Genomic DNA, 60,948 nt, shown 5'->3' on the forward strand with positions numbered 1-60,948 from the left:
GCAATTTGAGTAGATATTTCGAATAATTCCAATATACAGCCAAGATTTCACTGCTGTGTCTGCAACGAAATAGTGACGTGGTTTGCATCACTGTCCTATTTAACGCAGAACGTCTGTGTAGAGCCTTTATCGAAACGATACTCCGTGGCATTTTCTGGACGAACTGTGTACATTGTGTATAACTTTAAAGCAGTTATCTACCAACGTCTTATGCTGCAACAGAGTTCTGTGTAGTAAATACGCTCATACTTGTCACATGCCATAAAAACGCTATACCGTTCAGAATCTATGATGCTTTCTCTGTATCAACTGTAGTGTTAACTCATTGACTTCTGTAATGGGGATCTAATAATAACATATCTTATTGTTCCACTAGGTGATAATTTATCAGTAGAAATGACATTTTTATATACGCTAACAATTACATACCTACAATTTCGAATTCGACTGTGTTTGTGTTATTCTCTCTTTCACGGTATATTATGCACCACTATTGATATGTGCTCCATATTTTGTGGTTATGTGTTTTGCGCTCAATTTTGATTACCGCCGCTCTATGACAGTCTTACAATGCACACTGCACTCCTGACATTCTTCACGTTCTGTACTGTGGAATCCCTGAATTCGTGTATCACATACTCTTCTCCAGAAAGTAACGACTGTGATGTTGGGCTCTCCAAAAGTGCGGTTTCAACTGAAAGTTTCCTTCCTCGGAAACAAAGTTTCCTACAAGTACCAAACATGATGAAAGAGATAAACCTAATCAGTATGAGACACCTGCTTTTTTCCAAGAGAAAGACAAGAATGAAAACGTGTTGAAACATAAAAAGGCTTACTTATGTGTCGTAAGCTCAGCACGCATCACGCACCACAGGCGTCGATAGGTCGACAACCTATTCCAGAGAAGGCAGATAGCCCTGTGATTGCAGCACCAAGAACTCACAGGAGTGGGGCAGCAAGAGAAGTGATTTGCCCCGGCGCCACAGCAGAGCGGGAAAGTTCCAAGTCAGTTCGATTGTTGAGAAGACTGCCCTTCACCTGTGTAATTGCGCTCCGTCGTCTGCTTCCACAGAGTCCGCACTATCTCGTCTTCAGCGAACAAGAACTGTATACTGCCCAGCCTTAGTTCCTGGATTAGTAGTTGAGCTTCAGGATTTGCTGCCTGAGCCGGTAAAGTTGAGTACTCGTCAATAAATGTGTGTGTTCTTGTCACAAACCATTATCGGAATTTCAGAGCTCTCCTCTCATAAAGAGGAGTAAAATTTCCTTCTGCGGTTATATCAAAGGTACGATACAAAACGTATCCCACTCAGTTTCTTATTCTCCCTACTGTAAGGATCTGGAGAGACGAACTGCATTAAAAAATAACAGTCATGCAAACCTCATCAGTAATTGAAGATAAATTCTTCTCGGGTTGACAGCCGAGTCAATGCGTTGTTCTCCAGCAACGTTTCAGCAAGTTTCTTACTTGCCATCTTCAGGCGAAGTGTTGGGTTCACGTCTCGTCCGGGTCTTTATAGCTGCTGGACCACGAGCATCTCTGCATCCTTGGCGCGGGCCGGGCCAATCAGGCGCGAGCGGAATCGGCGAGGCGGCGCGTGATTGGGGGGGGGGGGGGGGGGGGGGGGGCGAGCCGCGGGCGCCGGGTCCTGGCGTCTCGTCTCGGTGCGGCCTGTCTATTCCATATGCCGCCACCGACCTACCTCCATCGGAGCGCTCTCGTCTCATTCTTGATAATGTTGTATTCCACGCGCTGCTGAGTTGGAAGCCACTGTCCCGATTGACCAGATTGTCACTAACCCGTATCTCCACTGCCTCTTTAATAACTGAGTCCCAGAAACCTTTCGCTCTACACAGTCTCTTGGTTTCTTCAAACTGAAATGTGTGTTCTTCACTGAGGCTGTGCTCCGCTACCGCGGATTTTTCTTTTTGTCCGAGGCGGACGCTTCTCACATGTTCAGAGATGCGTTGCGTTATGCAACGCTGCGTCTGCCCAGTATATTGTTTCCCACATTCACAGGAAATACTGTAGACACCCGGAGTTCTTAGACCCAAGTTATCCTTCATTGAGCCCAGCATATTTCTGATTTTTGTTGGAGGATGGAAGATGGTTTTTATCTTGTTTTTCTCCAGTATCCTGGCAATCTTGGCCGTGGGTGGGAGGAGCGCCAGACTTTTGTTGTTCTCATCTTCCTGAAGGTTCTTCACCTTCTTCTTCTTGCTCATTTGGAGAGCGCGTCTAATCTGTGTGTCGGAGTATCCATTCATCTGGAAGGTTTTCTTCAGGTGCTGAATCTGAGCAGATAAACTGTCCTTGTCGCATATGTCATGATCTCTGCGGACCAGGGTAGTGAGCACGGATTTCCGTTGTGCTGGGTGATGGCAGCTGTTGGCGTTGAGGTACAGGTCTGTGTGCGTTTTCTTTCGGTAGACCGAGTGTCCCAGTGTGCCGTCCGTTTTCTTCTTTATAAGGATATCGAGGAAGGGTAGGCACCCATTTTCTTCCACTTCCATCGTGAACCTGATGTTCTCGTGTATGCTGTTCAGATGGTTCAGAAATTCCGTTAGAGTGTCTTAGCCGTGCGGCCAGACCGCGAAGGTATCGTCCACGTACCGATAAAGGGCCTTGGCGTGCTGTTTCCAAGGCGATATCCTCGAAGTATTCCATGTACAGATTAGAGATACATGGTGCCAGTGGGGATCCCATATCGACTCCATCCACCTGTTGGTAAAACCTGCCGCCACACTGGAAATATGTGGTCGTGAGTGCACCAAACCAAGAGACTGTGTAGAGCGAAAGGTTTCTGGGACTCAGTTATTAAAGAGGCAGTGGAGATACGGGTTAGTGACAACCTGGTCAATCGGGACAGTGGCTTCCAACTCAGCAGCGCGTGGAATACAACATTATCAAGAATGTGACGAGAGCGCTCCGATGGAGGTAGATCGGTGGCGGCATATGGAATAGACAGGCCGCACCGAGACGAGACCCAGGACCTGGCGCCAGCGGCTCCCCTCCCCCCCCCCCCCCCCCCCCACCACGCGCCGCCGCGCCGATTCCGCCCGCGCCTGATTGGCCCGACCCGCGCCAAGGATGCAGAGATGCCCGTGGTCCAGCGGCTATAAAGACCCGGACGAGACGTGAACCCAACACTTCGCCTGAAGATGGCAAGTAAGAAACTTGCTGAAACGTTGCTGGAGAACAACGCATTGACTCGGGTGTCAACCCGAGAAGAATTTATCTTCAAGATTCGCCGAGAAAGCCTGCATTCTCATATCATCAGTAATCATTTATATTGTCGAGAAATACTTCTTCAGTTCATAATGATTCAACACGTTTCCTATTGTCTCAACAGTGACAGTAGACATGGCAGCGCCCTAGTAAGTCATAAGATAATGCGTTTCTGTTATCTTCCAGAAGGTCAACTAAAACACGTTTGTTTCTTTTCGTGGCGCCATACACTCCGTAATATTTACTTTAATATTTCTTTAAATTCTGCCTTTCTTTAAGTTCTGCCATGTAATTCTATAACCCAGTGTACACTCTTCCTATCAAAAAACTAGTAAGTACCAGCACTGTTTCGTAATCTAGTGTTCGCGTCAGGCATCGTAAACGCTTTTGGCAGTATTCAATGCTTCGTGAAGCTCTTCTTCGACATACATCATTTCATTATCGTATGAATTATTGCCCGCTGCTTTCGAAGCCAACAAGGAAATTAATAACTTAGGATTATCCCAGTGAACCATATCGATATGTGCTGGTGATGCGGTGGAGATTGTCTTCCAGTGTCTAACTTGAAGTGCATTTAAACAGCATATCGTCTTCTTATACAACTGATCCACCAGTTTTGTTTATTGGACGCTTAACGACTTGAGTGTAGTTATAATTCCGGTTTGAATTTAATGATTTAAGAAAGGTGGCGTCGCCTACGGGCATTCCAAGCCTTGTGAATGTTGCCACACTACTGAAGATCTTAGCTACTTTTAGGAGATATAATTTCAAACAATATTTTACATAATCCTCTCATTTTCGGGCACATTGCAGTGGAATTTAGAAATCGTCATCTTCAGCACCTGTTGGTGTATCACCAATCATCGATACACTTGCTATTCGTTAAACTCTAATGCCATATACTGTAACACACTTTCTGTCTAATGACTTACTAAAAGATGATGTTGCCAGTGTAACCTCTGTTTTCGGCATTACTTTTCTCCTGGATCTACTTCATCACCATGTTTCAGGTCGTATTCATCATCTTCTTCTGATTTTATAAATTCTTTAAACCCATTTTCTTTGTCGAGGTATGTGGTATTTTTCTGTGAGCACAACTCTCCCAACCTCTCTAACGGTTGAGAAATATGTTTAAATGCTCTTTCCAATATCGAGTCAACTTCAGCTTGTCCGTTTTGCATCATGGCCAATTTCCTACGAATATTTCATCTAGACTTCATCGTCTGACTTTTAAGACTCACCCTTCGTTCAGTCGAATTAAAAGACATGTTCACAACGTCATATCTCAATTACAACTGAAACAATTACAAATAAAAGTCTCAATGTACACCACTGCTCATATGTAACACGCTGTCTCAGATAAAAATATATTTATCGAAATTAATAGTGTATCATCCATTATTTAAATCATCATCTTTGCTTATAACCAAAAACTTATATGCATTCTTACTTCACGCTAGTTTACATATTTCGAGGAATTGATCAAAAGTAATATCTGGGCTAAGATTAGAGCTGAAGACATGCTTCAAATTACGTTCGTCTTGCTTGAAGAGAATAGTTAGATTAGCATTGGTTCTAAGTAACTACTTCGGAATTTTCAATACGTTTGGCAAGTATAAAATCTCTGTCTTTCTTCAGACATCCCACAGAGAAGTATGTTGTCACATGAGCATGCTTATAACAAGAAATATCATTGAAAATAAAAATCGAAAGCGCAAGCTCTTCGTCAGGCGATACGACAAACTCATTGCTTGATAATGTGAGCAGCTAATATCATTCAAGCTTTGAAACACTTGTGCTATAAATTTATATTTACACTGCAGAGGCTATTTGGAGTACGCGTACACATTCTCAAATTTGATCCCATTTCCATGAGGTAGAAGATTATTAATCACATTCGTTTTTCCAAGGTTGGAAGGACCAGATATGATGCCACTAATTGTATCTGGAAACAGTTCGCAATATTTGTGATCCTGTGGTTGCAATGGACCCTTGTCAAAATAATACACTGTGGTTTCTTCTGCCATGCTGAAACCATATATACTTCGCAATCCACAAAGTTTCCTCCTTGACCTGTAATTGACATACTCATCTCTGAAACGTACCTTACCGTGACTGGGAAGTAAATGAGCGTATATAGTAATTCCACCATCTCCTGTCCAGTCAGTAATGCATGCCAGAACTAATGTAAAAGATGTGCAGGATTAACATTGCCAACTGAACCCCTAGAAATACATTACAAGCAGTGTTAGGATATTAACATTCTGAATATTTACTGTATTTTCTACTTCCTTTAAGGTTTATTGATATTAACATTCTGAATATTTACTGAATTTTCTACTTCCTTTAAAGTTTATTTCTCAATTAAATTTCACTCAAAACCTGAGCCTATATTATTATGAACTCTAAAAGCAACACATAAATTACTCCACATCGTTCGAGAGTGTTTTGTTTTTGAAACTATTTTACGAGAGGCTGTAATGCCATTACTGCCTGGAGTCAGACACTTCACACTATTCCGGAATGTTTTAATTATGCTTTTCATTGTATTTTATTCTTAATCTTCTTATTCGCCATCTTCTCTTACCTTTTCTCATACTCAAACACACTTTTACTTCAGCTTTCATCGAACCAGTCTGTGCTAAACCAGCTAGTATCTCACAGAGCCTAGCATCTTTTGCTTTCTCTCTACAACAAGCTTTTTCTGCCAGAATGCGGTCTATATCACGTCTATCTGACAAACTATTTGGCTGCATTGCATTAGCGGTGTCATGTACCATGCACGCCGCACCTAATGGGTTCATACTAACATCATCTCTGTTTAACCATTCCACCAGCTCTGTTATCGGCCTACAGTATCAGTATCCAGCAGTATGAAGTGCCTTGGTCAAATTATTAATGACACGACTCCGAAGTGAACCATCTTGATTCTTCTTCCTCTTCTGATTACGCTTACGAAAACCCAATGGGTATCGTATTCAGACAACGTGTTGTGTCCGACTTGATAAAAATGGATGTAAAGAAGTGGAAAAGTCTTACAATCGACAGATACTGTCCACATTATGATACACAGTGCTGCAAGCACGGCCACCATTCTCTGCGAACTCTCATCTGACATTATGCTGGGCGAGGGAGAGGACAAAGAAGAAGATGATGACGATGAGTTACCTACTGAATGTGAGAGAAAGAACTGTCGTTAACGATGGCATTACTCTATCCGAGTATCATAAGAACAAGTCGTCTGGTCAACAAGTTTTCGCTAACAACGATTCCATATCGATTGAACTACAAAATGAAAATACTTAGCTGCTACCATGCGAAAGTCGTCTGTGTATTAAAGGAAGACTTGTGAACGAGTCAGGACTGCAGAAAACTAGTGATATCGACTTAAGTACACATTGCACACTTCACTTATTTTAGGAAATACAGTATCGTCTGAATAACCAAATTATTGATCATGTGCTCAATCCGGGAACTGCAACGCTAAAGAAGGGATAAGCATCTTTTAGCCACATAACGCAATCCCATTGCAGATTACTGGTTGCGAACGACAAATTACCTATTGGAATTTATGGATTTCCAGGAAACTAAAGGAATTTGCTGCTGATAGTGTTCATTTTGGTTTCCGTACCCAACTCAATATGATACTTGGGTTCACAGAGGATTACAGGAAGATAATTTTGAACGCTCGCTATGAACATGTACTGAGTCACATCAGAGATAGCACTAAATGTTTTATCTCAAAAAATGCTGACACCAACTCGAAAATCGTGAACGAACAAATTTAGTGGGGAATGCCAGAAACATGAGTTGAAACTTCTTTGTGTTTGTCCACTAAAATAACTGAGTAGCTGAAACTTCATAGCCTTTACTTCTTTTTATCATTTCAACACCGACCTACGGAATTTTCCCTGTCGAAAACAACTCACATTTTACCTAGTCATTTATGACCGACAATATACTAGCGCAACGCAATTTTACTTCTATCCAGTAGCAACATGACTTCAAACATAATTAACACAAAAAGAATGGCCCTGAATTGTAAGAAATCCTAACAATAATCCATACTTTTTTGTAAGTCACTTACCTCACAGAAAACTTCATAACACGAGCTACAGCAAGCAGCAACTACAGCGAGCTAAATAAAAAGATTCTTGCTACTGTAGGCTCTAACTACTAGGAGGCTTATGGTTAGCAAAAGAAAGATTTTATTGAAGAGAAAACAATGTATTTAGAAGATTTTACCTGCTTCATGTGACATTCAGTTCCAAAAATTATATAGTTGTCAATAATTCCACGTGTTCAACCACAGAATCTCTTGCCGTGGGTGCAGAGCGCTATCAGTAACATTAATATAGTCTATAGCGCTGCCAGCATACAAGCAGACTACTTACATAGCCCCCTGAGCCCCTCAAAAAATTTTACAAAGTATTTTGTGCAGTGGCCAAGACTAAGTTGTTAAACTTTTTTGTATTAACAACATCGAACAGATCATATGCACACAAAGGTTAATTAATTTGTTTTGGTCAAGAAAGTAATTATTCTCCCGCAGGTTCGAATCCTGCCTCGGGCGTGGATGTGTGTGATGTCCTTAGATTAGTTACGTTTAAGTAGTTCTAAGTTCTAGGGGACCAATGACCACAGATGTTAAGTCCCATAGTGCTAAGAGCCTTTTTAACCATTTTTTGAATTATTCTCCCCACAGTGCCTTAAGACATTTCTAATAATTTAACGGAAGAGAAGTCTACGCCAGTTTTATGCACAAAGGCTGAGCAGTATATGAAAATGCACAAATAAATAGTGCGCAACCATGCAGTCTTCAAGAAGTAGTGTTGACCTTCCCATGGAAAGACAGTGCTACTCTTGATGTGAAGATTTCAGTTGATGTTGTAAGACTGGTAACTAGCCACAACAGAGCAGACCCACAGCAGTAGCAAAGTCTTGAAGAGTTTTGATAGAATTAATGGATCACCACAGAGCAGACCCAAAGTAGTCCTTGTAGAGATTATGATACGAGTGATCCACCAAAGATACAGACCCACTGCAGTCCTTGTAGAGATGGCCATCATCCATCTGTTGGGACTGTGTGGGTGCAAAATCACAACTGAAGACTCTTGAGAATAATATAGCAAATCCATGAGCCACTACCATGTAGTCAGTATTGGTGCAAATAAACCACCACTTATGCACTCACTAATTTTTTTGGAATATCCTTACAACCAGCAATGCTGTTAACCAGTCCCTAGCTGAATTATCAACACATGGGCAAGCACTAACACAGTCATACAATCTCTAAGATTTGATAGATATAGTATGACCAACAGACAAATGTGTGCAGTAAAATGAATCCCTACTATTTACCTAACTTGAACAATTGGTGTCTACACAATTACAACTTAACAACATATGAGTACAAGTACAAATGTAAAGAAAACATCATCATAGTAAATAACATGATAATACAAACAACAATTGTAGTAATACAGGCTTTACAAAAAGAACAAAAATAAGCATATGCACGAGTATTACAGGAATTGTGACGTAAGTAAATGAATGAAAAACGAGAAACCAGTAGAAGCTAACAGAACATCTTCCGAACATGGTAGAAAAACAGAGATTAGATCTGAGGATAGTAGTATTCCTCGTCATAGTGAATGAAGCCTAGTATTAGAAGAAAAAAATTCTACCAAATTAATCTTAGCAGGTAAACACAGAGGGATATGAAGAACACAGAGACACAAGGGTTCACATAAACATAGCTGAATAACACAAAAGGAAAGGACAGATCATGTTTCAAAGTGTAAGTGTGTCAAAGTGTGAGTGTAACATTTGGTATGGCAGTACTTGTGATCAGACGGGTTACAATGTGGAGAGTACAATGAAATAAAAACACCGAAGTTTTTAACAAAGGCGTTAGATACAGGACGTCTGTGGCTTTGCATACTGTGCGAAAGCAACAAATTTTGAAGCAAGTTCAACAGCGATGAGAACGTACGAATATCCATTCAGTGTTTTAACAAAGGGTCTCAGAAGATCAACAGGAGCTAGTTTTGTTAATCTAATAGGAATAATAAGAAGCAATGGAGCATGATGTGAGATGACAGACGGTTTAGGTTTTCGACAAAGTACACAAATGGACAAGACTCTCCTAATTCTCCTTCCCACGTTGTTAAAATAACAAGCCTTCCGAAAAATATGATAACATTTTCGTGGACCAAAATGTGCGTAGCTGAAATTAATGTATCAGATGAGCTTATTAACAAAGTCGTCAGAAATACAAAGTACCCATAGATTGTTACAAATTATCTATGGCGACAGGAATGATTATTTTAAATGTAATACAACTGCAGCTCTATTGTTCGGATGAACCCCTGAAGATATTACCTAAACAAAACCTTACCTTCTTGAACGATATATGGGAACCAAGTCTAGTACATGCACTGAGTCGTATGATAGCTGAACACGTGGCTCAGCTAATGCAGAACTTTGAGCAGTTTTGGGATGGCAGGCAACAGGTAACCATGCGCCTCAGTGACGCAGTTCCTTGTGGAATAGTGACTCTGATTCTGTTGTCGATGAGAAGACAATATGTTCAGAAACCCAATCAGTCAGTAATGTGGCTCCAGTGGAATTGATCCCCAACACGAGACATGGAGAATGAATTGCTGTGGCTTGAGGAGGATTAGAAGTATGGATGATAACACGTAGGAACAAGGATGTGCCCGGCATGCAGATAGGGCAGATGATAAATGTGCTGAAGGAATTTTAAAGGAGCAGCCATCAAATTTAATGTAGGAATGTACAGTTTGTCACTTACGTTCTAAATCGACACTGGATGCATGGGGGCGGGGAGGTCCTGAGCAAGACCCGAAGCACTTGGTCTTCCCAACGGATGGAAACAATGTAGTGTCACGAGCTAGTTCTAAGTGAAACTTACGGGAATTTGTAAGAAAGCACCCAGGGAGCGTAGGTTTAGCTACCGCTGGACAGTAAGACCGGTGTGGTGACATACAGCCCATACCAAATTTTCGTAAAAGTATTGATAGACGATCTAGCCATTTCTGGTGAAATCTGCATAACACAGCACTAATAGACAAAATGGGCAGGATGGTGTCGCCAAACCAGGCCAAGAACCATGTTCCACGTGATTGAGGACCGGGTAATACTGTTACAAATGCTCCCCAGGGCCTTATAAAGAACAATGAAATTTGAGACAGATACATTAAGAGTCCAGCAGCATCACCATGATGCCAGAACTATGTCGAAGACAAGACAGCTAGGTGCCACCAGCTGCAGCCATCCATTCGAGACGACATTAGGCCAGTTGCCTCCTGCACTGAGTGCACACTGTGGTACTTTGTTCCACAGCATGCCAGCCTGCAATCAGTGCCTGCCGCCGACAGACTCCCGTCAAGGGGACGGAATCTGGGCATGAGCAGCCTAAGCGCAGGCGTTCTATAGTGAACGCAGTTGCAACCCAAGGGGCGTGCCCCTGAGGCTTTGGGCTACCGACATCTACATCTACGTCTAGATCTACATCCATACTCTAAATGATCCTGCAACGAAGCGCGATGCTCTCCGTTGGATCTTCTCTATCTCTTCAATCATCCCTACCTGATACCCATCCCACTGGTGAGCAGTATTCAAGCAGTGGGCGAACAAGTGTACTGTAACCTACTTCCTTTGTTTTCGGATTCCATTTCCTTAGGATTCTTCCAATGAATCTCAATCTGGCATCTGCTTTACCGACGATCAACTTTATATGATCATTCCATTTTAAATCACTCCCAATGCCTACTCCCAGATAATGGGATTAACTGCTTCCATTGTAGCTAAATGATGAAGGATCCTTCTTTCTATGTATTCGCATCACATTACACTTGTCTACACTGAGATTCAATTGTCAATCCCTGCACCAAGCGTCAATTCGTTGCAGATCCTCCTGCATTTCAGTACAATTTTCCGTTGTTACAACCTCTCGATATACTGCAGCATCATCCGCAAAAAGCCTCAGTGAACTTCATATGATATCCACAAGGTCATTTATGTATTTTTTGAATAGCAACGGCCCTACGACACTCTCCTGCGGCACACCTGAAATCACTCGTACTTTGGAAGGCTTCTCTCTATTGAGAATGACATGCTGCGTTCTGTTATCTAGAAACTCTTCAATCTAGTCACACAATTGGTCTGATATTCCATATACTCTTACTTTGTTCATTAAACAACTGTGAGGAACTGAATCGAACGCCTTGCAGAAGTCAACAAACACGGCATCTACGTGGGAACCCGTGCCTATGGCCCTCTGAGTCTCGTGGACGAATAGCGCGAGCTGGGTTTTACACGATCGTCTTTTTAGAAACCCATGCTGACTGCAACAGAGTACATTTCTAGTCTCCAGAAAAGTCATTATACTCTATTGACGCCCGCCTTACGTCCGCATTATAGGACACTGTCACTTTTATCTCTTTGCTAGGGTGGATACAAGCCGCCTACTGGTCATCACGTGCCTGCCACACCAGAGTGGGGCGTGTCTGCTTCGCACTGTCAGTGATGAAATGTATAACCTAAGTGAAATGAGAAGTTTCTCTCCGCCACCAGGCTGTCACTGGGCCCCACCGACGTCACTCCCCTTCTAACCCTGGATTGGCTCCTTAAATCGTTCTCACCCGCACATAGTGCTGTCAGGGCACAACAAAGTGGTGTCAATGGTCGGCACCCTCAGCAATAGAATTTTATTGATTTGCACTATTGTTCCAAAAATTATGTAATTACTGTATCTGTAATTGGGAATTAGCATTTAACGAAGGAATGAGTCACTTGTTTACTTGTAATTGTTGACTATTACCTTTTCTTCAGGACTAGCGTTTCCAAACATCAGACTGACGCTACACTCGAGTAATTCTTGAGAACATTTCTCGTGGAGAAAATCAGTAGTCTAGCTAAATTAAAAAATGGATTGATAACAGTATTGATTACAATGAAACATTTATTAGCAATGGTAACTGGTTTCTGTCAGAATGTGACCATTTTCAGACTGTTTATACCGGATGGTAGGTGGTGGCGGTGAACGGAGTAGATGTCGTGGTTCCACGAATATCAACTGCAGTTCGTGCAACGACACCTGCTCCATTCACCACCACCCCTACCATCACGGTTTCAATGGTCTCATGATGGTCATTGTCTGACCGAAACCGGTTACCATCAAAAGTGAATATCTGATTGTGGCCGCGCAGGAATATCCGAGTTGTATGGGCGCTGCAGTCATGGAGTGTGCAGCTGTCCCGATGGAGGTTCGAGTCCTCCCTCGGGCATGGCTGTGTGTGTGTTTATCCTTAGGATAGTTTTGGTTAAGTAGTGTGTAAGCTTAGGGACTGATGACCTTAGCAGTTACCTTCCATAAGATTTGACACACATCTGAACATTTGATTGTGGTCAGGTCTGTATTAATCCATTTTTGAAATACACCAGATAATCCAAACGAAGTTGATAAGAAAGCTTCTAACGATATCATTGCGTCACACGCTACTTCTTAATATCCCCCCCCCAACCCCCTCACACACACACACACACACACACACACACACACACACACGCGCGCGCGCGCGCACACACACACACACACACACACACACACACACATATCTGTGATACTCTCAGCGAGAAGCACTTGTATTTCACAACAGCGCAATGGAAATTTTCTGATTAACTGATGATAACAGAAAAAGTTTGATTTAGTTATTGCTGATTACGAAAACATCTCACGAAACTACAAGGCAACTACATTATATGTACGTAGTCCTTGCAGCTGCTCACACGAAGTCACTGAACAACGACAACGATGAAGTTCCTGATTGCCTTTACAGCTGTTTTCATCGGTATTTCTGCACAGAATGCCACTAACCGATTCCCAGATAACTTCATGTTTGGAGCTGGGACAGCCGCATATCAGATCGAAGGAGCTTGGAATGAAGATGGTGAGTTTAGAAGCATTATTGTCATTCCGCAGCAAAGTAACAAAGAATAAAAAAGTCGTGTATTAGAAGACGTTGCATTACGTTTAGTGGTTACTCTTACAGTAATATATTTCGATGATCTTAATTGAGAGTCGGTCTTCACCTGTAATGATTTAGTTTAGTAAGCAATAGTCGGTTCTGCTTTATTGGTTGTACGATTGTACAATTACGGCATTAGTCCATTATCAACTAATTTCCAAAAATTTCATGGATGTGACGTTATGCAATACAAATCACTCCACCTGTGTATATTTAAGAGCGTCCATTGTTATGGTGTCTATGAGAGCAGGTGTTGTAATTGTAATAAAACAGAAAACGTTTAAATGTACATAAATTTTAATTCCCATCCCACTCAACATACAAGTTAAGACCACATGTTTACGGAATAATTGTTGCGAAGATCCTGTGCTGAAGTATACTCAGAAATACTCAATGCACACAGGGCTATTCATCCTTCATGTGGACTTGAAAGTGGTAGTGAAGATTTACCTAAAATAAATTCCAGGGATAATTTTATTATACTATTATTTAAAATAATATAAACTGTGATGTCGAACAAATTGATATAAATCACTTGTTAATGGACTAAGAGCGAAACTCTACGATCGAACAACCATTAAAGAATAATGGCAACTGCAGAAGGTACTAAATTATCTGTGTAATGTGTGCTTTCATTAAGTTTCATGTCGTTGATAGTGTTACACAAAGCCAATAATAAACTTGGATGACACATTATATACTGTAATGTTCTTGCATATTTGTACAGGCAAAGGAGAGAGCATTCAGGACTACTTCTTCCACAACTATCCACAATAAACCACAGGAGACACCGGCGACGTCGCTTGCGATTCTTACCACAGGTACCAGGAGGACGTGCAGATGCTGAAGGCGCTCAACGTAAGTATACTTTCCAAAGTGAAGAAGACTAACGTCTGCTCATGTAGATCGCAGCACGACGTATGTCTTCATTGTCTCCTCAGCTCTTTTGATATACCAAAACTCTGGTGATTTACCTACCCAAATCGCTTGCCGTAAAAAGTCTTCTATTAATTCAGAGTCAGTGCTTTTTTTTTCAAAATCGGTACGTCAGTTCATTTTCAGAAACAATATGCTTTGGTTAAATGTCCGATATCGAAATAAATGGTGAAACTTGATCACGCTGAAATTCCTTAACCTAGGAAAGTCAAATACCTGGTAGACTAAAGCTTTCATTTGATATAGCCCTATACATGAAAGACTATGCCCGTTTTAGTCAGTAATTATAATGATTGCAGGGATCATTTTGGCAGTAATTTCCACTTCTACACTGTAATATATAGTGAATAACGAAGCACGAGGGGCGTTCAGTAACTGATGCAATACATTTTTTCCTAAGCCGATTTCAATAGAAAATATACTGAATTTATTTTCGCACTTCGTGGAACATTCCAGCTTCAGCCTTTACAGGTTTTTGAAGTAGCTGTAGGTGGCGCCTGACATGGAGGCGCGTTTCAAGCAGCGAGAAGTACCTGAGTTCCTTCGGCGAAAACCAGAGCATCTCAGATATTCACAGACCCGTGCACAATGTCTGATGAGACTCGGCAGGGAATAAACGAATGGTGAGTAGCTGCGCGAGGCATCTGTCATTACTACAAGAAGGTCGCGCAAGCCTTCCTGATCTCCCGCATGCCAGCCGGCCGCACACAGCTGTGACTCCTGCAATGTTGGAACGTGCGGACACTCTCATTCGAGGTGATTGAAACAAACTTCTCCCTCTTCTTCACATCACCAGGCCTCACACTAGTCTACACACCCGAGAGGAGCTCACAAAACGTCACTGTTCTTCCGTATCCAACCTACAGTCCAAATCACGCAACTTCAGAATTTCAGCTGTTTAGTCCAATGTAGGAGGCACTCTGCGGGAAGCAATAAGTGGATCGTGGGAAAATTATTGAAGCAGCAGGACGTTGACTCCAACGTCGACCAGTAGAGTGGTACCATGTGGGCATAAATAACCTTCCAGTAGGTTGGCGTAAGATCCACGCATTGAAATTATTTTGAGAAGTAGTCTTTTGTAGGTAGAAGAGTGGAGAATAACACGATGTATAGGAATCCTGAATGAAACCAAGTGTTGCATTTCTTATTGAACACCCCGCGTAAATGAATCTTGGTTGTAGGCCTACAGAAACGAAAGTAAGGATGATTATGGAACAATGTTCCGTCAACGACGAGGTTATTATACATAGAGCTAAGTCACGAAAGGGATAAGCATGGAGACATCATTCTAGAATTAATCGATTTAAGAAATGTGTGGAAAACGTAATTGCGATCAGAATGGTATCTGAACCGCACTCCCCGAATACGCGAGTCAGTGCTCCAACCAGTGTGCCAGATTCCCTTTCTTCCGAATCTTTTGCTAGGTGTTCGTTTAATGTCCATAAAAATGAAAGTACACTGTTTCTCCATTCCTCAGTGGTTTACGTGTGTCTTTGCGCCGTGAGAGTGATCCATGCGGGTTCATCATCTTGGTGTCATAGCGTTACTACGGACCATTACGGAAGCAGAGAACAAATAAAGCCCGTGTTGCGGCATAATCAACTCTTACTCCATTCCAGAGAGCCTATAAGTTCTAACGTGTGCTTGCGAAGATCTTGGGGCACAAGTATTCTACAAGCAGAAAAAAAGAAACGGATTCCAGTTAGCTTTTTGTATTAGAAGGATAACACAGAATCTAGGGACTGGGACTGGGGTGGGGGGTGTTGGTTAAGGGATGGTCGGGGGAGAGGGGGGGGGGGTGACGGACAGAGACGCAAATAAAATTTACAGCAAAAACGTAGCTTTAACGAAGAGATAAATGACTAAAGTCAGTGATACATGAGAAGCAATTATCTCATATACGACCAATTTTAACGATGTTTCTTATGCGGATCGAGAAACAGGATTGTAGATTATCAGGAATAAAGTAAGACTTCAAGTTGCGAATCTTGGAGTGACATCAGCGAAAACTGGAATTTCATAGATGATTTTCCGTGATTCTCTTGGTTTTGACATCAACTAATCAAATATAATCTGTTATCACAATTTTTGTATTGATGAGTACATTACCAGATGAAAAAGTACAAAGAAATTACAATTACTATTGCACACAGGACCGACTCCCGGGATTTTGCCACCCTGTGCGAAAATTTCGCGTAATGCCTCCTCCCTCAGCCCCCTCCTTGCGTTCCCAGACATAGTCAACATTTCTGACAATGGCATTGGTCCATGACGTTTTATTTTCACATATCGCTCTGACTCGCATGTCTTTCTGATTTGAAGACCAGAGGCAGATACGGGGCACCAGCGAGAGAAACAAAAATGAAACTTTTACACTGTAATACATTTTGAATGATAACTTCAAAATTACGAGGTTTAAATTATACCATCTTAGATTTTTCTTCTCTGGACTGCAGACAGAAAAAAATATACAATTTGTTTTAAAATACCCGTGCACCAATTGTGAATGTGTGACACAGATGGCAGCACAATACGGCACACACAACTCTAGCGCCAGCGGCGGCAATGAGCACTGTTCTTCACACTTAAAATGGCATAATACACTGATGAGCCAGAACATTATGATCACCGCTTACCGCGACATTGTATGTCCTTTGGTGGCGTTGCGGACAACTGAGGCGGTAACAAAAGTGTGTAAGCGGTGCAGACACTAATGGAGGATTCACCCTAGAGAAAATACCAGCTGCAAATGAGGAAATCCATTGAAGTAACGCGATTATTATAACGCAGAGTTTGTGAACGATTATCTCGAAAACTGTGAAGCTGTTCGAATGTTCATTTGCAACTATCGTGCGCATCAGATAGAAGAATAATGAAACTACCTCTGGCGCTAAATGGTTCGAAAATCCACAAATATTCACAGAAGCCGGCCGGTGTGGTCGAGCGGTTCTAGGGGCTACAGTCTGGAACCGCGTGTCCGCTACGGTCGCAGGTTCGAATCCTGCCTCGGGCATGGATGTGTGTGATGTCGTTAGGTTGGTTAGGTTTAAGTAGTTCTAACTTCTAGGGACTGATGACCTTAGAAGTTAAGTCCCATAGTGTTCAGAGCCATATTTTTCTTCACAGAACACGAGGTTAGGAGGCTTATCTGCTCTGCAAATTAGGATGGATGGTGATCCGTGGCATCTCTGCCGAAAGAGCACGTGTGTTTCGGATCACACTGTTCATCGTACATTGTTGGATACGGAACTCCGCAGCACACCACCCCTTCGTGTTCACATGTCGACCCGAATGAACTTGTCAATTATGAATGCAGTGGGCATGGGATCATCGAAATTCGACCGTAGATCAATCGAAACGCCTCGGATCTTCACGGGTGAATCACGTTTTTGCTACACTAGGTCGATGGTCGTCTCCTTAAACGCTGTCACTGACGTGAACGGAGACTAGAAAACGAGCAGCACACCACGGACGAAGGCTGCTATGGAAGATATTCTCCTGCGCTTGCATGGGATCTGTGTAAGTAATCGAAGACACCTACGGACCACATGTATCCCTACATGCTTGAAGTTTATCCCGACGACGACGTAATCTTCAGCAGTATAATTGTCTGTGTCTCTGAGCCAAAACCGTGCTACGGTTGTCTGAGGAGATGATAGTACGATCATGCTGATGTCTTGGCCACCAAATTCGGCCTACGTAAATCCTATGGAACACATATAGGCGCCATCACGGAGTACACAAATCACATGCCAGTTACTCACGCGAATTACATGACCTGTGCGCACACATTTAATGCCACATACCGCAACAAATTTACCAACGAACTACCGGATCCCTGATACACTGACCGAGTGATGTATTTCATTCCAAAGAGTGACAAACAATTTGTTAAGAAAATGCTCATAATGTTTTGCTCATGAGTGTACACATTCCAGGTGGGTGCCACAAATGCCGAGCACATTGCATGTTGCCAGGCAAAGCTGACGCATGATGACAGCATGAATGGGTCTTTCTTCTCAGTGACTGTAACAATGGATGTAACGTGGATGGGATACTCCGATGGTCAAACCAGACTCCTAAGGAAGCGTCGATGTTGTGTGCTGCAGGGAGATTACGTCGAGAGGTGACACATGTTTCACGGTTTCCAAGCGATCAATTTGTGAAAAAGGAAAATAGTGGGAAGTGTTATAAGTTGTATGCACCTCGTAATTATGTCAACCAAAATTAATTTTTATCACTCACGGGCTTATAAATGAAATATGTTCACTTTTTGTGGTTCCCTGGACACAAGTGAGCGCGTGGTGCGCATCCCGTAGCACGCAGCCCAACTGAGTACTGCATTGTCGGCCCCATCATCGTGACTTCTGCTGTTTTGTCATAGGTGAACAAGTGACTTACAATTAAACGATTTAAATCTTGAGAAAAAATATGTAAATCACCATTGACACTTTAGTGTGTCCGTAGTACATTAAGGAAAACACCTCCGGTAAGTTACCGAAAAAGCGTGGTCTCCGCATTGCTACGACCACGACAAGGTGTTTGAGAAGTGTTAAGGGTAAAGATTTTGTGTAGCGCAGTTCAGCTGCTTCAGCTCTAAAATAAGATTTGATCTTATTATTAATGTTGTTGTTGTTGTCTTCAGTCCTGAGACTGGTTTGATGCAGCTCTCCATGCTACTCTATCCTGTGCAAGCTTCTCCATCTCCCAGTACCTACTGCAACCTACATCCTTCTGAATCTGCTTAGTGTATTCATCTTCAGTAATGACTTCCTGACACTTAAATATATACTCGATGTTAACAAATTTCTCTTCTTCAGAAACGCTTTCCTTGCCATTGCCAGTCTACATTTTACATCCTCTGTATTTTGACCATCATCAGTTATCTTACTTCTTAATAGCAAAACTCCTTTACTACTTTAAGTGTCTCATTTCCTAATCTAATTCCCTCAGCTTCCATCATTCACGTTTTGCTTTTGTTGATGATCATCTTATATCCTCCTTTCAAGACACTGTCCATTCCGTTCAACTGCTCTTGCAAGTCCTTTGCTGTCTCTGACAGAATTACAATGTAATCGGCGAACCTCAATGTTTTTATTTCTTCTCCATGGATTTTAATACCTACTCCGAATTTTTCTTTTGTTTCCTTTACTGCTTGCTCAATATACAGATTGAATAACATCGGGGAGAGGCTGCAACCCTGTCTTACTCCCTTCCCTACCACTGCTTCCCTTTCATGTCCCTCGATTCTTATAACTGCCATCTGGTTTCTGTACAAATTCTAAATAGCCTTTCGCTCCCTTTATTTTACTCCTGCCACCTTTAGTATTCTAAAGAGAGTATTCCAGTCAACAATGTCAGAAGCTTTCTCTAAGTCTACAAATGCTAGAAATGTAGGTTTGCCTTTCCTTAATCTTTCTTCTAAGATAAGTCGTAAAGTCAGTATTGCCTCACGTGTTCCAGTATTTCTACGGAATCCAAACTGATCTTCCCCGAGGTTGGTTTCTACTAGTTTTTCCATTCGTTTGTAAAGAATTCGAGTTAGTATTTTGCAGCTGTGGCTTATTAAACTGATTGTTCGGTAATTTTCACATCTGTCAACACCTGCTTTCTTTGTGATTGGAATTATTATATTCTTCTTGAAGTCTGAGGGTATTTCGCCTGTTTCATATATCTTGCTCACCAGATGGTACAGTTTTGTCAGGACTGGCTCTCCCAAGGCCGTCAGTAGTTCCAATGGAATGTTGTCTACTCCGGGGCCTTGTTTCGACTCAGGTCTTTCAGTGCTCTGTCAAACTCTTCACGCAGTATCGTATCTCCCATTTCATCGTCATCTACATCCATTTACATAATATTGTCCTAAAGTACATCGCCCTTGTATAGACCCTCTATATACTCCGTCCACCTTTCTGCTTTCCCTTCTTAGTGTTAGCTATGATTAAGTGGTGCTCTGTGCAAAGTTCTACCAGGCGGCTTCCTCTTTCATTTCTTAGCCCCAGTCCATATTCACCTACTACGTTTCCTTCTCTCCCTTTTTCTACACTCGAATTCCAGTCACCCATGACTATTAAAATTTCGTCCCCCTTCACTATCTGAATAATTTCTTTTATTTCATCAGACATTTCTTCAATTTCTTCGTCATCTGCAGAGCTAGTTGGCATATAAACTTGTACTACTGTAGTAGGTGTGGACTTCGTATCTATCTTGGCCACAATAATGCGTTCACTATGCTGTTTGTAGTATCTTACCCACATTCCTATTTTCATATTCATTATTAAACATACTCCTGCATTACCCCTATTTGATTTTGTGTTTATAACCCTGTAGTCACCTGACCAGAAGTCTTGTTCCTCCTGCCACCGAACTTCACTAATTACCACTATATCTAACTTTAACCAATCCATTTCCCTTTTTAAATTTTCTAATCTACCTGCCCGATTAAGGGATGTGACATTCCACGCTCCGATCTGTAGAACGCCAGTTTTCTTTCTCCTGATAACGGCATCCTCTTGAGTAGTCCCCGCCCGGAGATCCGAATGGGGGACTATTTTACCTCCGGAATATTTTACCCCAGAGGACGCCATCATCACTTAATCATACAGTAAAGCTGCATGCCCTCGGGAAAAATTACGGGCGTAGTTTCCCCTTGCTTTCAGCCGTTCGCAGTACGAGCACAGCAAGGCCGTTTTGGTTATTGTTACAAGGCCAGATCAGTCAATCATCCAGACTGTTGCCCTTGCAACTACTGAAAAGGCTGCTGCCCCTCTTCAGGAACCACACGTTTGTCTGGCCTCTCAACAGATACCCCTCCGTTGTGGTTGTACCTACGGTACAGCTATCTGTATCGCTGAGGCATGCAAGCCTCCCCACCAACGGCAAGGTCCATGGTTCATGGCCATATCTATTGATTATGGCCGCTTCAACACGGAGAAGGAAAAGAAATGGGTCGAAGTTACAAGAAGAGCAATGTAAATGGTATTAAATGGCAGATGCGAAAGGGTGGGAATGGTTGGGAAAGCATGCCATTTATCTTTTCACTTGTAAACTCAGTTTAATAACAATGTCTGGAGTCAAAAGATTATAGCAAGTGACGGGCAGTGTATATTATTTATACTTCTATTTTATTTAATACAAAGAGTTTTTCTCATTGATTCCACCACAGGTGGTTATGGCTCATGTATAGGAACAGTCAAGCCATCATATTTGTTTTTCGCTTCTATAGGATCTTTCAGGCTGGGGTAGATATATTTCACGTGTTGTGTGGAAACATATTGAGTTGGCAACAATGCCACTACCAAACTCTGCTATTCTCGAAGACGCACGCAAGACGACCAACTCTAGCACATCAACTTTCATCTTTTTACGAGACCACAGATAATTTCAAGAAAGACAATAGATTATATGAATAAATTGTATTTCCTACTTATCCTCGAACTTAGTCATTTGTGGAAAGCTATTATTGTGTGTTTCATCAATTCTCTTGGAACTACGTTAATATTAAGATTTCTCCGCCCTCAAAAACCTACCACAATAGGCGGAGACACGCTTCGTCCTCCTGTCCCCCTCCCCTTGATCTCGGTGCTGATTATACACCGTTATTTTCAAACATATTTACTACGTCTGTAAGATAGAAGTGTAACCTACAAGCATTATCCACTAAAGAAGTGCTTCATTCTTCTCCTCTCTAACGACATTTTCATCTTCCATGTCAGACTGTGACATTTATTTCTTGTTCATCCATTCTAATGGTCTTCATTCCCTTGAATGATATGTATATGTCTTCACCGAGAAGTAAGGACAGCGGTTTATTCCGCATGAATAAGGTACTCTTTTTTTCTTCCGTTGTTCTGTATGCGTACCATCACGTCTGTGACTGGAAACAAGACATTTGTATATTTTTCGCCAATCACACCTTCCTTTGTCTTTTCTTCCAACCTGTACCTAAATTCCGCACAGCATGAGAGGAATAGTGTGCTCAATTTCGTAATAATCACTCTTTTTCCGCAATTTTTCAAGTTATGTAATTGAATCACCCTATTTTATTTCATATTGTAGAAAAATAATCATAGTGTAGTAAATCAATGAATTTACTGTTTCTACACGTTTATTTCCCTTCACTATGTTTCGCCTAAATAGTTCTGATACACTGTGATGGCTTTGGTTTTATTAAAGGTAGTAAGTGCTTTCCTGAAAAAATTTCTCTTCAGTTAGTAGCGACTGACGAGCTATTACGCATACAGTACCTCGTAACCTTCTTAATTTTCAGTGACCCCTTTCGTAGCTAATTATCTGTTTAATAACTACAAAATACCATATTAATATATTACATAAATTTCCTTCTCATATTACTCGTTTCTATCGCTGTCTATTTCTAGTTCTTGGTTAATGGTCCTTACAGCTTCTCAGAAAGATAAACTATATTTCAGGGTCATTTCCTGAAATATTACCTAAAATTCTAAAAAGACAAGGTGGTTTTATTTTAAATATTCTGAAATTTTGGTTTGTTAGACAATGCATATACATCGCAATCAAGCATAACTATTCTTCGACTGAACAGTTTATTCTTCTAGCTATCTAACTCCAGCATTGTTGGTTAATTAGATAGTTATAATTTTAGATATGTCTTATTCTAAGAGTTCAGAACTACTAAATAAATTAACAGTAAAAGTTCAGCTATCAGCCCCTAACGTTTTTATCATAACCATTAACACACTTTTATTGAACAGGCAGACGTATATCGATTTTCGATTTCCTGGCCACGTGTGTTGCCTACTGGGGATGTGGACGTTATCAATCAGCCTGGTATCGACTATTACAATAACCTCATCAACGAGCTGCTTTCAAATGGAATTCAGCCTGTGGTAAGTAACAACTGACGGTATCCACAATTCTCATCTCGTGCAATACTCCTTTCTTGCATTTACAGACATCTACATACAGTACACTAACGCCAACATGAAAAAAATGAACGATTCTAGTTTTTTACAGCTATAACAAAATTTTTGAGCCACTCGTGAGACAGGCAGAAAAAATGTGAATTTTTCCGTAACATCATATAGGTACTGAGGCGTAACCCCCTTCCTGTCGAGTTGTCTGTTTCACTGCCTCAATGAGTGTAGTACATATGCAACTCTTTTGTATTCAGTTGAGGGAATGGCAAAATGTAGTTCTAATTGTGGCAGTTGGTACTTCGGACCATGAGTTGCGAACGGCCAGTAACACAAGTTTGCACTGGAGCAACGTCGAAAATAGGGGAAATTGTTTCCAATACTGCGGTGAGAAACGATTAGTTCTCCGCGTCTTTGACACTGTGACAAGCATAATATCAATGGTAACCAGAAGATATATTACAAGAGGTTCAACTATGCGACTGTTTCTAACTTAGTCAACAGCCTATGCAGATGTAGAAGGCAATTGACCTCGGTAACCATTGAAGAAAACGGTAACGAGTAGTCCATTGAGTTAGTGAGAGTGGTATCAGAAACATAATTTCTCTGGCGGTGTATAAATACTCATGCTTCAATGGAACGACATTGATGTTCTGTGTTCAGGCAATACATCTGAACACTGCTGTTGTCTGCATTAGTCCCAGGACCATTACAGAGGGAAAAAGAAAACAGTCAGCAATTTGATCACATAATTCTACAAGGAAACCGTGGGCACATTTGGTGAAATCATGAGACCAAGTGAAACTAAAGGAATATTATAATTTAAGAACCGTCCATGGCGATGTTTACGCAGACAGGGAACAATAGGGGAAATTAGGAAAGATTTATAAAGAAATCCGCCATTGGCTCCTTGGTGAAAACAATTCCTTAATCGATTTAGGGAAACACAGGGAAATTTCAGTCTGAATGATTAGACCGAGATTTAAACCTTTGTTTACCAAACCTGAAACCAATATTTTAACCACGTGCCAAATTTCACGACGAGAATAGTAGTAATGTTAATAGAAACACAAATATTAGAATTTGGGTATTGGGGTGAGGAATCAATAGTAGTTGTGTAACAGGGATGTTTCTATAATGATAGTATATAATAAGCAATAATAATTAACATACGGAAAAATGTGGGATTATATCACTTTTATAATTTATATATGTAATAAGCCAGTTATGTAAGAAAAAATAAGCAAACCTATATACTGGTCCCTTATCCATACATATTATAAAAATGGATGTACTTATGTATGTATATATGAATCTGTGTCTGCATGATGTTACACATTTCGTTCTAAAGTACAGGCACGATATCAACCATACTCTCTACTGTCTGCAGCCTATCAAAGGGGGCGAGGGTGGGGAGGTGGGGGTGAGGGGGGGTGAAAAAGTAGTGTTACTCACGACGCGCGAAACCGCACACTTCATTCATCCAGTATTTGAGAATGAGAGCGCTTAGTGATTTGCCACAAACTTGCATATAATTTCAAAACTTTATGAATTTTTTTCTCGATAACCACCCCAAAACTAATGACAGGAAAAAAGTTTATCACTTACTAAATTTTCGCTGTTTATGCAGGACAACTGCCGCACAAGGCCTGAAGTTTTAATTTATTACTGCCTACTGTTTTCAGGACACATTCTGCAGACAGTATTTACACATACCGCTGAATGTACATGCAAAATTAAAATATCGTATGACACATTGTTCGGGAGATATGACTATACTAACACTGAGATGCTTCAACAACTGTCGCAGCATGCTTGACGTTTAAATTTATTAATTATCTGACACTAACTCTACTCGCAAAATATTTAACGTACTCCATAATAATATACCACTGAATGCGCCTCCAAACTTGCATCATTATACGATACAGTATTCAGGAGCTGTAATGTCACAGAGGCCGAGCAGCGTGAAATCGGAACTGCAGGACGAAATTCGCTACAGGTACAGATGAAATATGTGTAGAAATATGTGAAATATGTGTGCACTCTGGCAAAGCCGTGGGTAAAACTCCAAAACTCCTGCATCTGACTCAGCCAAATGTCTTACGCAAATTACTATCTGGGAAGAAATACTGTTGGGGTAATAACCAGAAACCACCTGCTAGAGTGAAGTTGATAACCTGAAGAGAGTGGTAGAGGAAGAGGTGGGCAGACACAGAGGGAGAGGAGGATATGGTCACAGATATGATGGAATAGCAGATGGAAACAATGGGGGGGAGGGGGCAGAGAAGGGGAAGAGCAGGAGATGGGCAGAGAGAGGAGACAAGATGATATGGATAGAATAAACAAAGAGGGGATGGATAGAGACAGGGGGAGGAGGAGATGGGCAGAGAGAAAGAGGAGGAGGGGATAAAGGGAAGAGGCAGACAGGCAGGAAGAGATGGATTAAGAGAGAGCAATGGAGGAGATGGACAAAACGTTCAAGTGCAGAGGGACAGAGAGAGAAAATAGGTGGAGATAGACAATGGGGGGGGGGCGGATAGTGTGGACGAATTGGACAGAGACAGGGGGAGATGGTAAGAGAAGAGGACGGAGGAGAATATGAGATAATGGCGTCATGTGGAAATCAGCTCGTGAGGATCGCGGCCTAGACCAACAGCATGGATGTTACTTCATGCCATGTATCGTCAGTCACTGTTTCAGATAAAGTTTCATTACTGATAACGTATTTGTTTAGTTCAAGGCTTGTGCTGTTGAAGGCAATAAGAGAAAATTAGATGAGTTGCTACATTGCTCCAGCACGTCACCTACTCGTCCTGCATAGTTCCGTGGAGGCCACCGATCTTAACGGTTCTATTCAACCGTCAAATAGACTCAGCAGTGCGACAGATCTATACTCCATTGTGGAAAGAAAACTCAACCGTAGACATTAGGACAGAGCCTAGTCAGCGGAAACTGTACACCAAAACTACTTGTCCTTTCATGGTCAGCCATGATTGCACAAATTTCTTCCATAGGGAAAATTCGACTACCAGTTCGACTAATACACTTGCTAGTTCGTCCCCTACTACTTCTTTGGATACGACAGACTATTTCCGTACCAAGAGTTCTCGGCATGTATAATGAGGACTTCATAGTTTTTAACGGTTTGCAACATCCACAGTAAGAAATAGTAGCAATAGAAGAAAGTTTGTGTATTTTTCACACGTCGTTAAAGTCAACCACTGAATATTCTGACCCTGAAACAATTCCGTAGTGTAAAGACCTTCGTGTCGAACTACACTGTAGGTTCATAACTTCAAGCCCAACTGAGAAGTAAAAGATCAAGTAGGGCTCCCAGTTCACAACACGCTTTTAATCTTAGGAAGTTACATAACGACATCGTTAAACCTTTTCCTGCTACAGTCATTTTTGACTTCTATGGCTGAGTTCACGTTGTGAAACTTTTGATGTTGCAGACACACCTCTGTAGGCAGGTGAAACGGAGCTATCTTTCATATAGAGGATGTTGCAAAAAGAGTGACCTGAAATTAAAACTCCATAGTATCATAAAAACATACTACAAATATTGGATGAATTGCAAACAAACTCACAAAATATTAAACGGTTAGCTGTGCTATTATAAATGCTCAATGTGTCCACCAGCAGCCGAACTAACAACGGCTGGACGATAGCTAAATCTGTCATAAACTTTACACAATGTATCTGGTTTTACAGAAGATATGGCGTCTGTTATTCTGTTCTTCACTTCTTCTGTATCACGAGTAGGGGGAAGATGAACACACTTTCCTTCACAGATCTCCACAAGAAAAATTGCCTGGGGTCCTGTATGGGGATCAGTGTCTCGATGTCCCGTGTGCCGCATCCAGCGCTGGGGAAAGAGTCGTTAGAAAGTGACGTACGTTATTGTACCAGCATGGCGAAGCTGTATCCTATTTGAAAATAAACTTATCAGAATTCTCCTGAAGTTTCAGAAAAAGCCAATTCTGCAGCAGTTGAAGGTAACTCATTCCAGTCAGTGTGTTTTCCTGAAAACAGAAGGGACCGTATACTTCTTCACGAGAAATGTCACAAAAAAAGAACTTCAGGTTAGGTGAATCTCTCTCGTGCTCAATAATATCATGACGGTCCTGGAGTACCCACATGCGCACGTTATGTCGGTTTCCTTCACAGCTAACATGAAATGTTGCTTCATCACTGAAAATTATTCGTGGTACAAATGTATCGCATTCCATGCCCCCTAACAGAGCGTTGTTGAAGTTAATCGGATTCCTTTCGTCAGCAACCCGAAGAACTTTCACCAATTGTAGTCTCTATGTTTCACAAAACAAACGATGCTTTAACATTCGCCAGACGGCCGTACGAGGCACTGCCAGTTCTGTGCTTGCGCAGCGAGTAGACTTTCGTGTACTCGGCTTATGCATTTGACGAATTCATTCCACCATGTCATGAGAAGTTCAAGGTCGGCCTGGACTCTTACCTTCTCACAGGCATCCTGTTTCTTCAGATTGCCGATACCAATGATGAATGGTTTTGGATGAAGAAGGATCGATGTCGAAACGCTGACATAAAACACGCTGGACCGAAATTTCTGACTTACTCTTTGCAAACTGCAGCATGCAAAACGCCCTCTGTTCAGCAGTTGCCATCTCACTTCTGGCTGACTGAAAACTGAGGACATCCAACGGTGATTTTCTGAAACTCTAAGCCATTCAAACAACACACATTTCCATGCCGGCACGTTCCATATTTTGTAATGATCAGGACATTCTTTTTGAAACACCTTATACTGTAGGAAGATCGACAGGCTTTTATATTCATTTATGGACAGTTGCACCGACTGTGTGCACTTTAGGGGCGCGGTGAAGTTTCTTTCTATAAAGGTGGCGTAACGGAGCCGGCCGCTGTGACCGAGCGGTTCTTGGCGCTTCAATCTGAAACCGCGTGGCCGCTACGGTCGCAGGCTCGAATTCTGCCTCAGGCATGGATATGTGTGGAGTCCTTAGGTTACCTTAGGTTAATTAGGTTTAAGTAGTTATAAGTTCTAGGGGACTGATGACTTCAGATGTTAAGTCTCATACTGCTCAGAGTCATTTGAACTATTTTGACGTCGCGGAAACGGCGTCCGGACGTAATTACCTCGTACATCTGTTTTCCACAGCCAGTTGTAAGGCGGACAATTTAATATTCTATTGGAACGTACCGCTATCCTTTGCGAGAACAATAAAAGAAAATATCAGGCGTGGTCGGTGCCGACGCCCATTTAACATCAGCACACTGGTATCCCTAAAAAAACGAGCGGTGTTCCGTGATACGCATTCACAAGGTAAATTCCAAAATGGTGTTGTTACTGGACATGTATATGTGGTACAAGCAGTTCCACTGAGGTAAACAGCACAGATGGTCCAAATGGCTCTGAGCACTACGCGACTTAACTTCTGAGGTCATCAGTCGCCAAGAACTTAGAACTACTTAAACCTAACTAACCTAAGGACATCACAGAAATCTATGCCCGAGACAGGATTCGAACCTGCGACCGTAGCGGTCGCTCGGTTTCAGCGCCTAGAACCGAACGGCCACTCCGCCCGGCTAAACAGCAAAGTAACTTTACGAACTCTAGTATATTTGACATTATCGCCGATTGCAGTGGTTGTTGGAAGTATAACGGGAGGCAGACCTCAAATTCCTTTTGGTATTTCCGTAGTTACATTTCGCTTGGTTTCACTGAAGCAGGTCTTGCGAATGGTTCACGAATTCCTTCCGTAAGACAATGGCTGATGTCCATCTTTACCCCTGGTAAACATAAGCAAGCATTCCCCTCTCAAGCTGTTGATGGGACGTTGCTTTCCTTTTTGTATATCAGTGCCACTATACAGATATCCAGCAGTTTAGTGTATGGAAGTTCCCAAGAATCCATTGCACACATAACATATCAAGAAAACGACACAATAAGGAATGTACATTTTTATTATTAACTTAGACCTAAAGTTTTTACCGTAAGGATAGCTAAAGTTAACATATTAAGCCATATTTGAACTAGTGCAGTTGAAATCTGTCATACCTTCTGCACGTTGAGACAGAGTTTGTCCGCCATTTATTGCGTTGCTATTATCCTGGGATCGTTCTTGCTACCTGTTCATTTCTGCACGCATTTCTATATTAGGCATCGATCACGAAGATAGATTTAGAGCAATTCTAATGAAGATATTAGCCTCACATTAAAAACGATTACATCCCCTTTTCTTAACGGAAGCAATATTCTTGATGTATTATAATACAAGGGCTATTTTCTTTCCAACTTCCAATTGGTCATTAAATGGAAAGCTCGGTGAATATAAAAATTTTCTTTATTAGAGAAATTTAGTCACACCTTGCAGCTACTTCCAAACTTTCCAGTAACCTCTTCGTAGAAGGCACCCATCTGTGCTTTCCTACAATTGCTTAAGTTGGCCTGCAGCTCGTTGTGCCCATGGCCAACGGTTCACGTGAGCGAAGATATGAAACTCAGAGGGAGCAAGTCCGGGCTGTATGGTGGACGAGCACTTCCCACCGAAAACGCTGCAGATACGTCGTTGCTGCACCGGCAGTATGCCGCAGAGCACTGTGACGAGGAAGGAAATGCATGACATTTACGTTATGTTGGCTACATGAAATCAAACCGGACACCTCGACAGGCTCTTTGCACCCGACAGGAACTCTATTGTTCTAAGCAACTTTATTTGCTCACTATGAGCTCAGAACTGGAAAACATGCTGTGACACGATTGACACGTGTACTAGAGACACTGTGAAAAGACATTGTGCAACATATCTGCGCAAAGTTTCATCTGATTTTCACTGTAATTTTAACTTCGCGACCAATCGAAGGTTGAAACAAAATAGGTCTCGTACCACGTCGAAGTCACCTTGTGTCCTCAAACACAAGTCAGAAGAAAAGATTACAAACATCATAAAGAACTGCAAGCCTACATCGCTGTTCGAGGATACCTCAACACCATTACGCCTAATTTGATTACTTCTCCAAAAGCTATTTTGTCTACCAAACTTCATTAAGTTTGACACTAGCATACACTGCCTGCAGGTTACAATGTACCACTTCGATCTCCCTCAAGCACTGCAGTACATCGGAGGTTGGCCCAACGAGATGCTGGTCCACTACTTCGTTGAGTACGCCAGGATACTCTTCCAAAACTTCGGTGATAGGGTAAGTAAATCTTTAAAAGTGCATACAGGCTTGAACCACGCTCACTTTACCGAGCGTAATGACGTGCTGCGGTTACACAGGTGAAGTGGTGGATCACGTTTAACGAGCCCGCTGTCTTCGTGAATGGCTACGCTGCGGAAGGTATCGCTCCTTCGCAGCCAGCGTCGGGCATTGGGGACTACCTGGCGACACACACCGTCATCAAAGCACACGCACGGGTCTGGCATCTGTATGATGAAGAGTTCAGAGCATCACAGAACGGTCAGTGCCTCAAGAGAACAGAACAATATGACTACTTTCCGCCGGGACACTGAATGCTACTTAGTGTCGAGAAGGGAGTACAGCATGTATGTGAAGCAGAGATGATTGGGAAATGCTTATAGTTATGTCAGGGGCTATCGATCGTGAAATAAATCTACTTGGGTGACTCTGACAATGGGCAGATTGTTATCTTCCAAAGCCAGGGAACAAGCATTAAGAAACGGCGAAGTTGGTCGGGTGTTCTTCGTTTAATAGTGCATCTTTGAAAACCTTACAACGCTATTATACGCTTAACAGCATCCAGAAAAAACTTATTTGTTTCATCAGAACATTAGAGGGTCAAAAACAAGATGGATGAACTTACTTTATGCCTAGAAGATGTGGAAAATACTGATAGGATAGATGTTCTGTGCCTGTCTGAATACCATATAACCACAGGGATAGAGAGGTTAAATATCAAAGATTACAGACTTGCAACATTTTAATCTAAAGCTAACACGGAAAAAGGAGGAATTGCAGTATATGTAAAAGTAGGACACAGAGTCAAAAAATATTGAAACAAATAGTTTTTATGTTGATCAAAACCTAGAAGTATGTGTGTGTGAGTTGTTACTCCAGAATACTTCTTTGATAATTGTAAAATTCAACCAATCCCTTCTACAAAACCTTCAGTTATTTATGAGATATCTAGATGATTTATTTAGCTGCCTGCCAGACAAGAAGATAACGTTTGTGGTTGTGGAGATTACACTGAAGATTTCTTAAAAGGTACAGACAAGAATTACTATTTGGGTGTTTCAATCTAATTTCAGCAGACAATTCTCAACTCTTGTGCAGCAGAATAGTAGAACATTGATTGATAACTTTTTATGGACAGTGCTCAAGGTGCAACAATCATCTCTACCCAGTTGCTAATAGATTATATGATCATAATGGACAATCAATAAAAAGAAACTGTATGGCACATCACAACCTTTTTATAGTCAGTGCCCAGGGTGAAACAATTATGTCTACCCAGTTGCTAATTGACTATTTGATCAAAATGGACAATTAATATAAATAAACTCTTTGGCACCTTATAACTTGGACACAGTTTTATATAAAGCAGTGAGGTTTACTTATTTGTTATCTAATAGGGGTGAAATGGGACGAGGTATATGTAGGGAGAGATTGAAATGTCCAGTTCAATTTATTCCATAGTAAATTTGTGTCAATATTTGAAAGTTACTTTCCTGAATAATAATCCAAAATTTTTACTAAAAAAAGAAGTAAGTCATGAATAACTAAAAGATATAAAATCATATGGAATAGGAAGGGGAAAGTTTGTGTAATGGCCAGGATAAATAGAGATTCTTCATTGCTTGCATACTGCAGAAAGCACTGTAGAACTTAGAAGGAAATTCATTAAAGTCCTGAGAGAAATAAATGATGTAGACAATTAGATTGAAGCTATATGGGACATTGCCAAATGAAAGACAAGAAAGCCCGTAAGTGTACATGATTACATAAGAGTTAACCTAAACGACAATGTTTTGACTGATAATTCACATGTTTACCACTTTTCAAAACAATTTCTAAATATCGCAGGAAATAGAGTATTAACTTGTTCAGTTGAAGAAGCAAGAATATATACTAAAATTATCATAACCCAAAACTTCACCCAACTATAAGTAGCATTAACATGTTTCACTGAAGTTAATACAGTTGTCAAAATTCAAACAACAAAAGCTCTTATGGGGTTTCATGGTATTTCTGAAAAATTACTCTATCTTAATCAATAATGTCCTTAACATAATCAGTAATAAGCGTTGTATCAGTGGCACAGGCAATTTTTCCGGACAAGACATAGAATTGTTAAACTACTTCATAAGAAACATTATTAGACAGAGTTGCACAATAATCGGCGAGTTTCCTTACTGACTTCTTTTTCACAATATTCGAAAACGTAATGTACTGAAGAGTAGTCACACGCTTAATAAGAAACAATTTATTTATCATATTGCAGTATCGATTTCAGAAAGGTTGCTCAATGACACTGCTATTTATACATTGACTCATCAGATACCACAAGCCTTAAACAGTAACATATCGCCTGTTGGTATTTTCTCTCCAAGGCCTTCGATCATCTAGATCATTATACTCTCTTAGAAAACCCCAGGTTTTGTGGAATTGATGGCTTTGGACTCAGCTGGTTTCACTCATACTTGACTCACAGAATGCAATACATTGTTCTGAATAATTCAGACAACATTGGAAAGGTAGAAAATTTTTGCAACTGAAGAAAAAAACTACTAATGGAATCCCTCTGGGTTCAATTATGAGTCCACTTCTATTTCCTATATATCTGAATGACCTTCACTTTACATTCATCATGCAAAATTGGTACTTTTTGCAGATGATACTAGTGTCATAGTAAATGCCAATAGAGATAACACCAAACAAAAGTTAGTAAGTAATATTTTCCAAATAATTATTAAGTTGTCTGAAAATGATTATCACAAAATTTTGAAAAAACACTCTACATTCAGTACTGTACAACAAATAGAATTGTATCAATAATTCATGTCGCAGTTCAGCATGAGTCAGTAAGTAGGGCAGAACGCTTCAAATTTTTGGTGGTTCTTATTGATGAAAAGCAGAACTGGAAGAAGTATATTACCGAGATTTTGCACCAATCTAGTTCAGATACTTTTACTCTTCATATAATTGCAAAGTTTGGAAAAAATGTGTCAACTTGTAGACATGTTTTTAACACCTCCATTCTATTACTGCAGTACACAATAATTTTCTGGTGTTACTCATCACATAGGAAGGATGTACTGATTCAGAAAAGCTATCATAAAACGTCCATCACAATTTGAGAAGAACAGTGATGCACATACCTACAACACTAGTGGGAAAAATGACCTTTATTACCCATTGTTAGAGCTGCCTGTGGCTCAGAGAGGACTGCAGTATGCGGTAATAAAAATTTTTGATCATTTGCACCCTAACATAAAATGTATGACAGTAGTGGAGCAAGTCTTAAATCTAATTTGCAGTCATTCTTCCCGCACAACTCTATCTATTCCATTAATAAATTTGTACTTCAAAACAGGTAGCCAATAAAAAAAATTAAAAACAGTTTTTAAGTGTAATGCCTTGGTAGGAATAAAATGTTAATGTGTTCATTAATATTAACACTAATCATGTATCCATGAGTGCATACCCCATTGACTGACTCGTCCCATATCAATACGATAAAAGAATCGTTCAAATGATCTATGGAACATGTAACTAACCGACTAACTGAAGTGGTTGAAGGGCGATAAAATAACTTCTACATTGCAAGCCACCAGATGCAACACGAGGGTGTGCTGAAAAGTAATGACTCAGAATTTTTGTTCTGTTCTCAAGATCGGAGGAAGTATTAGGTTTTACGTGTATTACTCGCATGACATCCCGATTCGCTGACACACCATGCAACCCTCTAGCGCTAGAGAGTTCCAAATTGTACCATGTATCAACGAGGTTTCAAACGTAACTTTATAGGTGAGTAAGAAACAACCCCACAAACTAAAAGGATGTATTCCAAGAACTCGTCCAGATAAGCAGCATTCTCTCCTTCAGCATGACAATGTCATATAATTTAATTTATATGTATGTGTACATTATATGTATATGGTTTGTTATACTTTACAGGTAGCGTGGGAATCACACTTAATATGGATGGGCTTGAACCGGCGAGTAACACAGAAGGGGAAAACGATGCCAGTGAACGAGCACGTCAGTTTCAGGTGGGTGTTTCAGCCCTGCTGTGAATCACTTGGAGGTCCTCTAACTTTTCGGTGTATTGCTAGTACCTTATAGTGTCCACCGGATGGTAATCAGGTGAGTTATGAAGCCTACATATAAGAAGTTTTTTGCAGTGAGAAAAACTAATGTTCATTCTGTTCTGCAGATGGGTATCTTTGCTCACCCAATCTACACTGAGGAAGGGGATTACCCACTTGTGGTGCAACAGTTAGTGGATGACAACAGTGCTCGTGAGGGACGAAACCACTCAAGACTACCAAAATTCACACAGGAAGAGATCGAATACATTAGGGGTGAGTCTCCAGATACACAGCCATGGAGGACACTTTGGATCCAATAACTGACGATATAACATACCTAGTACTGTCAGGATATGACTGTGATATAAACTGTTCCTATAGCAGTTTTGCTCAGCTTATATCGTTATTTTGAATGATATTTTCTGACTGAATCGTGTCAACATCCCAGTGTTAACGGCAGTAGATATTGAGTCTCTCCCCACTGGAATTAGTCGGCATTCATCGACAACTTTCGTTGCCTGTATGTTGAGCAGAATCAGGGAGCTAAGTAAATCATACACCCAAAAGGAATTTTAACAAATCCTCCAGGCAAACTTGCGAAGACACATCATTATTTGTTTCACATTGTGATGCTGAAGGACTAGAAAGCATTCTTCACTTAAAATGAAGTGTCAGCTAAGGTTCAAGAGACAAAGCGGTAAAATAACTGAATATTTTGATCCTGAAATCTGTCAGTGACAAGGGTGATACCACAGACTTTGAAACCAACAACACTGCTGGATTTAATAGTCAAATATCTCTTATATTTTCGCTATCCTTTATACAGAGTAATAGAAACGCTATCTAAAGCTCGTCAGGGCATTGCAAGGTAGGTTTTACTTAGAAGTATTTGTTAAGTAAGAAGATTAGACACGTAGGCTCTTTTACGTGTTATTTAACCTTGAAGTATTCCAATCAGGCCGCTGGGCGCGCAAACTCAAGCTGCCCGCCAGAGACGGTGTCGCCAAAAGTGTTCTTCGTTTGGTTTCCTAAAACCGACTACGGGAGTGATACAAATATTGGACATGGCATGATGGTAAGACTCGAACCCAAACAAAGCCTAAACATACAATGAAGGATTTCCCGACCGGATGGTACTGTTGTTGATAAATCTTCCGGGTTATATGGCCGTGGTCCATTGAATACTCACATTCCTAACGTTTCGTCCAATACTACGTTGGACATCCTCAGATGTATGGCTGGTCCTGCTGTCGGCAGGACTCAACAGAACCAGCCATACCTCTGAGGATGTCTAACGTAGTATTGGAGGAACGTTAGGAATAGAAGTATTCCATAGACCACGGCCAAATAACCCGGAAGATTTATCAACAACAAAGCCTAAACAGTCTTATGCACCATAAGTGTTGGCCGTCGAATAGCGCTAGCTGCTCAGCATTTGTGCACCGCCGCCGTCAGTGTCAGCCAGTTTGCCGTGGCATACGGAGCTCCATCGCAGTCTTTAACACTGATAGCATGCCGCGACAGCGTGGACGTGAACCGTATTTGCAGCTGACGGACTTTGAGCGAGGGCGTATAGTGGGTATGCGGGAGGCCGGGTGACGTACCGCCGAATTGCTCAACACGTGGAGCGTGAGGTCTCCACAGTACATCGATGTTGTCGCCAGTGGTCGGCGGAAGGTGCACGTGCCCGTCGACCTGGGACCGGACCGCAGCGACGCACGGATGCACGCCAAGACTGTAGGATCCTACACAGTGCCGTAGGGGACCGCACCGCCACTTCCCAACAAATTAGGGACACTGTTGCTCCTGGTGTATCGGCGAGGACCATTCGCAACCGTCTCCATGAAGCTGGGCTACGGTCCCGCACACCGTTAGGCCGTCTTCCGCTCACGCCCCAACATCGTGCAGCCCGCCTCCAGTGGTGTCGCGACAGGCGTGAATGGAGGGACGAATGGAGACGTGTCGTCTTCAGCGATGAGAGTCGCTTCTGCCTTGGTGCCAATGATGGTCGTATGCGTGTTTGGCGCCGTGCAGATGAGCGCCACAATCAGGACTGCATACGACCGAGGCACACAGGGCCAACACCCGGCATCATGGTGAGGGGAGCGATCTCCTACTCTGGCCGTACACCTCTGGTGATCGTCGAGGGGACACTGAATAGTGCACGGTACATCCAAACCGTCATCGAACCCATTGTTCTACCATTCCTAGACCGGCAAGGGAACTTGCTGTTCCAACAGGACAATGCACGTCCGCATGTATCCCGTGCCACCCAACGTGCTCTAGAAGGTGTAAGTCAACTACCCTGGCCAGCAAGATCTCCGGATCTGTCCCCCATTGAGCATGTTTGGGACTGGATGAAGCGTCGTCTCACGCGGTCTGCACGTCCAGCACGAACGCTGGTCCAACTGAGGCGCCAGGTGGAAATGGCATGGCAAGCCGTTCCACAGGACTACATCCAGCATCTCTACGATCGTCTCCATGGGAGAATAGCAGCCTGCAATGCTGCGAAAGGTGGATATACACTGTACTAGTGCCGACATTGTGCATGCTCTGTTGCCTGTGTCTATGTGCCTGTGGTTCTGTCAGTGTGATCATGTGATGTATCTGACCCCAGGAATGTGTCAATAAAGTTTCCCCTTCATGGGACAATGAATTGACGGTGTTCTTATTTCATTTTCCAGGAGTGTATTATCAGTAAGTAGTGGCAGTATTCTTTTATACAAAAATTCATATTTTATGGCTGAGTCGAAATAGGTGCTAATTTAATAATTATTGAAGACACAAACATAAATTTTATACGATTTTTCTCGTTAAGTGTTTGGTAATTTGTTTGTGGTCTCATACTCTGATGCGAGCCTTTCGTACTTAGTTAACTTCCAAACGATCAGAGTCCAGCTCAGTTATCGATTGATAGGTCCAGCATAAGTGGGCACTGATTCCTTCGTGGTGCATCTATGTTTCTAATGATATACATTCATGTGGATCATTACCGTATTCAGCTTTCACAGCATCGTCGTGACGAAATGGAAAATAAAGCTTTATAAATTCGTAAGTAAGGTTAAAGCTATCCTTTCAGTTTATCAGTCAGCTAAAAAGGAAATAAACCTTGTTACAGGGTCGGCAGACTTTCTCGGAATGAACCACTACTCAACCAACTTCGTGACGCCAGGCCTCATAGGTGAATCGCCTTCCAAATCGCGGGACTCTGGAGTATATACAATGCCTGGTGGGGTAAGCTCATATTACTGCTTATACAGAAATACAGTGGACAAAAGCATGAGAGTGGAAAGACCCTTGAAAGTTCTCAAGTGTTTAAAAATTGCGACCACAAAGGTAAGAAAATTGTGATACCACATTTGCGATTGCTAACGACTCCATCCAGAATCAGATGCTATCACTTACTCTCGACTATTGGTACATACTAATGCTGGTAAGTTTTGAAACATGGCAGGTGGCTGTTCCATTGAATCATTGCAGAACAGTTGAGAAAAACATGACTTATAAGCTGGAACAGAATAAACGATCCATGAAGCTCAGGATCATGATGACATATTAGGATTTTATTCTTTTTAAACAAGCTATTTTTTGTAGTCAGTTTTTCAATTTTGATAATAGCCTTTCATAACCGGATTTCTTAGCCAGTTTCTTTCCAAATACGTAATGAAAATCGGCTCATAGTGCGCAATACGAGGTCAATCTCAACATGCTGACGTAGGTTTCATTTATTTATTATAATTTTTTTACTACTTTGTGAAAGCAGAGTGATGGAGAAGAAAGTGAATGGCAGCCTGCAGTTATAACTCTCGTGGAGGATAAGTTACTTTTCCACAGTTACCGTTTCAAGTTTATGTTATAAACCCATACGTTAGTACTATTGTAAACCTGAATACTTCTGTCGAATTTCAATGCCTGTTAAATCTGAAAAAAAAACTGATAAACATTACATTACCACCATATCAACAATCAATTTTCTATACTAAATATTTCACTACAACACAAAATCCACTCCACGAAGTGCTGTAGAACAAAGAAGTATCTCAATATTGCAATTTTAATATGAAATTTAACACCAACCTTAATTTACAGGGTTGACGCTAAACGTTTTCAGCAACAGATTGCGCTACGCACTTAATGAAACTGACAAATACAACAACCAAAACCTTGCGAGGTAGCGCAGTGGTTATCAAGCTGGACTCGCATTTGGGAGGACGACGTTTCAAACCCGCGTCCAGCCAAACTGATTTACGTTTTTCAGGCAAATTCCGGGATGGTCCCTCTGAAAGGCCACGGCCGATTTCCTTCCCCATCCTTCCCTAATACGATGGGACCGATGGCCTCGCTGTTTGGTCCCCTCACTCAAAGCAATCAGTCAACAACTAAATATCGTGCTTCAGTGTGTATTAAGTACTTGAAAACGCAGTCTCGCAGAGAGAACAAAGCTCACGTAGCGTGCTTTACAGAAGTAGTATCATATGAAAGTAACGTGAAGACAGCAACAACTGTAGCGAATTAATCGTATAAAAACACAGCAATTAGCCCAGCGCAATGTAATAATCTCATAAAGCCTAGATGATTAGTAAACAGTGTACATGAGGGAGGTATAAATATTACCCAATATGGTACCAGCAATATTTTTTAAGCAAACCTAGGAATTTTAGAGTCTTACATAGTAATACGGAAATTGTAAATATAGCAAAATAAGAATTTCTGTCTGCAATGATATATTTCAAGAGAGCTGTGTTTTTCCTGGGACACGGCAACAACAATTCGGTCCAAATTTTGTACACGGGTTGTAGCTAAATAATTTTTTACATGTTCTTCTAAGGATCGGGTGGGATGGAAAAAAATTCGAAACTACAGAGAAATATCTTGAACCGACAGCTTTCAGATTTGATGGGTGTATTAGTGACGCAATAGACTGTGACACAAAATTTAATCAAACAGAAGAAGCGTAATGCAGAATCCTCTTCAAATTGGTCGTTAAATATGGAACTTTGTAGGATTTTTGAAAAATTTTGCAAAGAGGAAGAGAGGTGGTGGCGTTAAGTTCCTGCTCAGCCAACAGACGTTACGCCAGTCAGATGGATTACATTCCAGCTCACGCCCCAGAGCTAAGAGGAGTGAGAGAGTGAGACACTGCTGATGGTGATTCGTCCATCGGATGAAGATGTGAACAACGCGAAAATACCACTGTAAACTGTCCACACACCTCTCATCACAGCCATATAAGCGATGATTGATACTTCGGCAGAAGGCAACGGCAAATGGCCTCCACTAGCAACTTCCTCAGAACAGTAAGTCGAGATTCTCTGATCTTCTTCAAAATCTTATTTCCTTAGCCCAGGACTAACTTCTTTCTATTCTGCGAAATTCCCCTCAGCAAATAGGTAGTATGTACTATTTAAGTTCGATGGTTGCGAAAAGAAACCTGTAATTATTACACTGTATTAATACTTTTACGAATACGCCAGAGGATTTCTTGGGTTTTACACTATGGTCTTTTTTCTTTCGAACACAGGATTGGAATTAGTGAATGTAAGTAAATGGACAATGCCAGACTTTTAACTAATGTGGAGATAAAACTTCCAACAAACTAACTATTTGTGCATGAAGTAGAGTGCGGTAGAAATAATACCTAAACTAGGTATTTAAATTTTCAGCACTATGCTTGGGGACTACGAAATCAACTGAATTGGGCTGCCACCGAATACCCAGGATATCCAATCTTTATAACGGAGAACGGTCTCTCCAACTCTGGAGGGCTAAACGACACAGACCGCATCGATTACTTTACAGTAAGTAGATATTTCCACACGAATCTAGTAATCGCTTTTACTCTCCGAATGTCATTTCATTACCAGCAATCTGCGGTATTATTTTTAGGAATACCTCGGAGCTGTCCTAGAGGCGATAAACACTGATGGTGTTCCAGTAATCGGTTACACGGCGTGGAGTCTCATGGACAACTTTGAATGGAACTCGGGATACACGTGAGTACCTGTCATATTTGCTTCTGTTAAATGAAATAATACAGATAAAACATAAATATATTTAGTTACCAATAAATAATGGCGCCCTCCTTTGATCTTGGTACAACATAGTGTCAAATTGACGAATGTATCATATTTCCTAAATGGCTTCAGTTCCTCTTCGGGAGTTAACAGATGATTAGAAACGGAGAGAGGTGAGAAAGAGGACAGCAGCGATATATAATCAATACGATGGTCTAAGGTGCCCTGTGTTGGTACATTAATTTTTCAAATAATGTCACACATCTTTATGTCGCCACAAAGTTAATGAAATATCTCTAGTAGTTTAAATAAAATCCTTTTGAGGTGTAGGAGGTGTCAAAATAAAACGATAAAGCAGTTATATTACCCTCAATTCTGGCGTCTGTACAGGACGAGCGATTTATTTCTCCTGAAAAGGCTGAAAATAAAGACGGTCGAAACGTCGGTGATATAAAACTCAAAAGAATTTTACCCAAACTGACACCGGTCGTGGAAGCTTACGAACTGATTTATCTAGAAGTGTTTACAGAAACTAATTCAATATTTGGAACATTGGAGCAACTTCAAAACAAGCCAAATTTAACCATTTAGAAGATTTCGATAGTGTTTACTTCTTTCCAAACGAATTTCATAAGTCGTTATATATCCACCGTACCAGTCTGAATGTCCTAGAGTCACTATCACTCAACATTCTGATACATTCGGATACCACAAAACATTATGATTACTCACTTAATTGCGTGTTGATTCACCCTTGGAACGCAATACGACACTGGTTATGTATGCATGGATTCGTCAAGTCATTGGCAGGTTTCCCAATGTATGTGGCACCGGAGGTTTACACACAGGTCATGCAATTCCCATAAAATACTTGCCGGTGGCTCGTGGCTGCTGAGTTGGCACCCAGCAGGGTAGCTCATGTGTTCCATCGGCGAACTGAATGGCCAAGACATGAGTGTCAGCTCACTATCAAGCTCCTCGAACCACTGTTCACGACTTTGACGTTGTTACACCATCATCATCAAGGAATACAAGGGGTTCTCAATAAAGTCCTGTTGGTTCGTAGCAGCCATTTATGTCTTCGATTACTGTCATAGGTCCCATGTAGGACTAAGTGAATGTCCTCATCTTATGTACATGTTCATTCACCAAATTTTACAATTAGTTCCATGGGTAATTTTGTAAGGTAGCCCTAATGGGTCATTGTGTACGATAAATGGTTCAAATGGCTCTGAGCACTATGGGACTTAACATCTGAGGTCATCAGCCCCCTAGAACTTAGAACTGGTTAAACCTAAATAACCTAAGGACATCACACACATCCATGCCCGAGGCAGGATTCGAACCTGCGACCGTAGCGGTCGCGCGGTTTCAGACTGTATCGCCTAGAACAGCTCGGCCACATCGGCCAGCATTTTGCACGGTAGATCGTAATAATGTGAAACGAGTCATGTTACCACATCACTTATTAATTTGTACATATGCTTATTTTTTTTTTGAAAAAGAAGAAAGATATACAGGTGCAAGTTACTAATCATTAAATAGTAAAATAGTGCCGGCTAACATTTTCTGAACTCTGAAAAATCACAGTATTCTATTAGTTAAATTCAAGTTTTATGACCAAGCAAGTTGGCTCCATGGTTAGCACACTGGACTCGCATTCGGGAGGACAACTGTTCAAACCCGCGTTCGGCCATCCTGACTTACGCTTTCCGTGATTAACCCTTAATCGCTTCAGGAAAATGCTGGGATGGTTTCCTTGAAGAGGGGTGGCCAAATTCCTTCCCATGCTTCTCTAATCCGATGGGATCGATGACCTCGCTGTTTTGTCTTATGCCCCAAATCAACCAACCAACAAATCAGGTTTTATGGGATTGATGTTATAGCCAACCAATGGATAACGTCATGTCTCAGCAAGAGAATGCAGAAAGTTGTACTTAAGAACACAACTAATACACTCCTTGGACGTAATTCTGACTTCGAAGGGATCACTTATGGGATTCTGCAAGGCTTAATCTCAGGTCCACAAATGCTTCTTACACACGCAAACGATCTTCCGTCTAATATACAGCAAGCAGAATTAGTTCTTCTTGTAGATGACACCGCTACTGTAATCAGTTCAAGCATGCACACAGAAACAGAAGAAATGGTAAACAAAGTTCTTGAAAGTATCACTGACTGGTTTACTGTGAATGGTTTTGCCCTCAATTTAAAAAAAAAAAGAAGAAAAAAAAGTCACATTTAGTTCTGCACATCTTGGGGAACTACACTAATAACAAGTGTAATACAGGCTGAGACAATAATAAATATGGTCGAAACTTCAAGCTTCTTCGATGTCCATATTGATGAGAATTTAAATTGAAAAAAACACATTTTGTTACTTCTAAAACAACTTAGTTCAGCCACATTTCCACTTCGAATCATCCAGATGTTGGGGAGAGACAACTGAGTAAGTTCACATACTTTGAATATCTTCATTAATTAATGTCATTTGGAATAATGTTCTGGGGTAGATCGTCTTTATGAAAGAAAGTCTACGTTACTCGAAAACGTCCTCTAAGAATAAAATGTGGTGCTTACTCACGATCATTTTGCAGACATCTGTTTAAGGAGTTAGGCATTAAATCTCCTTATACAGAGTATATTCTTTCCCTGATGAAGCCTTTTGTAAATGATCCACTGTAGTTATAATTACAAACCAGAAGGTAAAATGAGAGTCATTACACCACATTAAGTTTGTCTTTAGCTCAAAAAGGGGTGCACAATGCTGCGACAAAAAGTTTTAATCACTTGTCCGACAGAAGGCAAAGCAAAATTTCGAAACAGACAGCAAAGAAATATTTGAAAACAAAGTAAAGAAGTTTCTGTTTCACACCTCCTTCCACTCCGTAGAAGAATTTCTATTATCAAAATGTGTAAAAGGTCGTGGGTAGGAATTATTACCCAACATCTGTATATGAAAAAAATTCATCATGTAGCCATATTCACAAATTAGTTTGTAATGGACAAATCATTACGATTTATCACACATAATCATCCAAAAAACATGAAACTAACCTATAGCACGGTATTGCACCTATCGGGTCATGTCTGCATCCCTTAGACAAATCATTTTTCGAGTAGTAGTCCGCCACTATGATGCGATTTCCAGACCCTACTACCGACCCTGTGTCATATGAAAAGTAAATCATCCACCCAGGCGACATGTGTCCATCGATGCGCAGTCGAGTCTCGATGATTCCGTGTTCATTCCAGTCTCAGTTGACGATATCGTTTGGTCAACACGAGAAGACGTATCGGTTTTGTTGCTGCGGAGCTCCGTGTTGAACAGTGTGCACTGGATAATGTGCTCAGAAACACATTTGCTTGGACAAGCACTGTATTCGACGCCAGATCTGTCACACACTACCACCTTCCCGTCTCTACAGAGGGAGGATTCTTCAGACCTGCGAGTTCTGTGATGAGGTATGACCGTCCAATACCTTGCCACATTCCCCTGATTCCGCTGTCCTTCGACCACTTTCCATAGACTCACACTTCAGTAACACGCGAACAGGCGACCAGCTGCTTGTTCTCAGGCGACCGGTCTTAACAACATGCCCTTCGTGAAAGGCGCTTGTCTCAGTAAATTTCACCAACTGCGATCTCTATCGTAACTAGAGCGATTCCCCACTCGTCTCTGATCAGCTTTTATACTCGCGTTGGGCAGTGGTCACAACGTTGTTGTAGTATGTAATCCGGTCCTGGACATCTCCTTTAGTACCACCTTCACCTCCCTGCATTTCCAAACAGCCTACTCTTCTCCTGTCGTGTTCGCCACATAATTATGCCTCTTTCAGTTTACAATTTTCCATAGGCCTTTTAATGAACGTAATCGTGCAGTTGTTCGACAGTTGTTTCGCGTTCTTGAGAAGGCATTTCAAATCTTCGTCCAGCTATCAAGATGTAGCTTCTAGTAGCTTCCAGAACTTATCTTTGAAAAGTCCACATCCAACTTTCTTCTCACCCTTCCCAAAATGGAGCCTGTTCTCAGTTTTTATGATCTCGGCATGAACGGAACATTTAATGCTTATCTTCTTGCTTTCTTTCTTTCCATGGGTACGCTATCTATCTTTAGTTCTCACAATGACAAAGGGAATTGTAATACCCATTGAATAACATTAAACTAGTATTTCCATCGCTTAGGTCTTAGCACCAATGTAGACTGTGAGTTTCAGTACTATATGCCTACATTCTACATTAATTTTGACAACAGAAGACGTCTTTTTACTAAGGCAGTTTACATCAGTCGTGTCAGGAAGCTCTTTGCCTTCATTTCACTATTAACGGTACCAGACCTGGGTTCGCTCATCCATTAGTAGCGCTTATTTCTCCTAGTATCGCGTGTCAGTTTTGATAGCCTAATGCAGTTAGCTTGGCGTGTGTATTTTGTACCGTTGCTATTGTTCACTTAAAAATAACGCAGCTTGCAAAACGGATAACCTCCTTGTTGTTTGAATGCTCTATTTTCACTTTCTTAGGTGCTGTATTGAGCCAGAAAGCTGCCTCTTAATGCAGAAGACGGTTTATGCACTCAAGATAAAACCTGTAAATGCTTCAGATTACGAAGAAGTATTATCTCAGTTTTCTATTAAATTCAACGGTTACTTTCTTGACTACTGTTATCTTATTAGAGCCACCAATCCACGTCAGTATCCTTCTTTCACAACCAGTAAGTTTAACTTTTTCCAAGCGGTAAAATTATTCACTGAACTCAACATACAATGTATTTAGTTACGTCTACTTGATTAGTAGCTATGATAATGGATGCACAGCTATGTGACTACGGCAGTTCAGAGACAATTGCACACGTTGAACAATTGTTCTGTAGTCTCTGACGAAATCTAGCCAGTTGTAGCGTACCATTTAGCGTACAGGGTATTTTTTTTCCACCGTATACAAACTCCACGGATTTATCAATGACAGGATACGGAACAAAAAGATCTAATGATCGTGTCTCCGGAAATGCATGGTTTCCAATCTAGAGACATTTATTCAGTCATACTTTATCACAGAGACTGCGGTCTAATACGCACTGTACCATGCAGCCACAGTTACAGTATGCATTATTTCCTCTTAAAGGGCGGTACTGTTCCTCATACCTCACACGTCGTGCCATAGCACTCTCTCCGGCCATAGTAATGGTAACTTCTGTTGCTGACTCACTTTGTAGTGGATGTGATACAGCGTTGTACACAATGGTTCCGTATTCACATCGAGAGCTTGCAACATGGTGTTCACTTACGGGCATGATTGTACCAGGAGACCTATCCCCGCCGACGTCACAGCATTCAATGTTTGCAATATTGTTCCGCCTTTTGTCTGAGACAGTCGTTTCAGGAAGCAAGAAATCATGAAGCACGTAACCGAAAAGTTCGGACACCATACTTGGAGGAAAAGGTGATAAACACTGGAAGGCGACCGCCGTGCCAGAGCCAGACAGTTGGCCCTCCAGTATAGCATAAACCAGACGACCATGTGTAACATTCTCCATGACAATTGTTACTACCCTTATCACTTACAGCGTGTGTAGGGCTTCCTAGTGACAGACTTACCACATAGCGAGCAGTTTTGTAACTGGTTCCTTCACCAGGCAACAACTATTCGAGGGTTTTGTGTCATCCATCCTACTGTAACAGTCATCTGTGAGATTTTATGCAGAACCCTCATATATGGTGACCACGAATCATCAGCAGCCGGAATGTGTAGGCCGGGATAATTGACGACCGTATTTTGGGACCAGTGTTCCTTCCACGTCGCCTAACAGGCCGGAACATCAACGTTTCTTGCGGGTGATTTTGCCTCTCTTGCTGGGAGAAGTGCCGTTGACGATTCGAAGGGCTATGTGGCTGCTACGTGATGGTGCTACAGCCCATTTCGCCTTGAAGGTCCGGATGCATCTTAATCGTGTTTTCCCTGGTCGATGGATTGGCCGAGGAGGTGCAGTTGCATGACCTGCTCTCGTTCATCACATCTCAAACTGTGTGATTTCTAGTTATGGGACCGTCTCAAAAGTATCGTTTATGCAGAACCCATTCCAGATGTGGAGACCGTGGAGTGGCGTTATCATGCCGCCTTTAACGCTGTTCGGATGCAGAGCGGCCGACGTGAACGCGTGAGGGACTCATGCGTTGAGGAACATTGAAATCATTTTCAACACATACTGTAACGGCGGCAGCATCGTACAGCGCCCATTAGACAACAGTCTCTGTAACAATGTATGACTGAATAAATGGTCTATTGGGTGGAAACGATGTATTTCCGGACATTACTTGATTATACGTTTTTGGTCCGTATCCTCTGATAGATCAATCCCCAGAGTTTGTACACGTTGGAAAAAATCGCCCTCTATAGCAACATGGAAAGAAGCGAAATCGACCTCCACTGGAAACCCACACGTGCCTGCCCAACTACCATGGGCAAGAACACAACTAATTAATAAGTTTAGCGGCTCCACCAATATCATAAAGGTTTAGTTGTGAGCTGTTGCATTACGCCTATAATAAGTTCTTCAGATAGAGATAATCCACGTTCATGAACAGTTATTTTGTTAATATAAATTCACAGATAATATGAAATATTAGTTAAAATGAATTACAAGTAATCCACGAAGACAAAGATGTAGCCTAAGACAAGAATTAGAATTATCTTCAATTTCATTTAAGAATAGAACAAGATACCAGCAATGGTGGCTTCACAAATGACTAATAATATTCAAAATAATTAAGCTTACATTTTAATAAGTTCTGCCAGTGACATTGTCCAGAGCACTGATTCGCTTATGAAAGTTAATCTTCCACTTCTAGTCAGTTCTCTAAAGACTACTGACTACCTTATTCGCACAATGCTCTTCAGTGACATTTGTCCGTATTACACAAACAATGATTAAGTAAATGACAAGCTGATGCACTAAAACAGTTCAGTTCAAAGTGACTGCAAACAGCGTTATAGGTAACACAATCGGCTCAACGGCCGATCTCCCCTTCTCCAACAGGAGACCGTGACAAAAGATTCCGGAGACCGCTCTGCATTGCTTTCCTAAAGTACGTCACATGAGCAACCTATCTAGTCAAAGGGATTATTACCGCATGAGCACCATTCCAAATAAACTTGTCTACAGGCTTCATTAATCACGGCAACTACGTACCAGGATTGCCCAGAAAGTAATGCAGCGCATTTCTTCTTCACAAATTCTTTATTGAACATAATGAGAATTACACAAACGGAAGAATGGCGTTTTACCTAGACACCCTATTTTCCACGTAATCTTCATTCCGTTCTGTGACCTTCCAGCAGCGTGAAATAAGGGCGTGTATGCTCTGTCAGTACCATTACTTGTCCTGGTGGCGGAGCCAGCGCTTCGCTCTGTAAATCAACTGCTCATCATCCTCAAAATGTCTTCCACGAATGGCATCCTTTAATGGCCCAAACAAGTCGAACTCCGAGGGGGCTAGATCTAGGATGAAGGGTGAACGAATAACACTGACCAACCCTGAGTTGCCATATGTTCAGCAGTCATCAGACGTCCCCTCGGTTGCTGTAGCTCCGAAGTCAACCGAAGCGCGCCTTGAGTTTCGTTAATGTTTTGAAATATGCCTCTGAATTAATGGTACCGCCTCTTGGCATCACATCAATGAGAATCACGCCTTCACAGTCACAGAACATGGTGATCATGACTTTACCGACGCAAGCAATTACTTTGAATTTTTTTCTTCTGTGGGGAGTGGGAATGGCGCCATTCCCTCGACTGTCGTTTTGTTTCGGTTTCAAAATGCTGAACACAGCTTTCATACCTGCCAAAATCTGTGACAATAAGGCCTTCTCCTTAGCTTCAAAACGTTGCAACAAATCAAGACAAATATTATTTCTGTGCGATTTGTGATCCATCGTTAGATACTGCGGGACTCATCTTGCACACACTTTTGTATATCCAAGAATGCGGATAATTGCATCGACACTTCCTTTACTGATTGACAGATGCTCCCCAAACTGGCGGATCGGTATGCGTATGTCCTCGCGAATGACAACATCAGCTCGCTGCAACAAGTCTGGTGTGACAACCGTGGACGGTCTCACCGCCTTCTGATGACTTCACCTTCCGTTCCCAGCGACTGTCTGTATTTCTGTCGACAGCAGATGCTCCAACGACTTTGCACAAGCGTTTTTGAGTATTCCACAACGACGGCCCGTTACTTGTAACGTACATCACTTACAGACACCTTTTTGAAACTGTTCAGCAGCTACCCTATTTGTCGGAAGTGACGTAAACTCGGTTTGCTCAATCAGGAGACTTCAAATGATACATACGCAACGTTTCGCATTCGTAGCATTGTTTTCAGCTGAGAAAAAAAATGTAGTGCACTACTTTTTGGGCAACCGTTGTATAATATCCATCTGCAAACATTCGTGATAGAATAATAATTCTCGTTTGTTATATATTTTCAAAATTACCGACCAATACCCCTAACTTTGGTTTAATGCAGAATCCTTGAAAGTATTCTCAGTTCGAACAAAATAAACTTTCTTGAGTCTGAGAAGCTTATGTCCATGAATCTTCATGGTTTTAGAAAACATTGCTCGTGCGAAACTCAGCTTGTCGCTTTCTCAGATGATATACTGCCAACTACGAATGAAGGGCAACAGGCAGATTCCATATTTCTAGATTTCCGGAAGCATTTGACACGGTGCACCATTGCAAGCTGTTAACAAAGTTAGGAACAAATGGTATAAGTGCACATATATGTGAGTGGCTCGAATACTTCTTAAGTAACAGATACCATTATGTTTTCCTCGACAGCGAGTATTCATTAGAAACGAGGGTATCGTCAGGAGTGCCCCAGGGCAGTAAAATAGGACTGCAGCTCTTCTCTATGATTTGGCGGACAGGATGGGCAACAATCTGCGGTTGCTTGCTGATGGTGCTGTTATGTGTGGAAGTTGAGTGACTGTAGAAGATACGACTTACACAAATTTTCCAGTTGGTTTTATAAATAGCAGTTAGCTCTAAATGTAGAAAAATGTAAACTAATGTGGATAAGTAGGAAGACCAGACCTGCAACGTTCGGATACAGTGTTGGTAGTGTTCTGCAGCTACCCTATCTGGGCCTAACGATTCGAGTCGATATGAAATGGAACGAGCCGCTGAGAACTGTGGGAGCGAAGGCGAATGGTCGACTTTGCTTTATTGGGAGAATTTTAGGAAAGATTGGTGCACCTGTAAAGGAGACAGCATATTGGACGCTGGTGCGACCTGTTCTTGAGTCTTGCTGGAGTGTTTGGGATCCGTACCAGGTCAGATTGAATAAAAACATCGAAACAATTCAGAGGCAGGCTGCCACGTTTGTGACGTAAGTGTTGCGGAGTTGCTTCGAGAAGTGAAGTGAGAATCCCTGGAGGGAACGCAACGCTCTTTTCGAGAAACACTACTGAGAAAATTTAGAGAACCGGCGTCTGAAGCTGAAGTAACAGTAATGAAGGAATAGTGATGAAGTGATTCCTTTTCTTAAAATAGGTGGCGGAGGGAAAAGCAAAGATTTAAAAAGAAAAGAAAAAACGAACCACTCCATTACCTTTCCTTCATTACTCTCACACAGTACATAAAGACACAACAACATTATTAAACACAATAATACACGTACCATTAACTAAAAAAAGTATTGGTAAAAGACAAATTAGTGGCATTGTTACGTTGGCTACGCTAAAATGCAAAATACACACTTAGTAATATAAAAATAAACAGAAAACAGTGGTGCACGAAAACGTGTGCTGCGGTAAACGCAAGAAACGCATAGTTCTGCAGAGCAACGAAAAATTATAATGCACGTATCAGTCTCTAATGAAGAAAGACATCAAAGACGTGTTATCAGATGGCTTTGCCTGATGTATGTGGGAAACCAAACAGAAACCTCTGGAAGTGAAACAAATTGTTAAAGAGCATTTTTCGATCTTAAAAACAAATTAAATTGCTAATACGTTTCATTAGAGACCACTGATGATGCAATACCCCAATGAAGCCAAATGACGGAACGAAAATACCTTCAGGAACTGTAAAGCAATTATAGACAATATGGTCACACAGACGAAGATGTTCACTTTCATCTCCAATTTTCGGTACTGTCACATCAAAACACTCAGCGTGTCCTCCGCTTCAATCTCAACGGTAAATGTTATTTTTGGATGAATTACAGTTACTTTGCACCCCCAAGTCATTTACTGCGGTGATGGTAACTTTGAATAACATGATATAGTCGCCAATATTCTGTTTGTAGTACACATTTTTTTCGATTATTAGTGGAAATTTATTGAACAACTGCAGTCTAAATCATTTATAAATTTATCTAACCGTGTTTCACACTGGTAGCATACTTCCAGTTTGCAATACCTCCATTTTTAAAAAATTAACACAGTGTCTTTTATCTTGATATACCACATATAGAGAGCAACACCATGTAAAATATGTGCCCAATTTCCTTTATCATTCCTTATATTAAGATTTATTGGTAATTTTCTAGCTTTTCTTCCTCTGTTGCTACTTCAATTATCCCGCTCATGTAAATACACACAAACACGTCTTTTTCAATTTGATGTTTATTTTGTTTGTAACCAAACTTGTCCCACCAATTCGTTATAGGACTCATCAGTGGTACACAAAATAAAGAAAATTATTTAATTTTACCTATTTTGTTATAAGGTTTAAATTATCTATTTACATTTATATTGTTTACATTTTCTGTTATTTTTGTGTGTCCATTAGTTTTACTATAGGCACTATAATTTTGATTTTTCTCCTTTTTTCAAATTTTTCATGTTAACTTGTGAATTTGTGATTAAATGTATTTTTGTTATTGCTTTTGAGAACATTCATTTTTATTTATGGCCCTCTACATGATGTACTCTTTCAGTAGCTTGTCATTCTCTTTCTCTCGTTAGTATGAGTTAAGACTGTCACATCTACTTCATCCCACTGGTGTGGTGATTTTATCCTATAATTTATGTACAGTAGTGACTTCTGGAGTTGTACAGGTAACATAAAATTGACTGATTACTCTGCACCCACGGTCGCTACCACACAATCTGTTGTATTTATCACATGTAAGTTTGTAAGATCAAACTTCACATGTCGTTTGTTTGCTTTGGAAGTTTTTCAGATGTTCAGAGTATGAACTAAACCAATAATCTTTATACTGACACAACACGATACTGCAATAAAAAACTGTTACAATCCTATACAGTTCTCCTGTGAGAGGAAATCGAAGATCTGCCAGGTGAAACATATAAGACCACGTATATAAATACTTTACCTCTGCCAAATATTTGAATGGAGTTCATTTTGATGCGATCAACGACTCACTCAACTTCCGACGTGCACATACTCTGCCATCGGCGTTTACCAACATATGACGCAGCGGTACATCTACATCTACCCTGCAAGAGACCTTACGGTGTGTGATGGAGAGTACTTAAGGTACCACTAACATTTCTCTGTTTCTCAATCCTAGTCATGTATTATATGTCCAGAGACCGACTGTTGATGAATCGTTATATGAATTCTCACTTATATGATTTTCCTGATATAGTAATTACCGGTAGATGTATGTGGGAGTAGTAACATGTTGCTCAACTCTTCTTGAAAAGTACATTATGGAAATTCAGTCGTAAAAACCCTTGGTGAGGCACAATATAGAGAATCAGTGGAGAGGAAAAAAGGATCCACTGATTTCCGAAGATCGCAAGAGCTGACATGTGTGAGAATTATCGCACATTCAGCTTAAGGGTATATGGAATGAGTTTTTCGAGGAAAAAATCGATTTATGGGTAAATGCATTTACGAAAAATTTAGACTCTCCCGTTTAATACAATGTATAAAATATTTGGATGACGTGAATAGAACTATTTAAATATTTTTTTAAAATAATTTCGACACACGATGTTTCGCACCTTGTATATGAGACGCGAAATATACCTGATATAGACAGCCTTGCCAGAGATATAATTGAGCACAAGAGAGTTAGCTATTCTGTTGGCTACACTGCTAGACATTTGACAATAGATTCTGCACCATTTGCATTGTTTCCTTTGTGAGTACATCCATGTCATTGTTGTGAAAGTCTTATGTCATTGTGGAGAAGTCATTGAGTTTTCTTTCCTTCTACATGCCAAGACCTAGTCTGAAGGTATTTAGAAAGCGTGTACATTGGCGCAAGAAAGTAAAGTGTACTAAAAATTCGTGTGATTCATCTTCATCAGTATCTGATGTCCCAGTAGCGACTAACCTCAACACTGGTAGTGATATATTGAGTGATGCTGCTGCCACTACACCAGAAAGCGCTTCAAGAAGAAAACTAGCTGGAATTGAAGAAGAATACAAGAAACTAAATGCTGAGACTACAAAACATTAGGTAATTATCGTCTCTTTATTATCAGACGTTTTGGAGAACAATGTGTGCTGCAAACAATGTGGAAAATGTGGTGTTTCATTGAAAACAAACTTACATGTAGGACTTGCTTGTGAATTAGAGTTAATGTGCAGTTATTGCAAACACACAGTGTGACTTTCTTCAATTCCTCACATGTTACTGCAGATACAGGTAAACTATACGATATAAACATTAGACTTGTTTATGGATTACGGTATATAGGAAAGGGCAGGGCTGCAGGTGCCATGTTGTTTAGTGTGATGAACCTCCCTCCTCCACCATCAAAATTAAACAAACACATAATTGCAATAGGCTCTGCTGTAGAAGATGTGGCACAGGAAAACATGAAAGATGCTGTTGAGGAAGCAGTTGTTGAAAATAATAATAGCAGAGACTTGTCCATAGCTTTTGATGGAAGATGGCAGAAGAGAGACGACACATCTCTGAATGGTGTAGTAACAGCTACAAGTGTGGACATTGGTAAGGTAGTTGATGTGACAATACTTTCCAAGCATTGCAGATGCAAGGAGAAAATGAAAACTAAACATGAAGAGGAGTGCATGGCCAATTACTATGGGTCAAGTGGTGGTATGGAAGTTGCTGGTGTAAGAAGTATTTATCAACGCTCAGTAAAATGGTACAACGTTAGATACATAAATTTTCTTGGAGATGGTGACTCAAAGGCTTTCAAAGAAATTGAGGAACTGAGACCTTATGGTAGCAATGTGAAAATTTCCAAACTGGAGAGTGTTGGCCATGTTCAGAAGAGGATGGGATCAAGACTTCGACGGCTCAAGGCTAGCATGAAAGGCATGAAATTGAGCGATGGAAAAAATAGTCTGACAGATGCTACAATAGACCATATTCAGAAGTGCTATGGTCTAGCAATAACATAGAATACAGCAGATGCAGAATTAATGAGAAGAGCAGTCTGGGCTCTATTTTTTCATAGGGCGTTCCGTATACCCTTAATAACTTCGCATCAAAGTTGCTGACAAGAATAACACACAGAAAAACCGAAATGAAAATTGAAGGTGTGTTAGACGTCAATCAGTTTGGCTTTGGGAGAGATAAAGACACGAGAGAGAGACTTTTGACATTTCGGTTGATAAGGGAAGCAAAAGTAAAGAAAAATCAAGATGTGTTCACAGGATTTGTCGACCCGAGAAAAGCGTTCGGCAACGTAAAATGGTGCAATAGTGTCGATATTATCAGACAAAATTTGGCCATTATATGCAAGATTCAAAAGGGAATAATAACAGTGCTAAACCAAGAACAAAGTGGTGGGATTAGAAAGCGTGTAAGACAGGCATGTACGTTTCGCCCCTCTCTTCAATCTATACATCGAAGAAGCAATGACGGAAATAAAAGAAAGGTTCAAGTGTGAGATTTAAATTCAAGGTGAAAGGATATCAGTGATAATATATGCAGTTGACATTGCTCTTCTCAATGAAAGTGAAGAAGAATTACAGGAACCACTCAATGGAATGACTAGTATAATGAGTAAAGAATAAGGACAGAGAAGAAATACGAAAATAATGAGAATTAATGGAAATGAGAGAGCCGAAAAGCTTAACATCAAGATTCAGTGATCACGAAGTAGATGAAGTTAAGCAATTCTGCTACTTAGGGGTAAGCCGAACCCAAGACGAACGGAGCAACAAGGACATAAAAAAGCAAACTAGTGCTGACCAAAAGGGCATTTCTGGTCATGAGAAGTCCGCTGATATCAAACAAATACGTTAATTTCAGGAAGAAGTTTCTGAGAATGGACGTTTGGAGTACACCATTGTATGGAAATGAAACAAGGACTGTCCGTAAACCGTGGTAGCTGAGAATTGAATCATTTGAGATGTGGTACTACAGAAAAATGTTGAAAATTAGGTGAACTGATAAGGTAAGGAGTGAGGAGGTTTTCCGCAGAATCGGTGAGGAAAGGAATACATGGAAAATACAGATAAGAAGAAGGGACACGATGATAGGACATCTGTTATCACGGAATAACTCCCTTGGTACTAGAGGGAGCTGCATAGGGTAAAAACTGTAGAGGAAAACAGAAATTGGAAAACATCCAGCAAATAACTGAGGACGTAGGTTGCAACCGCTACTGTACGTCTGACTCACCTCAAACTGGTCAGAAGAGTGACGACCAAAACAAAAATGGCTCTCCTTTTCCAACATGCAACGCCAGCAAATTGTGCCTCTGAACACCCGTTTTTGAGACTACACAAATATAAGGTCTCCCCATCTCCACATGTTTACATTAACTTACGTATTGTGAACATAGTTTCTATCGGGAGATCGTACAATATCTGTCTTAAAAACTACCGTAACGAAATTCTGCAACTCCGTTAACGGTTTTTACGACACTTGATTAAATGTAACGTTTAAAATTTGAAGGTCAGGTATCTTGAAATGTCATCACGGAAAAATAAACGCCCATAAAAGCAATTGGTTGAAGCTAATTTATTATAAACCACCTTCAGTTTTAGAACTGTTCAGTAATGTTAATATGGAAATGTAATAATATATCCGAGACGGCGCAGAACGAGAGCGTCTCTCTCTCTCTCTCTCTCTCTCTCTCTCTCTCTCTCTCTCTCTCTCCCATGAATTTTTCCGCGAGTCGGAAAGCGGGCCGTATCCTGCCCGTGGACCGCCCTTTGTCCACCTGTGGTGTAAGCAGCATACTGCCCCTCGCACCTGGGCGTTGCTACGCCTGCCACTACAACGCCGGAATGTTATGTGAAGATGGAAAAACATAAAAATTGCTGCATCAGTCCCACTAAGTAATTAAAGACATGGTTATATTCATGCTCATCTATGTCTGCAGTCACTTCTGACCAGTTATATGGTGGAGACGTGTGTAATGGAGAGAGTTGTTTCATTAATATGAAACATAGCAATCATTGGCCTTCATGTTCCTCATACGCCACATCTGTCCCGAGCTACCTTAGAATCCCACAGTGCCGTACGAAGGTTCACACACATCCTGACTATGAAGAACTGTTTTATTTTTGACTCATGCTTACGTGCTGCCACTCCAGTTGCCTCTGAAATAGAAGCCCCCTCGCCTTACAGTGAAGAAGAAAAGTTGAAAATGGTTGTGAGATATTTTCTCCAGAATATCATAGAATCTTGAAGAGTTATAATAGAAAAGAGAGTATACATTGAGGTGTTACAAGTCATTGGATGTCTTATAATATCGCGTCGGGTCTCCTTTGCCCGGTGTAGTGCAGCAACTCGACATGGTATTAACTCAACAAGTCGCTGGAAGTTCCTTGCAGAGTTGTTGAGCGATGCTGACTCTATAGTCGTCCCTAATTGGGGAACTGTTGCCGGTGCAGGATTTTGTGAATGAATTGACTTCTCTATTATGTCCCATAAAAGGACGATGCGATTCATGTCAGGCGATTTGGGTGTCTAGAACATTCGATCGATTTGTCCAGAATGTTCTTCAAACCAACTGCGATCAACTGTGACCAGGTGACATAAAAAATCCATCCTTACTTGGGAGCATCAAGTCCATGAATGGCTGCAAATATTCTCCAAGTAGCCAAGCATAGCCATTTTCAGTCAATAAAAATCGATTCAGCTCGACCAGAGAACCCAGTCCATTCCATAGAAACACAACCATCATCCTTACTGAGTCAGCACCACTTCGAACAGTGCATTGTTGACAACATGGGTCAATATCTTCATTGATCTGCGCTGTACTTTAACCTTACCATCAGCTCTTACCAACTGGAACAGGGGCTCACCTGAGCACGCTACGGTTATCTAGTCGTCTAGAGTCCAACTGATATGGTCCCGAGTCCTGGACAGGCGCTGTAGGCGATGTCGTGCTGTTAGCAAAGGCGCTCACGTCGGTCGTCTGTAACGACAAATTTCGCAGCTCTGTCCTAACGGATAGGTTCGTCCTATGTCCCACACTGATTTCAGCTGGCATTTCAAGCAGTGTTTCTTGTCTATTATCACTGACAACTCTACGCAAACGCCGCTGCTCTAGGTCGTTAAGTGGAGGCTGTCGGCCACTGCGTACTCCTTGGTGAGAGGTAATGTCTGAACTTTTGTATTCTCGGCGCACTCTCGAAACTGTGGATCACAGAATACTAAATTCCCTAACGATTTCCGAGGTGGAATGTCCCACGTGTATAGATCCATTACCATTCCGTATTCAAAGTCTCTTAATTACCGTCGTGAGCCCTTAATCACGTCAATCACCTTTCCACATGACTCACGTGAGTATATGTGACAGTTCCGCCTGTCCAGTGCCCTTTTAAGCCTTGTGTACGCGATACCGCCGTCATCTGTATATGTGCATATACGAAAAGATGATGATAAACGTGCAGTGGCTCTTGCTTATTTATCGTGGCACTGAGGAATAGTGATTCATGTGCGCCGAGGGCGACAGGGTTCCCATTCCGATTTCAGTACTTAACAGTTTCTCTATATTAGCGGAAGGTCACGATGGATCCGTGAATAAGCCCAGGCCAGCTGCCTGCCCCGACTTGCGCAGTCTCATCTCTCTAACGAGCACACTATCATACTGTGATTGTATCATTGTCACATGATAAATCATCCACTTCAGCTGTCAGCTACGCACTCAAGATATTACATTTACGAACATCGAAATATATTTTTTGCACGATATAATGAGATTCAGACCCAAATGTATACGTACAAAACACTTTAATAAGCTACCTGCTGCAGAAAAGTAAGAAATTTGAAGCCAACATGTTATTAAACATGAATTGACCGTCCGCAGCTCGTGGTCGTGCGGTAGCGTTCTCGCTTCCCGCCCCCAGGTTCCCGGGTTGGATTCCCGGCGGGGTCAGGGATTTTCTCTGCCTCGTGATGACTGGAGTTGTGTGCTGTCCTTAGTTTAGTTATGTTTAAGTAGTTCTAAGTTCTAGGGGACTGATGACCATAGATGTTAAGTCCCATAGTGCTCAGAGCCATTTGAACCTTTTTGAATCATGAATTGACCCGCCAAGTTAGCTGAGAGCGCTAATCCGCTGACTCCTGGACTCAGGTAGGTGCGCCGGCCCGGATCGAAACCGCTGAGCGGATTACCGACGTCGGCCAGTCTGCCAGCCAGCCTGAATTTGGTTGTTAGGCGGTTTTCCACAACCCGCTAGGTGAATACCGGGCTGGTCCCGACGTTCCGCCTCAGTTACGCGAATTGCAGCCATCTGAACACGTTCTCACTATTCCATGGATTACACTGGATGCAGACAGCTGGAGTACACTCATTCCTACCTGGGAGGGGAGGAGGGTTTCGGGGTGGTGGCAGGAAGGGTATCTGGCCACCTCTTAAAATTCGCCTTGCGAATTCTGCGCTAACCGTGCTGACTCTGCGAAACTGTGGGACAAGGCACCAGTAAAAAAAGAAAGGATGCTATTAATATGAATTGTAACCACTCGTTGGCAATCACTCCCATCTAGCGTTTGAGTACCCAGAATACAGAAATGCACACCACATTTTGGTAGACATAATGTTTGGAGGCACTGTATCTTTTGTATAACACAGGCAATATTAATAGATATTGCTGTGCATTAGTGTACTCACTGTGTCATTACACTTCGAGGATAAGTGTCAGTGGATCATGACATTTCATTAAACAACCCTCTCATGTTTTCTGTGCAGGGTTAAGTTTGGCCTGTACGAGGTGGATTTCAACAGTACAAACAGGACGAGGACGCCCAAAGACTCGGCCAGCTTCATGGCTGAAGTCTTCAGCAGCAAGCAGCTGCCCGACCAGTACAGACTGTAGGAGATACATCAGTATGTCAACGCTGCGTTTACTGCTAGATACAAAATGCATTGCAGTACACGAAGCAATAAATGTACTGTCTGTAACTACTTAATGTTGATGCACTGCCTATACAATTAAAGTTCTGAAAACAGATGTTTACACTGTAATCTCTTATTTCTCTTCACTTCAGCAGGAGCAACATCGAGCAGCAAGAGCAAGCTGATGCAGCACAGTGTTAGACTCGCGGCCTCGCTTGAAGCATAAAATAGGAGAAATAGAGGATAGCATCAAGCCAGTCGGAAGACTGATAACGTGAACAGATCTACAAACACACTATATTCTGTAAATGTTTTCTTGAAAAAAAAATCTAAATACATACTAAGACTTAGGTCCATTTGTCCTATTAAAGACTAAAATAAATATAAAGAAATTGTGGAAACATTATTTTTTCGATAATTTTACGAATAAAGTTTTGCTGTCTAAATATATATGGATTCTACATGAATCAATATCTACATGAATACTCTGAAATTCAAACTGAGCTGCCTGGCAGAGGGTTCGTCGGACCACCTTTAGACAATTTCTCAACCGTACCTTCTGGAACAATGATCGGGAGAAATGTACACATATTTTCGTGCAAGCTCTGATTTCTCTTAATTTATTACGACGGTTATTTCTCCCCACGAAGCGGTTTTCAATAAAATATTTTCCCATTCGGCGGAGGAAGCTGCTGATTGCAATCTCGTGAAAAGATTTCTCCGCCACGGAAAACACATTTCTTTTAGTGATGGCACCTTGACTCGCTTATCATATCTGTGGCACTCTCTCCTCTATTTCTGGATAATACAGCTGATCTACCCTTTTCTGAACTTTTACAGTACTGCCGTCAGTCCTATTTGGTAAGGATCCCACACGGCATAGCAGTGCTTAAAAAACAAAAATGCGGACGAGCCTAGTGCAGGCAGTTTATTTACCGGATACATTGCATCTTGTTAGTGTATGGCCAATACAGCACTGTCTTTAGTTCGCCTTCCCCATAACATTTTCTATACTATCGTTTCAATCTAAATTGTTCTTCATTGTAATTCCTAGATATTTAGCTGTATTGACAGCCTCTGAATTTGTGGGGTTTATTGTGTAACCGTAATGAAACGGTTTCCTTTTAGTACTCATCTACACGGTCTCACACTTTTTTATCATTAAGAGTTAATTACCACTTTTCGTGCCATACGGATGTCTAGTTTAAATTATTTCGCAAGTGGATTTAGCACTATTTTGGCTTTGCTAGAAAGAAAATAACAGTATCACCTGCAGACAGCCTAAGCTGCTCAGATTGTTTCCTAAATCGTTTATATAGATCAGTAACAGTAGGGGACTTATAACACTTTCTTGGCGACCGCCAGGCATAGCTTCTGTTTCACGCGATGGCTTTCCGTCAATTACTACACACTGTGACAGTTCTAACAGGTAATCACGAATCCAATCGCACAACTGAGACGATTCGCGACAGGCGCGCTGTTTGATTAGAAGTTACTTGTAAGGCACAGTGTCAAAAGACTTCTGGAAATCTAGAAATATTGAATCATTTTGAGATCCACGGTCAATAGCACTCATTATTTCGTGTGAATGAAGAGCTAGTTTTGTTCCACAAGTAAAATATTTCCCTATACAGGGCATGTATCAACAGATGGTTTTCTTCTTTGTAATTCATAACGTTTGAACAGACTGTATGTTCCTGCAGCCTACTAAACATCGGCGTTAATAATTTGTGCCTGAGATTCATCGGAATACTTCAATTTCCTTTCTTGTGTATTGGTGTGGTCTGTGTCACTTCTCACTCGTTCGGTACGGATCTTTCCCTGAGAGTGCGTTTGTATATGACTGCTAAACATGGAGCTATTACATGAGCGTACTCGGAAAGAACGAACGTGAATTTGGACCAAGGCTAGGGTTCGTACCTGAATCTCCAACTCGCTAGTCGTATGTGCAAACCACTACGCCGCCATGGCTCAGTGTCTTTGCACAAATGGACGGACTACCCTCGCACGCCTCCTTCTTCAGTCCAAATTCCCATTCAGTGTCAGTCCATTGACTGTTCCTCCTAAGGTCAAACAGCACTGTAGAGGCTCTTCAGCTGTATTGTATTAGCACCTCAAAGTTGAATGAAAGGGGAATCTTGCCTGAAACGAAGGCTAAGTGCCTAATCAAGTGAAAGTATATTGTTTCAGGGACCTTTTCCTGTGTCAAATATCCGTGATATATCTATGTAGACCGAAGCGGTTTCTGCAGCTCATTAGGCAGACATGCTAACAATTACGCCACCATGACACAATTGC

At 41.3% G+C, this 60,948-nt stretch overlaps 1 protein-coding gene across 3 annotated transcripts; it reads left to right on the forward strand.

Moving 5' to 3' along the window:
• Positions 1-13,016: 13,016 nt before the first annotated feature.
• Positions 13,017-59,100, forward strand: LOC126281550 (myrosinase 1-like). 3 transcript variants are annotated; one of them, XM_049980613.1, is made up of 12 exons: positions 13,017-13,206; positions 14,012-14,142; positions 22,947-23,081; positions 30,189-30,311; positions 30,392-30,572; positions 34,254-34,348; positions 34,513-34,660; positions 37,506-37,621; positions 40,051-40,185; positions 40,274-40,380; positions 58,504-58,641; positions 58,803-59,042. In XM_049980613.1, the coding sequence occupies exons 2-11, from the start codon at positions 14,125-14,127 to the stop codon at positions 58,628-58,630; spliced, it is 1,185 nt and encodes a 394-aa protein (XP_049836570.1). In that variant the 5' UTR covers positions 13,017-13,206; positions 14,012-14,124; the 3' UTR covers positions 58,631-58,641; positions 58,803-59,042. The 3 variants fall into 3 exon arrangements, 2 of the variants coding, with proteins under 2 accessions (XP_049836570.1, XP_049836569.1); XR_007551285.1 differs by having other exon boundaries at positions 13,046-13,206; positions 58,504-58,703; positions 58,803-59,100; XM_049980612.1 differs by lacking the exon at positions 58,803-59,042 and having other exon boundaries at positions 13,046-13,206; positions 58,504-58,765.
• Positions 59,101-60,948: the final 1,848 nt, after the last annotated feature.

Source organism: Schistocerca gregaria, chromosome 7, assembly GCF_023897955.1.
Source record: "Schistocerca gregaria isolate iqSchGreg1 chromosome 7, iqSchGreg1.2, whole genome shotgun sequence".
NCBI classification, from domain to species: Eukaryota; Metazoa; Arthropoda; class Insecta; order Orthoptera; family Acrididae; genus Schistocerca; species Schistocerca gregaria.

Bases quoted from the DNA above. Each gene is read 5' to 3' on its own strand.
- LOC126281550 (XM_049980613.1), top strand. The intron at 23,082-30,188 runs GTAAGTAACAAC...CACTGCCTGCAG, and splicing joins CAAATGGAATTCAGCCTGTG to GTTACAATGTACCACTTCGA. The intron at 30,312-30,391 runs GTAAGTAAATCT...GCGGTTACACAG, and splicing joins TCCAAAACTTCGGTGATAGG to GTGAAGTGGTGGATCACGTT.